We start from the raw sequence: 72,089 nt of genomic DNA, 5'->3' as shown, positions 1-72,089 counted from the left end.
ATTCAACTATTGTCTTATCTTATATTGAGTCATCTAGTTAGAAATATGTTAGATGAATGGTTTGTATCTTAAAGAAACTAAAGACTTTCCTTCAAGAAAGAAAAGGAGTTTGTTAATAATGCAGAATCCTTGAGCAAGAAAATGAGTGAATTCAACTTGAAGGACACCTCCACATAAGATACAACAAACATTCACATGCAAACAAGAGAGAGGATCTTCTTCAGCAAAAGTTCACACGTAAGAAATCTAGTAGATATTTGCTGAAGAATGCAGAATGAATTGGTAATTCTAGATACTTCTCTCATAAATTAATTGAGCAAAGTCAATAACTTAAATCCTATTATGGCATGATTAAGGTCTTTAATTATTAATTTTTGATATCATGTCTCTATATATATTGATTGACTTATACTCTTAGAAATTGTTTCATGGTTTGCCCAAACTAAAATATATCTTTGCCTATGTCATAACCATGAAATACACAAGTTTATGCTTGAACTTTTGATTTAAAATAACTTGTGAGGAATGATGAATCCTTGAGCACAATGAAAATATTGTTTGCATGATATACATCTATATGATACATAAGAAAAGATAATGGATATTATTCAAGAGAAGTAAAATCTGAGTAAAGGCAAATACTTATCTTAAGGAAAAGCAAAACAAGCATAATATATTTGGCACTTTTGTGAGACTTGTGAAAGGGATAAAATTTGTAATGAATTACACTTAAATAGAGGGAGAGTTTAAAGTAAACATTTTAACCTTTCTATAGTGCTCATCATAGGGATGGTGCCAATGGAGAGGCTAGTGGTAGTACCCGGCACTATTTGACCCAACTATTCGGTGTAGGGCATATTAGGGACGGCACAAGAGGGAGGCTAGTGGTAGTACCTCGTGCCCCTTCCCAACTCTACCGGATAGGGAGCAAATAGAGTATAGAGCATAAGAAAGTAAAAATGAAAGACAAAGTTAATGAAATTATATAAGAAGAATCAAGTCAAATTTATTAATCACTTGAAAACACACTTTAAGGATGAAATCATTGCAAAATTATATTTAAATAGGGGGAGTTTATTTGAAAAGAATTGATTTTGATCCTTAACATTCTTACTCTTAATATTCTAATGCATGACTTAACACATAATATATTTTGCATATGGCATGATGCTTTAAATTATGGATTCTCAATATTTTGTAATGCTTCATGCTTGAACAATTTGATTGATTGTTTGAAATACTACATAAAATTTTGTTTGGTAAGAAAATTCAGATTTGTCATTCACAATCATCGTTAAAATGTGAAAGTTGAAATGAGAAGAGAAAGATATCTCTATTTAGGCAAAATGAATTGATCTTGATCTATCTTTCTACTTGCCTAACTTTGATACATAATATCCTAATACTTGTTAAAATATCCTCCATTTTGTATCGAAACTCAATACTAAATACAAAGATTCTGAAAGTGCTCTAATGTTATTGAAATATGTGTTTTCAATCTTAGTAATTTAAGATGAGCTACAAAGTAGAAGATACATATCTCAAATTTTGAGAGCCTTCTTGGAAATTCTTATGAAAATTCAGAATCTGATTTTGTATAAAAGCTTAAACTCCATATGATTTCTAAATAACATCTTAATGTAAGAAAAACAGAATTAATTTTGATGCCTTTGGTTGATTGCTCCGATACGCATCCGAAACATATCATTTCTTATCTTTAAAGTGTACTAATATTGGTCCAAATGATGTGTCTTTCGATGATCTTGACCGTAAACAAAAATTTCTAAATATATGATCTTATTTTGATTTTAAAAAGATTTAGTGTGTTTTGGTGAAAAACTATGATTAAGAAATTGAGTTCTATAAATATACCTCAATGATCATCTATATGTTTTTCTCTCCTACATTCTTAAAGACTTCCATCAGAATATATATAGAGTGAATAATCTTAAAGCTAGAAATATTTCAGCTCACTCAAATGATTCTAAAAGAAAGAAAATGTAAATGCTTTTGAAAGAAACTGAACTTCAAATGAATCATTTTCTGATTAATATTCTCTAAGATTAGGAGAAAGCATAACTTGTTCTTAAAGGATTAGAAAGAGTGATTACTATAAATTTTGAATAATTCTAGATCACTCTACATTCTCGATATCATAAGAAAGAATGATTAAAGAGGAATGCATCGTTTGAGGAGGAGCTTTAGATATTCAGTATATTATCCTAAAATTACTTTAATTTGATGCATACCTTGATTGATTTTGATGAACCTCCTTATATTGCAAGACTTGCTTTAATTATATAATAAGTTTATACCTTGAGATGAGTTCTATAAAGGTTGTCTTATCTCAAACCTTGAGTCTTATGAAAATAAGCTGAAACTTATAGAAAATATATTTTTGAGATTGACAATTTTATTGAACATTATCTTCAAATTCTAAACTCTTAAATGGAATGATCAATTGAGGGGGAGAAAGAAAATTTCAGAAGGAGAGATCATATGGAGCTAAATCGCATAAATCCATAACTAAAGGAGAGAGAAAGAATACTAAATGAAAAGTGATCCTAATGCTCTCCAATATTTATCATCTGAAATTTAAATCTGAAAATTTTTACGATACACCTTGAGGCTTGTTATTTGGTTAGTATATCTTATGCATCAATCATGAACCAAATTGCAATTCAAATAGTTGATCTTAAGAGCCTCTAATTTAATGAAAAAGGGGGAGAATAATGTGTTGAATTTTCTTGAGTATCTCATAGAAAATCTATTTTGGAATTCACTAATGAGTCCTAATTGGCTTGCTCTTTAGAACTTCAATTTTGTGCCAATTCATATCTATATATATATATCAAATTGTGCTTATTTTCTAAAAGAATAAAAGAAAGTTTGTAAAAGAGCTCTAAGATGTATCAAAAACTGCATATTTTGGTACTTGTGCCCCAATGCTCTTATTATCATAAAAGAACTTTGAAGTCATTAAAAATTAATGATCCAACATGATGATATGTCTCTCAAGTATATAAGTTTTGATCTTTTACTCTGAAAATTAATTAAATTGCTCTCATGTTGATAAAATACTTAATAGATTGGACAAAAGATCTTAAATGAACAAGCTTTCATACTTATTATTGAAGAGAGGTTAGATTTCCATTCGTGTTTTCCTTGAATATCATTTGTGGTACTTCTTGAATTAACTTAAGAAAGATTCCACCTACACTTAATTAGAAAACTATCTGTGGTATCAAATTAGAAAACTTCTTGAAATCACATTCGATGTGTTTTGCTCTGAAATTATCTTAATTGGCTCTGATCTATACTCATTAATCTGATTCTAATATTATTGCCTTGAGTTATATGATTCATATATGATTCATATATGATTAATCTTATTTGAGTATTCTGATCTTTGTGCTTAATGTTTCACTATCTTTTTGATGTTGTCAAAAAGGGGGAGAAATATCTAAGTATATGCTCATAATGCTTTGTGTTTTGCATTGAACACCAACTCAGCTTAAATTGAAATATGTTGATTGTGTTAAGCTGATTAAATCTAAAGCATTATCATGAAGTATGTTTTTAAATATATATGTTTTCTACTTCATGCAACTTAGCTATGTATTACTTTTAGAACACAATATATTTTATATTGCATATACTCCAAGTTTTGTCATCATCAAAAAGGGGGAGACTGATGACCCAAAGATTGATTTAAAGATTGATTTTGATGATCACAAAACCTTGAAGTATAAATACTAATGTTTGTGTTGCAAGGAGAAAGATATTTATTTTGCAAGGAACATAGCAAGTTGGAAGAACACAAGAAGGCCTCCAAAGCTCTCAAGAAAAGTTGGAAGAAAGTTACAAATTATTGGCCCAAGTTTCAAGTTCAAAGGATTCAATTTGGAGGAGCAAATTCAAAGGAAAATTCAAAAGAATAGTCTTCGAGTCGACTCCTGAGGAATTCGAGTCGACTCCGATGCTTGTCGAGTCAACTCCAGAGTAGAACGAGTCGACTCCAGGGTGAAACAGGTAGAAAAGTCAGAGAGCGATTTTTGACTCTGAGATTCGAGTCGACTCCTGTGGAACACGAGTCGACTCCAATGGTTGGCGGGTCGACTCCAAAAAAAGCGAGAGTCGACTCTCAGTGGAACACAAAGAAAAAGTCAGAGGGCAGTTTTCGGACTCTGAGATTCGAGTCGACTCCCAGACAGCTCGAGTCGACTCCAAGGCAGCGCTACACCAAGATGGCAGAAGGCTGTGTTTCGAAAACTGAGAGCCGAGTCGACTCCGGAACAATTTGAGTCGACTCCAAGACCAGACAAGCCAAAAATACAGAGGATCAGTTTTCGGGCTCTGAGAGCCGAGTCGACTCCAAGAGAATCCGAGTCGACTCGAGGAAGAAAATCAGAAAGAATGTCCTCTGAATTCATGGGATGAGCCGACTCCGAAAATGCCAAGTCAGCTCCAGATGTTGGCGAGTCGACTCCGGGTTAAGTCGAGTCGACTCCCAGTCGAGGATGCACAATAATTCAAATTTGGAACAGTGGCCGAGTCGTCTCCAGTAAAGCACGAGTCGACTCCTGCAACAGACGAGTCGACTCCTGATCGCGCGAGTCGACTCCGATCCCAACGGTAATATTGTCAGGAAGTGCAGACTGTGTCCAACGGCTCTATTTTTGTCTCTAACGGCTAGATTCTTGTTTCCACGCCATCTAAAGCTATAAAAATAAGAGGAGAGCTAGGGGAGAAGGCATGGAAGTGGGAGAGAACATTTAGGAAAGAGATTTCAAAGAGATTACAAGGGAAATCTCCCATAAGCACAAAAGGGCCATTCAAAGTAAAATAGAGAGAAGAAGAGCATCCAAGCGAATCCCAAAGCTTCCTCTTCATCCGTGTGCTGCCTCAGTGATCCTCTACTTCGTGCCAAATCAGAAGAGGGTCAAGTAAAGAAGAAGTCGAGCTCCTTCATCTTCAAAACTCGTTTGAGGGCTTCTCTTTACTCTATTTGTTTATATTGTTATATTTGCTTGTTTAAGAAGCTTTGATTTGTTTTAAACCTTTGTTTTTAATATCTTGTAACTTGATTCAATCAAGGGATTGAATCAAGGGGCTAAGGTTTGTTGGTGAGCCAAAGGGAAAACCAACGGTGAGAGGTTTGTTGGTGAGCCTAGGTTAAAACCAACGTGTAAGGGTTCGATTGTGATCCCGGGAAAACAATCGGGGTGGTTCTAGTCGGTGAGCCTGGAAAAACCGACCGAGTTCGTTGTGCGCTCGTAAAACAACAAGTTGGGTTGTGAGCTTGTAAAACAACCGGCTGTAATCTGTAGGATTATAGTGAAATTTCCAAGAGATCTTGGGGAGTGGATGTAGGTGCTGGGGTGCACCGAACCACTATATGTTTGTTGTGTTTGTAATGCCTCTTGTCATTGTCTAACTAACACACTTACTTACTTAGATAAATTGCTTGCTTAACTCTTATCCGCACATCCTTTAGTTGCAAGCATATTCAATCAAGTCACATTCTATACATCAAACTGTTGTTAAGTTTAACTTTCACTGTGCATCTATACAACTTAGCATAATTAATCAAAAACTTTAAGAAGTAGGTTAAAAGATTTAAAAGACCCAATTCACCCCCCCCTCTTGGGTTGTATCTACTGGGCAACAAAGCCAAATCGAATTCGATCAGACTTGCAGATCCAACGAAAAACAAAATAAAAAGGTAAACTTTGCTGAACAAAATTGTAAAAATAAAAATCAGAAGTGGCTAAGAGGAGGAAGAACTTTTCTCCAAAATTTTTTCAGTATTTTTTTTTAATTTTTTTTAATGCCGAAAGAAGAAAAAATAAAAGATATTTATAGGGTTTTGGATATGAGGTTCATTGCAATTTGTACGGACACGGTTGCCGGCATCCGCGGACGCTGGCAACCGGGTCCGCATTAATTTTTCCCACATTGCCACGGCAAGTTCAATCTCTTGGACCATTTAAGGCTCGTGCCAAGGCTAGCGTAATCTCTTGAAATAAATCACCAAGCGTACAAGGCTATATAACAGAACACCAAACCCATATAACACAACATCAAGGTCATCCTCTACTCTCGCCAAATCTCCCACAAACCACGAAGATGGAATCCGTAGCAAGACCTTTCCTCTTCCTTTGTTTCGCCCTCTTCCTCCTCCCCCCATGCCGCTCCGACCCCGATCCCCTCCAGGACTTCTGCGTTGCCAACCTTCAAACCAGCGACGTAACGGTCGATGGATTCCCATGCAAACAAATCTCCAGCGTCGTCTCCGACGACTTCTTCTCCACAGCGCTTTCGAAAGGACGCAGCACAGACAACATTCTCAGCTTCAACGTGACCTCTGCAAATGTCCTCAGCTTCCCAGGCCTCAACACACTTGGGCTCTCTATGAACCGAGTCGACTTCGCCCCGGGAGGTCTCAACCCCCCTCACTCCCACCCCCGTGCCACCGAGCTTGGGCTCGTTGTTCAGGGTCAGCTGCTGGTGGGATTCATCAGCACGAGCAACGTATTCTACTCTAAAATTGTGAATGAAGGTGAGAATTTCGTGATTCCCAGGGGACTCGTTCACTTCCAGTACAACGTGGGGAAGGAGAAGGCGCTGGCGATCACGACATTCAATAGCCAGCTGCCTGGGGTTGTGGTTGCTTCGCTCACTCTCTTTGGATCGAAGCCTGCAATACCGAGCGAGGTGCTGGCCAAGGCTTTCCAGGTTGATCAGCAGGTTGTTAATCAGATAACGTCCAAATTTGGAAACTAGGCTGCTTCCTCGGTTCCCCTCCAATAAATTATATTTAGTACTGCTTAACGTAATCTTCTGATTGTGTCTTATGTTATTCCTTTCGTTGTTGTTTATTGCTGCTTGCTCTTCTTCGTTGAAGATAAAGTACTCATCGATTGCTTTGTTGCCTCATGGCATTCCACCAATTCTCCTATTTGTTACCAAATATTGTTAATTTAAATATATGGATTTGTTATCTTCAGATGGAAATTTTCCCCTCTTCAAGATGTTTAGGGGAGTTTGTATCACATACTATATGGTTACAAAATAATTAGGATGCTGAGTTACGCCCCGTTCGATGCGACGTTCACAGCGAAATTCATACGGGACGTCGTTCATCGTATGAACACGCCTCGGATCGTAGAATTCAAAAATTTTTCTAGATCCAAATCCAGAAGATCTTTGAACTCAATAGGAAGGGAAGATTAGGATATGAGGAGGGTTGATTAAGATTCATAAAACTGAAACAAAAATCAGAAGTTATTTATTTGAAGATCTCATCTTCAAAAATTCTGCAGGTATAGAACACCGCAGCCTGATGATCTTTATAGGTTCCTAGTTAAGCCGCACATCTGTCCGGCCTCTATAGGTATCCACACGAGGATCTAATCATCTGAGATAGGGTCTTACCCGAGTGCTAGCTTCTTGCAAAGACTTCTCATGACTATCAAATAGATTAGAAGAAATCTGCAACTACCTCCTTGAAGAAGAACCCTTTCTTCTTTGATCTTACTCGCAACGGAGGAAGAGGAAGGAGGAACCTTTGCGGGAGAATCATCCTTGCCTTGATGCCGTGGAAGAAGAGGATGCAGAGGACCCCCTTGCTGCTGTGGAGAAGGAGGAAAAATGGGCTTGGGCGTGGAGGAAAGAACTTCTTTCCTTGGGCGAATTGATCTCTTCCTAGGTTATTCTTCTTTCTTTTTTCCAACACTTGGAAGAAGATGAACTTGATCTCCCTTGCTGCCGTGGGAAGAAGAGGGGAAGCCTCTTGCTGCTGTGGGAAGGGAGAAGAAAAGAGAAACGAAGGCATGGAGCGGAAAAGGAGAGAATTAATTCATAATGTCTCCCTTACTACCCTTTTATAGATTGGGTTTCGGGCTTCTCCTAATCTTATTAGGAGTATGGGACTATAACCCATCCTTGGATTAATGCCAAGTGTCCAATCCTTGTACTCATAGATGCATGACATGTGTCAACTTAATCAATTGATTAATTTTCTAATCACGTTAGGATTCCTAATCTCATTAGGAGAATTAATTGATTTGGAAGCATGCATCCTACGACGTCATGTGGACTTTAAAGTCCGCATAGTGTGAACATGACTTAAGTCATATTCATCCTACGACGACATGTGGTCTTTAAAATCTGCACAAACCTTGGTTTAATCAAATTGACCCAATCATGAACCCAAATCAATTTGGGTCGAACCCAATTTGATTTGGCTCATTAAATCAGCCCAATTGCAATCCAATTGCAATCAATTACACTTAATTCTTCTTCTATTAACTTACTAACACTTAGTGGGTTAATTCAATCACCAATCATATTGATGATTGATTTCTATTGTGATTCCAAATCATAATTATGATAGTCTGACTAATTAAATCTTCTATGTGTGTGACCCCGTAGGTTTTATTCTAATTGGTAATGAGACATATTGAGATCTCCATCTCAATATCATTGAAACTTTTTTCAGTGGACTGAAACGATTTCAGTTCTACTCTAAGGGTTCACTGATCACCAAGTGAATGCTTTCGAGTCTCACAATCCACTAGTGACACCTAGCTGTATGTGGTGACAACCTAGCAGAATGAAATGTCCGAACCTTTAGGTGCAGTTAACGTATAATACAGTTCCTCTATCATGAATCCCGACGTGACGGAGGTTATGGATATCTCGTCGAATCCCATCATCCGTCATATGTCAAATTTATACTACTTCCAGTTCGAGATATAGAAAACTCTTTTTCCAAAATACCTAGCCAGAAGTTTATCGAACTCAGTCTCATAAATCACATAGGATCACTCCTAATCTATCAAGGTCGATAGATCCCATCTAAATGCAAACCTATTCCAAAATGAACCTACTATAGCCAATCCGCACTACAAGGATCCGAATGGCTAGGGCCCAAGTTCACATGCTTGTCAAACTACAGCAACCTCACAGTGAATAGCTGAGGCATCACAGGTCAAAGGACCAGTCATACAACTGCAGCATAAGCAGTCACTGACGAGCGGATAGACATCCATATAACTACTATCTTTGGTCACGCTCAGTACCTTGTTCTCTAACAAACACTCGCATAAGCACTCCAGTGTCTCTACACCGTGGACTCGAGACTCGTCCATCTAACTAAGTGATATGTGCACTAATCTCAGCGGATCGATCACCATCCCTCGTGATGGATCCATCGATCAGGAACATTTAGAAATTAATCCCTAATGACACATGCCTCAAATTCTCAACTCCTTGAGAATATGTATCATCATCTATTAATTTCTTGGACGATTCATGGACACATACAAACATGAATGAAAAATAAATTGCCCGACCTTATTTATTAATAAGTGTCAAATTACAAATTTGTGCCCCATATTACAAATATGCGTCAGCCACGTTGGCTTCTAGGGCATACTTCTAACATAGGACTGTGACTATCACCAAATATGCTGCTGCCTATTTCTTTTATGCCTTGTGGCTCTGTACGTACCAATTCCATCAAGGTATCATCACCAAATGTGATGTGGACACTTGAATTTATTATCCTTTGATGAGCTATGGTGAATGAACATTGCTCTCATATGTAAAGAAAACTTCCCATCTTACTAGATCTCAAAAACTACCTTGATCTCATGACCAAATAGAGATTGTTTTACTCACTACCTTGCTATGGCAAGGAGAGCAGAGAATTGAGGAAAAAATATTGCCTTTAGATCTCGAAAACGTACCTCAACAAGACAACCACTGCTTGTGAGTCTGAATAAAAATGGTTGTTCTAATGAACTACCAATATAGTAACCTAAGCAAATAGTTTGAGCATGCATCTCTATGAAAGTTCGTGTCACGCCTCAAGTCTAGAGTATGACATAGCCATGCTACCGAAAGTACAGCCCACGATAATACAAAGCTAACATTACATTTAGCTTTCAAATCCATCTCAAATATAATAGAATAAATAGAAATTCAATTACGTTATCCATTAAATACAGTCAATACTAGTTTAAAGCATCTAAATTCAAACATAAATACCAAACACATAATCCACAATATTCAAAAAATATTGACTGCAAATTCATAATTAATTTATATTGCAAATCATAAAGCAAATCATACATGTAAACATACTTCCAAGTTTATATTGTAAATAAATTCGTAAATCATTCTTCACATCATTTAATCCTATTATGGATCAAAATATTGCTTATAGATATTCGTCCCATGGTCACTATAACCCATGACAAAGCCATCTTCATAATCGACAAGATATCATAGTTAATATTCATTACTAACTTTAATCCATTGGTAGAGAGTCGTTTTCGTTGGATGCCAACTCTAAGGTGTCGATTGACTTCCATTTCTAGGAGCAGTTATAGCAATCTAAGAGCCTTTAGAAAACCTATATCTTTTTCTTAAAATAGACATTTAAATAGATAAAAAATACTAAATGACATGATCATATTCATATTTTATAACAAAACTATATTCATCAAAATATTCATGAAACTATTTTTCATAATAAAGCATGATTTTTAAAATATATATGTTGATCGATAATTTTAAAAAAAATGTGATATTTCCACAAGTATATTTTATACACAAAAAATATGATAATTTAAAAATAATAAGGAGTGTAAGATCTACTTATCTCTATCGTCTTAGACCGTCAAACTCCACTAGGCAATTCAATTAACCCTATAAAAAATATTGAAAAAAATAATTTATGTTTAATAATTTTAATCGGAATAAAAAATAAGAAATAGGAACGATTAGCCGGACAATAGAGTTCGACGATTCTAGGTGGGTCAGGCTTGAGCGATTCGACCAGTAAATCATAGGGCATGGACTCAACAGGGGTAAGGTTGTTTAACATAGTTTATCATCAATGAATTCCTTGGAAACTTGACAAGGTTGGATAATCGGTCTGGTATGTGACCCAAGCACCAGAGCAGTTTAGGGCCTCTTTTTAGGGATCAACTCAGGTTCGTAGATCAGATTTACATGACCCGATTCTAGATTCTTTGGATCTTTTAGAGAGAAAGTAGTGAGAGGAGAGAGGAGAGAGAAAGAAGAGAGAGAAGACTCTCTTCTTCCTTCTCAAAATAGAGGAGAGCTCGTCTCTCTCCTTTTCTTCTCGGATCAAGGGGGTGGCAGCCACCAGGTGGCCACAACAGCCGGCTCCTGTGGCGGCGGCCTAGGGCAGTCTCTCCACCAAGGCATCACCGATGACGGCGGTTAGAGTTGGGCATCGGGCCGTGCCGGGCCGGCCCAGGCCCACCGGGCCCAAGGTCTAAACGGGCCGTGCCGGCACGGCCCGTCTCGGGCGCAAAAGGAAGCCCGGCCCGGCCCAGGCCCGTCTATTGGCGGGCCGGGCCGGGCACGGCACGCCACGGGCCGTGCCAGGCACGGCCCGTAACGGGCGCAAATGGGCCGTGCCTGGCACGGCCCGTCTGGAGAGGGGGGGAGGAAAATAGCCGTTTCGAACGGCTATTTTGGGAAAATGACATTTTTACCCCTCCCAACAGTCCAATAACGGCTGAATTGAGGGGTATTTTGGGAAAAAAATTTTGGGCTTCTATAAATAGCCCTTTCCTCCCTCATTCTCACCACACCAAACCAACTATTCTCTCCTTCTCTACTACTATTATTTCTCTCTTCTAAAGTGCTCTTCTAGCAATTTAATTTTTAGTTTGCATTTAGCAAGTGTTCAAGTACTACACAAGAGGAGGTTCCTGTTGAGAAGAGAAGGTCACTCCTGTTGAGAGCACAAGAGGAAGCTCAGAATCTCGGCTCTGCGGCTCTGCCTCTGCCCTCCGACCCTCTACTCAATTCCTCCAATCCTCCTTGTGGTTAGTTTTTATTTTTTGAATTCATCAATTTAGATATGTCATCTTTTGAGGAAAGTCAGTTTGGCATTCCTCCTGTTTCTGAGGGAGAAGAAACTAATCCCCAACCCCATGTTCCTAGTTCCTCTAGAACTAGTGAACCGAGTGAAGATCAAACCTCTTCTCGTAAGAGGACTAGTGCTGTATGGAATGAATTTGATAGAGTTATCGTTGATGGAGTCTGGAAAGCTAAATGTAAAAAATGTGCCAAACTTTATAGTTGTAGTAGTAGTGGGGGAACAGGGCATTTAAAAAGACATCAAGAGAGTCATAGGATGCATGATTCTCATGCTCAAACTCAAAGTACCCTTAATATACAAGGGGGATTACTTGTAGGTAATTTTGCATATAATCATGAAAATCAAAAAAAAGCACTTGTAAAATGGATAATTAAGGATGAATTACCTTTTAGTTTATGTGAATCTTTTAATTTTGAAGAATATGTTCAATTAAACCTACAACCTGCTTACAAAAGAACTAGTAGGCGTACATTTAGAAGAGTAGCTATGACTAACTTTTTAGCAATAAAACAAAGTTTAATTGAAACACTTTCTATTTTAAATGTAAAAATTTCATTAACTTCTGATATTTGGTCAGCATCTGTAGGTAGTAATTGTTTTATTGCCATTACTGCTCATTATATTGATAATGATTGGCAATTAAATAAACGTATTCTTGCTTTTCGTGCTTTTGATTTTCCACATTCTGGGCAACAAATTTCAAATATCATTTATCAAACTGCATGTTCATATAATATTAATGATAAAATTATGTCTATTATTTTTGATAATGCATCTAATAATAATTCTACTGTTGCATTATTAAAAGACTCATTGCATCCCATATTAGATGGAAATTTATTGCATATTAGATGTGCATGTCATATCTTAAATCTTTCTGTTCAAGCTGGCATGGGTATGATTCAAGATGTGATTGGTAAAATTAGAAATGTAGTTTCTTTTATTCATGCTTCAAGATCAAGACTTCAAGAATTTAAGGAACTATGTATAAATCATGGTAAACGTTTTAAAAAATTTAAACTTGATGTAATTACTCGTTGGAACTCAACATATAGCATGATACATGATGCATACCCATATAAAAACTTATTAAGTGCATATATTAATGATCGTGGATTAGGCTTTACATTGACTGAAACTGATTGGAATAAAGAAAAAATTTTGGAAGATTTTTTGCTTAGTTTTTATAATGCTACCAATGTTCTTTCTGGTATTTATTATCCAACTTCATGTTCATTTTTACAACAAGCATATATAATTAGTCAAAAATTTTCAGAACATAGATATGATGATATTTTAATGCCTATTATTGACCTAATGGAATCTAAATGAAATGAGTATTGGGACAAGATATGTCCTATGCATAACTTAGCTGCTGTATTTGATCCTAGAGTTAAATTAAATGGCGTGCTAATTTTACTTGATGCATACTGTGAAAATATGATTAAAGATCCTGAACCTGCTAAAAATGAGGTAAAACAACTTCTTTATGATATTTATGCTATATATGATGAAAAAATTCGTGGATCTAGAACACAAATACAAACCTCTATTTCTTCTTCTAGTAGTTCTCGTTCGTCATCTATTTTTTCATTCATTGCACAGAAAAGACACACACATGCTTCAAGTTTATCTTCATCTTCTTCATCTTTAAATAGTGAACTAGAATTTTATTTACGAAATAATCTTCAGTCTGCATATGATGAAAATCAAATAGAGAATCTAGATGTATTATCTTGGTGGAAGAGTGTTAGAAATCAATATCCTATTATGTCTGCAATTGCACGCGATATTTTAGCTGTGCCGATGTCCACGGTAGCATCGGAATCCGCTTTTAGTGCAGGTCGGCGTGTTCTTGACGAAAAGAGAAGTAGGATGACGGGCGAAACGGTGGAGATGCTTCTCTGCTTCAAAGATTGGTTGGATGCTCAGGCAAGACTTCAAGATAAAGGTGGACATAATACAACATCCTCTGATGATGATGATACAAACACTACTGAAGACTGAAGAGTGAATACCAATTCACTGAATCACTGATGATTAGTAAGATTTCTTAATTTTTTATAATTGTACAATTTTATTGTATTCTGGAGGTCAGACCAAGGTCCAAACCTCGGCCCTTTCTTATTGTATTCTGGAGGTCAGACCAAGGTCCAAACCTCCCTTCATGTACCATTTTGATTTAAATTAATAAACTGGTAGGGGTCTATGCCAAACCCCCCACCATTCCGATGGCTTTATATTCATAAATCCTTAGTTTTCAATATTTATTAATTTATTAAAAAAATTTATGAAGCATTAATTTTTATCAGGCCGGGCCGGGCCCAGGCCCGGACCGTGCCTGGCCCGCGGGCCGTGCCGGGCTTGGCCCGCGGGCCTAGAGCGGGCCGTGCCGGCCCAGGCCCGAAGCGGGCCGTGCCGGGCTCGGCCCGCGGGCCAGTAACCTGTGACCCAACACGGCCCCCTTAAATGGGCCGTGCCAGGCACGGCCCGGCACTGTAGCTATCGGGCCGTGCCGGGCTCGGCCCGCGGGCCAGTAACCTGTGACCCAGCACGGCCCCCTTAAATGGGCCGTGCCAGGCACGGCCCGGCACTGTAGCTATCGGGCCGTGCCAGGCACGGCCCGCTTCGTGCCGGGCCGTGCCAGGCACGGCCCGCTTCGTGCCGGGCCGTGCCGGGCCGTGGGCGGCCCGGTGGACTCAACAGGGGTAAGGTTGTTTAACATAGTTTATCATCAATGAATTCCTTGGAAACTTGACAAGGTTGGATAATCGGTCTGGTATGTGACCCAAGCACCAGAGCAGTTTAGGGCCTCTTTTTAGGGATCAACTCAGGTTCGTAGATCAGATTTACATGACCCGATTCTAGATTCTTTGGATCTTTTAGAGAGAAAGTAGAGAGAGGAGAGAGGAGAGAGAAAGAAGAGAGAGAAGACTCTCTTCTTCCTTCTCAAAATAGAGGAGAGCTCGTCTCTCTCCTTTTCTTCTCGAATCAAGGGGGTGGCAGCCACCAGGTGGCCACAACAGCCGGCTCCTGTGGCGGCGGCCTAGGGCAGTCTCTCCACCAAGGCATCACCGAGGACGGCGGTCGACCGACGCAAGAAGAAAAAAAGGAAGAGGATCATCAAAGAACTGATTGACTTGGCCTGATCATAGCTATTTCTCTAACCCACCACCACATGATCTCAGGGGTCCCCAAGGGCAGCAAGGCTCGGCCTTTTTCTGACGGCTTGTGGCGGCGACCATGAAAGGAGGAAACGCCAAAACAGAGCACCTCTATTTTAAATTAAATTCCGACGATTAGCCGGTTCAAAACCAAGGGCGACTATAAGCCTAGGCAAAGATGAAGGTAGGCGACACTCACCTCGGTCCAACGAGGTTCCGGAGAACCCTTTCCGGCGATGAATCGAAGAGGAGATTCGGAGAAGAATCGTCGAGGTCGACGACAATTCTTAGAGAAACAAATGATGGCTTTCAATGGAGGAGTTAAATAGGCAAAATTATAGAGTTCTACTCAAACTCGGATTGCCTAGATATCTTCAATTTCTGCTGGAATCGAGGAGGAAGATGACTCCTATCAAAGTCTTCTTCTCTGCTGCATCATGCCACAAGGCATGGTGGCCTTGGGCCTGGCCTCTTTGGGCCAGCCCACAAGCCCAAGAAAGCCCAACGAAAACTAAGCTATTATATTCTCGGTACCCTTAACATAATTTTGTTCTCAGGATTTACTTACTTGAAGCTTCAAACTTTAAAAGTAGGCAACTATCATATCATCTTCAAGCTTCTAACAATCTCTCTCTTAGAGTGCCTCCTCATAAGATTTTGACATAAAGAATCATGACATACGAAGTCATGGCTTCTCAAAACTTGATCCTTTCTATCTACAATACATAACAAGTTCTTTTGATCTCCTGCAAAAGAACGCCAACCTCTTAACCTTGGATTTAAATGCCATAATTCTTTGCCTAAGAAATTAATTACACTTGATTAATTCCACACAAAGATCATAATCGGTTTAACAAAAATAAGAGAAAGCTTTAGCATCAAATGCTCTTCATAATCTATAATCCTCTTTCTTCTCTTAACTTCGTCCATGATTTAATAATTAGACTTTTATTCTAAGAAATTCTCAAACTCCTTAATAATGTCAGAGCTAGGAGTAGGAGATATATGTTGAAATATTTTATGTCCAAGCCTAACCATAGAACAGCAATCCATTAACGCTAAAATTGAAATAACCAAAAATAGAAGAATCCACGAGTAAAAATTGCATAGCTACCTTCAGTAGACAAATAATCACAGTATTCTTCTTTCCTAACTCAAACCTTCTATCATAACACCTTCTGGATCAAAGTATTATTGTTCTTAACCAGTTTCAAAATAACTTCAATGACCATACTTCCGTTGTGCACTCTGATCTAACCCAGCAAATATCTACGGCCCCTAAATGATTTCCAACCAAAATATTACTTTGTATTAGGACTAAGAAAATCCAAATTTTAAATTTTCAAGTAGAACTAGAGCAACATCTCTAGATCTCCTTGCCCTCAATTATGTAAAGTGCACTTACGATACATAACGCACAAGCCATTAGTCAAGTTTAAGGTTATTGCATGATTTCTACAATCTTTTTAGAACCCAAAATATCTAGGCTTAATTTTAAGTGGGTTAAACTTGGATTCTCTTAGCAATTTGATTAGACAATCTAAATCGATCTTTCTTTCAAAAGGATTTACTCCAATATCACTATGAGTAAAATTAACTCTATTAACCTCTAAATCTTTCTTGACCAAGATTCTTAATATATGTCAGCAATGCCATATGTGATAACTCATATAAGCATCTCTACTCAATATAACATTTTACTATAGCATCATCAAATCATAAATCTAAACTTGAGTTAATTTAAAAATACCCAGTAGTCTCCAACTATTATGAGAAAAATCTAGTAGCTTGATCAAAACATAAAAAATTCAAATTACTATAATTTTTCACCAATATGCGTCCTCGTCCTCATAGCCTTAAAAATAAATTAAACCCCACCAATAGAAATAGACCTATTTCCAATATCCAAACATGCCAATTTCAAATATAATCCATATACATATTTAACCTCGAAGAACATTCCTTTCTAGGATTATGAAAAATCTTTCTTAGGTCACTCCAATACTATGATAGATCCACACACAAATTCGACTCTAATAATTAGTAGCAAAACTAAAAGTGCTATCACATCTACACCAATATCAAGATTGAACTTCTAAGTTATTTAAATAACATATGAACCAATCAACATCGTACGATATAACCAACTAATATAGTATGCCATGGTTAACCTTCCTGCACTTACCTTAGGTTAAACCTCCTGTATCATGATCAGAGACAAATCATCCACTCCTTTTATACTCATTGTATTGTTGGAATTTGTATCCTAAATATCAATCGTCAGTATATTGATGATTGAATTTTGTAAATAAATTGACAAATTAATAAAGTGTTATTTGGCATTATTCATCATTTCATCTTCAAATGAACTCTTATATGATGAAGTCCTTAGGACTTATGTTTTGATAAAGGAGGATTTATCTTTGAGTCCTTAAACTTGTTCGCGACCAAATGATATGTTGTTACTAGGACGACAGCATTATCGAGACTAGGTCGTTGTGTGACATATACGTTGGTTATCCTCTTAACCAAGGAGTGTGGAGACACTGGTATGCCACACAAGTAAAGTGTAGGAGTACATTTCACTGAATGTGATCAATTCCGGAATGCTCTACTGTCGAGAGATGTTCTGAGTGGATATGGGTATAAGTTTAGCCTTCTGACCTGAGACCGCAACCTATGACTAGCAAGCAACTCACTGTACTTTGGTACCGGACTACCTGAATTTCTAATCCAGTGACGGAAGGTCACTAGGTGCAGTCAAGTACTTGCATAGTCAGTTGTGAGTCAAGATGGAATTGACCCCTCCTAAAAACAGAAAATAATGTCTTGTGATTAATTTAGCAAAACCTTGACCAGGGTAATCCTAGTGAGGAGTCATGGGATATCTAAAGTTAATCACATAATGGATGTACTAATTATAGGGTTGACAGTGAGCTCTAAGTCATCCTGGCATCAGGAGTCAAAGGGATTGAATTATAAAATAACCATAGTCCAGGATTCCAAAATATTTGCTTCGCATATATTCGGCCTATCCGGACATCAGGTACCATTGCTAGATGGTTACATCGATTAGTGTAGGAAGTCGTTCCTATACTACCGGCCTAGGTTCGAACCTATGAGGTCACACGCATAGAAGATTCCTGATTGATCAAGAAGGCTGATGAATGATTAAGAATCATTCGGGGTAATTTGGACAATTTGATTGGCAAATTATCTTATAAAATAATTAAAGTAATTATTGGAGGATTAATTAGGAATTAAATTACTAATAAACTCAATTTGATTGAGTAATTGTGCTAAGGATGAGCCAAATTGAATTGGATTCAACTTTGGGCTTAAACCTGATTGGATTAGGTCGGAACCAAAAAGGACTTAAGCTGATCAAATTAATTTTAAATTAATTTGTGCTTAATTGGGGATTGACCTAATTGGATTAGGTCCAACACAAAGTAATTAATTCAAGTTGATTGAGTTTGGATGAGCCAAAAATTGAATTGGATTCAATTTGAGCTCAATCAGGGTCTGACCTGATTAGATTGGGTTCAACCAAATTGCTTTGTTTTAATCCGGGTTTGACCAAATTTGATTAGGTGCAACCCAAGAGGATTAGGCTCAGATGATGTGGCAATTAGTGGTGACATGGAATTGAATTTCATGAATTTTAAATAAACCAAAATTATTGCATGGCGCATGGACCAATTGCTTGACACATGGCGACATTGTTTGTTGTTTGAATTTGAATTCAAACATTAAGCAAAATATTAAATGATTTCATACATCAAATAACTTTCCTAGCTGGCGTGTGAACCTCTGAATCATTTAAATTCGAATTTCAAATGAAATATATGCGACAAGAGGAAGGAAAATTCTGCTGCATGGATTTCAAATTCCTCCCCTCTTGCACATGTGTTTAAAATTTGAATTTAAATCAGATTTGGTTAAGATCTGATTTGGGGTGTTCCTATTCTTTTGCATGCACCAACTAAAGAAGATTTTCTAAAGATAAATTTTTAATTTTGAATGAAAATTCGGAGGCCATTAAAAGGGGTCAAACATGGGCACCGAAAACACATCCATTGCAGCCTTCTTCCTTACACGCCTCCTCCTCCTCTTCTTCTCCATTTTAGATAGGGTTTTCAGGATGAATATCTGGAAGATTCAAGATCAGATCTGAGTCCTCTACTTTTCTTACAAACCTCATCTCCATCTGCTTCAAGACGATTGATCAAGAGTTGATTGAATCCCGGCGAGCAGATTTCAGCTTTCAAGTGTTCTGCAGCTGCTAACACTGTTGCGGAAGAAGATCCTTCAGGGCTTTGCGTGTACTTCTCGTAGAGGCCATTCGTGTACGTGGCTGTGAAGTCAAGGATCAGATCCATAACTTTCATCCATCATGAAAGGTATTAATCTAGCATTAATCATTTATTATGGTATTAAGGTCTATGTCCGATTCCTCGAGGTTTTACCCTCTTTTGGGGCTCCCCACGGAGATATCTCCAGAATCCATTCGATGGATATTCAGAGATTAATTGGAATAGAGTTCTTAAGTTTCAGATCTGATAGTTAATCATGCATAAAAGTTTTAGCATAATTGTTTAAATGATTCCGGCATAATGCTATGTGTTCTTAATGTGCTGATTTCTAGATTTGATCTTGTAAGCTTGCATGAATTAAATTATTTGATTTATTTTTCTGCTGCATTTTTGAAACTTAAAAAGAACTACGTGTGGCTTGAACCCCCTTGTGAAGGGATACGTAGGCAACCCGATCAGGTTCAGCTATGGTTTTAAAAAAGAATTAAATTCATGTATGTCAAACCCGATACATACATTTTATCATAATGCCTAGTGATCTTTCACCTAAGCACTGAATTTAATTATGCTTCTTTTGTCATGTCCCAAATGATCATAACCTCAAGATCTAATATATTTCTATCACAATCTCTGGTGATCTTTAAACCTAAGCTCTGATACCATAATAATATCACACTCCAGATTCGGAGCATGACATAGCCATGCTATCAAAGGGTACAATCCATGATATCATAAATCCAACATTATATTTAGCCTTCAAATCCATCTCAAATATAATAGAATAAATAGGAATCCAATTTCATTATCCATTAAATATAACCAATACTAGTTTAGTGCGTCTAAATTCAAATATTAATGCCAAACCCATAATTCTTAATATTCAAAAAATCATTGGCTACAAAGTCATAGTCAATTTAAAATACTAAAATTTTTTTACAAAATTGTCAAGCTTGCTAGCACGATCTTTAAGCCTAGACCAACCTTCGTTCCTATTGACCTTATTCGTCTAGAGAGAAAAATAAATTTAGAGGTATATGAGCGATACAGCTCGGTAAGTAAATTTTACACTACTTTACTAGATCAAGCATAATTTTTTTTATGTCAATGCATCATTTAAGAAATATAATAGGTATTCCAAAATAAGTACTTTATAGTACAATATATTAAAATAAGTCATAAAGCAAATTAGGCATGAACAAATCATCTATCTTTCATAAACATAGTTCCAAATTTATTTTGCAAATAAATTCATAAATCATTCTTCATGTTATTTAATCCTATTATAGATGAAAATATTGCTCACACATATCCATGCTATGGTCACTATAATCCATGATAGGATCATCTTCGTAATCGACAAGATATTATAGTTCGTATTCATTACCAACTTTAACCTATTGGCAGAGAGCCATTTTTGTTGGATGCTAGCTCTAGGGTGTTGATTGGCCTTCATTTTTAGGTACAGATATAGCAATCTGAGAGTCTTTAGAAAAATTATATTTTTTCTTAAAATATACATATAAATTTATAAAAAATACTAAATGACGTGATCAGATTCATATTTCATAATAAAGCTATATTCATTAAAATATTTATGAATCTATTTTTCATAATAAAGCATGATTTTTATAACACATATGCTGACCCATAATTTTAAGAAAAGCATAATATTTCCGCGTGTAAATTTTATGCACAAAAAATATGATCAATTGAAAAATAACAAGGAGTGTAAGATCTACTTACCTCTTTCGTCTTGGACCGTCAAACTTTACTAGGCAATTCAGTTAACCCTATTAAAAATATTAAAAGCAAAATTAATTTCTATTTGACAATTTTAATTAAAATAAAATAATAAGAAATAGGGCCGAGTAGCCAGGTGATAACATTCGACGATTCTGGGTGGGTCAGGCCTAAGCGATTCAATCAGAAAAAATAGGGCATGGACTCGATCAGGGCCAAGGATGTTTAACATAGTTTATCATGAGTAGGCTCCATGGACACTTGACATGGCCGGGTGATCGGTTAGTAGGTGACCCGCACACTAGGGCAGTTTAGGGCCTTTTTTCAAGAATCAACTCAGGTTTGTAAATCAGGTCGACTTGCCCCGATTTTAGGTTTTTTAGGTATTCTAGAGAGAGAAAGTAGAGAGAGAAGACTCTCTTCTTTCTTCTCAAAATAGGGTGGGGCCTGTCTCTCCCCTTTCCTTCTCAGATCAAGGAGGTGGCGTCCACCAGGTGGCCAAGCTAACCGACTCTGTGGCGGTGGCCCAAGGCATCCTCTACACAAAAGCATCACCTAAGGAAAAAGGAAGATAATCATCAAAGTATAGATCAACTCCACCTAATCATTGTTATTTCCCTAACCTACCACCACATAATCTTAGGGGTCCCCACGAGCGGCAAGGCTCGACATTTTTTCGGCAGCTGGTGGCAACAAGCATGGAAGGAAGAAACGCCGAAACAGGGCACCCCCTGCTTCGTATTAAATCTCGGCGATTAGCCAGTTCAAAATGCAAGCAAGGAAGGCTATAAGCCTAGGAAAAGAAGGAGATTAAGGCAGACGATACTCACCTCAATCTGATAAGGTTCCAACAGCCCCTTTCCAACGATAAATCCAAGAGAAGATTCGGAGAAGAATCGTCGAGATCAACAGCGATTCTTGGAGAAACCAATAATGGCTTTCAACGAAGGAGGTGGAGGAGTTAAATAGGCAAAATCCTAGAGTTCTACTCGAACTCAGATTGCCTGGATACCTTCGATTTTTGCCGAAATTGGAAGAGAAGAGAAGATTCCTATTGTAGTCTTCTTCTCCATTGCATCATGCCATAGGGCATGGCGGCCTTGGGCTTGGCCTCTTCGGGCCGGCCCACAAGCCTAAGAAAGCCCAAGAAAAACTAGGCTATTACATTTTTCACGTAAATTTCCTCTAAACCAATCAAAATGTGCCCCTAAGCCTCGCTGGATTACTTGGGCGATGAAAGTTTTTTTGCTCCCAGGGGCTGATAATGATCCTCTAAAACCTTGATCCTCAGGGATCTCGTCCGTTAACCACGTATTGGTATCGAGGTTCCATGTCATCCACCACTTAGGTGTTGAATGTCTTTTTGTCAAAAAAAGTGAGATCGTATCATTAATCAGAATGAGTGAAAGTAGGTTGATCAGCAGTTTGTTGATCTAATAAAGTTCAAATTTGGAAACTAGGCTGCTTCCTCGGCTCCTCTGACTGCCAAAGTGGTTGCTCCTTTGCTGCTGCTGCTGCTGCTGCATGCCCATCTTTATTGAAAGATCAAATATTTACTGATTGCTTTGTGGCATCGTAGCCTTATAAGAATTCCTTCTATTGGTTACTTAACAATTATTCGGAAATATGAATTTATTATCTTCCGATGGAATATGGTGACTGAGTATTTCTTGTATGTTATGAATTTTTCATCCCTTCTTCTGGATGTTGAAAGCCTCTTTTTCACAAGAATACAATGGAGTTTGCTTAAAAAAAAGAAGACTTAATAGAGTTTGGATCATATACCATCCTATGACAGCAAGGGGCAGACGAGCGAAGAAACGAGGCCTTTGGCAAACCAACCATTATTACTTGTGCCCATCAAATAAAAAAAATGTTATTACTTGTGATGTGAAAGGATATAAAGATTATATATGGGTCACTGCAACCATTTCAAATCTCTAGCTATGTAGGCTTATTTGGTACTGTTTTTTTATTTAAAAAAATAAAAATATGGAATCCAACGGAGAAAATATATTTGTTAATCTTGTTTTCTTTCCATCTTTCTAAATAATTTTTATTATTTCCGAAAAAATAAAAGTGAAAAAATTCATCTCCAATTTTTTTAAAAATGGATTTTCACCGTTTACCTCCCAACCTCTTTTCTTCTGCCAAATCTCGTCTTCAGACCTGTCTCCCCCGCTTAACTATACCGGCTCTTTGAGACTCACCGGTCATCTCTCCACCTCATGCTGAGTTATTTCTTATCTTTAGTCACGTCGCTGTTCCATCCCCTCTTTTAATATTCTTCTAAGGCTCCCTTGACCATCTCTTCGCTCAACATCGAGCTTTCTCTTATCTTCGCCTGCCTCTTCCCCCCACCCTCCTCATCGCTAACCCTCCTTATAAAAAAGAAAAAGGCAAGCTAAACAAACTTTCTGTTGTCAAAAATTTTTAGAAATAGAATTTTTATTTCCAAACTTTTAGAAAAAGAATGACAATGATGCCAAACGCTGATCTAATGTAGAGAAGCCAGAAACTTCCCTGCTCTATCAAATCAAGAAAGAACGTACAGAGTATCACACAACAGAAAGCCAAAGGGATGTTACTACTGGGGACAAGCCACAATTTCAAATTTAAGCATGCAACTATCCAAATTATTTAGCAAATCTTCTCACAACCATTTGAAATTTGCCACATATGGGGTCGCACCAGCCAGGGATATGCCCCTAATTATTCCGTTACGTGTTGGATGTGGCTTCATCGCAGGGATCTTGTTGGAAACTGTGCGATCATATCATTATTAAAAATTGACGATAAAGTTTATTAACTCATGTGAGATCATATTACGTTTGACTCTCTACAATACATCTAATCATGGACTCATGTCCCAATATTTGGCTCCAGTTAGCAAATGCTCATCTTTAATGAGGCTGACCTACGTAAACGATCTGACGGACATTTCTCCAGGATCCTTCACTGTCCTCAACCACTCTTGTTTACTTTTTATTAGTTTCTATGTCGATATCTTGACTCAAGATATCATGATTTAGACATTAGCCTGAGCTTTCATTTTTCTTCCTACATTAACGATCTTACAAACATTTCTCCAGGATGCTTAATTTTCCTCAACCACTATTGTTTACTTTTTATCAGTCGTTGTATCTATCCCAGGGCAAAAGTATACTTTCTATGTCGATATCTAGACTTAAGATCTCATGATTTAGATACAACCCTGAGCTTTTTTTTTTCTTTTTTTGTGAAGAAGAAGGCATTACACTAAGTTGTTTGATCAGCGATGATGATCGTAGCGAAACATGATCTAGTTTACACGTAACAATCCATACACAATCAAACTTACAAGCATCAAATAATGTCATTCATGTCATAGAAGTGGCTAGAGAGGAACCATTATTTCCTTCTATTGCACGTCTGCTAAGGCAGAAAAACAAGAAGTTCAAGCTCAATACATTATCTTGCTTAAAATTTTAATATATACCTTTTTTGGTAGACAACATTTTGAAATGCATTAAGACAAATGACACAAGGAACCTAGTTTGAGATTCTCCTAAAAAAGAAGAAAAGAAGCCTAGCTAGTTGGTTTTCTCGTAGCTTAAGTCTTTCATGCATTAAGTGCATACTTATAACTAAAAATAGGATAGGCATTTCTGTATTGAGATTTACAGTCGGTTGCATTGTATGATACGTCAAAATAACACAAAATTTATAGATTATGGGTTATTAAGCAAAAACTAGTTGGTTCCTTAGAAAATAATACAGAGTGAGGTCATTATATACTTCATGTCTTTCGGTTCATTGCAAATACATAGGGTACGTTCTTAGCACGCAGCATGATCTAAGTTAAGATGAGTCAACCTATCAGAAAAGAGAGAAGCTGGAGCAAAATTTGCAAGCTTTTTCAAGACCCTTCCCTGTTAGCAATATATCACCTAAATAAGCAAATAAATCTAATAATTACAATTAATAGAAAATTTTAAAAGGAATAATATATATATGTATATTATTCGGCATCAAAATAAATCTATTATAGTACAAAAGAAATCTATTCTAGCACAAAATAAATCTATTCATTTAATAAATTTAAATCATAAAATTGCAAATCCTACAGATCTACTAATATTAAATTTAAAATAAAAGTGAGAGGAAATAGCCTTATTGAAGGTAGGTCGAAGCGCGTAGAAGCTGTTCCAAAGAAGTATTTGCCCCCATATATGGGTCTTCCAGCAATCTGCCTCAGAGATACGACGATCCTAAACTTCTTCTTCGGTACGTCTCGGAAGAAGCCAAATCGAACTCGATCGAACTTGCAGATCCAGTGAAGAACGAAATAAAAAGATAAACTTTGCTAAATAAAATTGTAAAAATAAAAATCATAAGTGGCTAAGAGGAGGAAGAACTTTTCTCTATAATTTTTTCAGTATTTTTCTCAATTTTTTCGTGTGCCAAAAGAAGGAAAAACAAAGAGTATTTATAGGGTGTGGGGCAGAGGCTTTATAGTAATTTTTGCGGACGCGTTCGCAATCTTCTCAAGGCCAGCGGACATGGTTGTCAGCGCCCGCAGACACTGGCAACAGCATGCGCCAGCCCGCTGGCGCGCAAACGCACACGCAGCTCGAGGCACCGAGGCAAATGCCCACGCGGCCCGAGGCACCGCGTGCGCATTAATTTTTTCCACAATCCTCCACAAAAATTAATTTTTAAATAATTTTAAAATCAAAATAAAATACTGGATATCTATATTATGTAATAGGTGTAGGTACCTTTCTGTTTGAACCTTTACTTAGTGACAATTGATTACATCTGTGGAGCCAAGGCGGTCTTAATTTTGAACCTCGGTCCATTGCTTAGATTAAATCAACAACACCTATAATATAGTCTGATCTGGGTTCTAAGCGGATTGCGCTAATATGGCCATGCGTAGATATCTTTCATGTGCTTTTTAGGGAATCGCCCATTTTTCATAATCGCGGTCTTACGACTGCACATATAGGTGAGTCCTAAAAGGAAAGCTAGCAAGGAAGCTCATGCCTCCTGAGTCTCGGACTCATTAAGAGTTATACAAACAAACTCATTCTACCGCTTGCTTTTATGAGCACTAGCACCATAGAGAATGAGGAAAATATAAAACAGTGCTCCTCTTAGTCACACTCTGATTTGTTTCTACCCATTGAACCTTTTAAGGTTAGGTTTCCACCGTAGTGATCTATTTTTATGGGCTAAGCCCCATCCCCCTCAACGTCTTTAGAACTACTGTTCTAAACAAACTTTTTGTAAACTGATCAGCCAAATTATTTTCTGATTTTATAAAATTCAAAGCTATAATATTATTTTTTAATTTATATCTTAATAATTTATGATGCATTTTTAAGTGCCTATTCATTTTTACATTGGCATTTTCTTGGTTGCACTTATCTATTGCAGATTTACAATCACAATGTAAGGAGACAGGTGGTAAAAGTGACCCATCTACAGGAAGGTCTATAAGTAGATCTTTAGGCTACTCAGCCTCAATGCTAATGGTGTCTAAAAAAATTAGTTCAGACTCTATGGTACTCCTAGATATCAAGGTTTGTTTGGTGGATTTCCAAGACACTACAGCACCTCCTAGGAGAAAGACATATCCTGTGGTGGATTTAACATCTAAGGTATTATTGATCTAGTTGGCATCATTATAGCCTTCTAGAACAGCAAGAAACCCACTAAAGTGCAAACTATAAGACTTGGTACCCTTAAGATACCCAAGGATCTTCTCTAATGCTGTCCAGTGATCTCTATTTGGATTAGTTGTATATCTACTAAATCTATTTATAGTATATGCTATGTTTGGCCTGGTGTAGTTTGCTAGGAATTCTAGTGATCCTATAATTTGAACATATAGGCTTTGAAGAATAAGAATTCTTAAGTTCTTCTTAAGGTGTGTAGAGGAATCAAAGGGAGTAGAGACATATTGACACTCGATATAATTAAATTTATTGAGAATCTTGTCAACATAATTACTTTGGGATAACTTAATACTATTTGCACTTCTAATTATTTTGGTATTTAAAATTAAGTCTGCTTGTACTAAGTCTTTCATATCAAACTTATGACTTAAGAATTGCTTTACTTCATCAACTATTGAAGATCTGTCCCAAAGATCAATATATCATTTACATAGACGCACAAGATCACAAATTTATTTTCAACTCTCTTATGGTATACACATTCATCTGTACTATTGATTTCAAATCCAAATGTTAGTATGGTTTCATCAAATTTCAAGTATCATTGCTTGAGTACTTGTTTAAGACCATAGAGAGATTTGACTAGTCTTCAAACTTTATTTTCTTGACCTAGGATTATAAATCCCTTTGGTTGGTCCATATAAATTTCTTCATTTAAGTCTCCATTTAGAAAAACTATTTTGACATCCATCTGATGAATTACTAATCTATGGATGGAGACTAATACTATAAGGACCCTAATAGTCGTAATCCTAGGTATAGGTGCGTAAACATCAAAAAAATATATTTCAGGTCTCTGAGTAAAACCCTTGGCAACCAATCTAACCTTAAATTTATCTACAGATCTATCAGGCCTAAGTTTCTTCTTAAAGATTTATTTGTACCCTATAGTTTTACAGCTAGAAGAAAGATCAGTCAGCTTCCAAGTATGATTTTGGATAATTGACTGCATCTCATTGTCCACAGCTTCTCTCCAAAAGGGTGAATCCAAGGATTTTATTGCATCCTCAAAAGTAGTTGGAGAGTCCTCTATAAGAAAGGTATAAAAGTCATCTCCAAATATTTTCTCTATCCTGGATCTCTTACTCTTCCTGAGTTTTGCTTCTACTTCTATTTCTCTTGTCCTTATTCTACTAGAGCTACTAGCTATACCACTATCTACTCTCGTCCTAAGTGGAAAGGTGTCTTCAAAATATATTGCATCTCTGGCTTCTATGATAGTGTTGTTACTAATATTATTTTCTTCTGAATTAATCACCAGAAATCTATTGGCTGTATACCCTATGAATATGGCATCCACTATTTTAGGCCCTATTTTTCTCTCTTAAAATCAGGTATTTTCACTTTTGCCAAGCACCTCCACACTTTCACATAGCTAAGATTAGGTTTTCTATATTTCCAAACTTCATATGGGGTTAGATTCTTATTTTTGGAGGAAATCCTATTGAGGATATAACAGGCTGAAACTAGAGCTTCCCCCCCACAAATTCTCTAGTACTCTTGAGCTTATAAGCATGGAGTTATTCATATCCATTAAAGTCCAATTCTTCCTTTCTGCTACTCCATTTGATTGGGAAGAAAAGGGAGCAGTCACTTTATGAATGATTCCATGATCTTCACAAAATTGAGTTATATCTTAAATGTATATTCATCTTCCCGATCTGATCTAAGGATTTTAATTTTCTTTTTCCATTGGTTTTCAGCTTCGATCTTAAAAATCTTAAATTTGCTGAGCACCTCATCCTTAGTTTTAATTAGGTAGATGTAATAAAACTTGGATAAATCATCTATGAAGGTCATAAAATATCTGTTACCTCCCCTAGAAGTTTTACCAGAGTCACAAACATCATTATGGATCAATTCTAATAGATCTGAATCTCTATTAACAAATTTAAAAAGCTTCCTAGGGAGTTTGGCTTCTACACAAATTTTACACTTCTCATGGTTCTTAAGATCACTTTTTGGTATTAAATTTAGGTTCATAAGTTGCTTAATTGTATTATAGTTTACATGACCTAATCTACCATGCCAAATAAAGGAGGTTCTATATTTATGATCAAAAGATTTTCATTTATTGAAGGAACTATTACATTCAACTTAAACAATCCTTCACTTAAGAATTTTTTTCCAATAAATATTACACCATAAGAAATTACAACTTTATTAGACTCAAAAACAAGACGATAGCCTTGTTGGACAAGCAAGGAACCACTAATAAGGTTTCTCTGAACAACTGGAACATGTTGGACGTCGTGCAGGGACAGGACTTTCCTAGAGGTAAGCTTTAAGTCCACACGTCCCACTCCTAGCACACGCGCCTTCGAGCTGTTTGTCATGATCACAGCTCCTCCACTTAAGACCTGGTAAAAAGAAAATCAGGAGCGATCCGAACAAATATGAATACCAGCTCCGGTATCAATCCACCAATCAAGTACTTATAAAGTCATGTTAACTTCAGAAGTGAAGGAAACAGATCTGAAAGCAGTCTCAGAGAAGCCAAAACCGGAAGTCACCATGTTGACTTGAGTACTGGTTGTGTGTGGACCCTTCTTCTTGGATTGAAGAGGTGCAGTCTTCTTATAGAAGTACTGGGGAGACAAATGGTTGGTTCGACCACACACATAACAGAAACAAACACCACCTTCCTCTTTCTTCTTCTTCTGCTCCTGGGATTGGATAGATTTCCTATTGTGGTGGTTAGGGTTTATAGGGTTGTAGGGTTTCTTTTTGTAATGCTTATTTTTGAAGGGTTAGTTTTGATTTTTCCTAGGTGGGGCCTCTACATTATAAGCATTATTTTTGTGTCCAGTAGAGGTTTTACTCTTGAGCCTATGCTGCTCTTCAATTTTAATGGAGTTCAAAACTTGGGTTAGGGTGAGACCTTCTTAGGTATAGCTCAGAGTTTTAGCAAAATCAGACCAAAAATTAGGTAGTTTATCTATCAGACAGGCTACTTGTAATGATTCATCCAAATTGGTTTCATTAGCCCTAAGCTGGTGGATCAGGATTTCAAAATCATAGATTTGGTCATTCATAAGCTTTGAGTCCACCATCCTAAAGTTATTGAAGTCGGAGGTCTTGAACCTCTTTACTCCAGCATCATCAAGACCATATTTGCTATCTAAGGTGCTCAAAGTTCTTTAGCACTCTTGGCTGGGTAATAAATGTCATACAGCCTTTCAAAAAGGGCACCTAGGATTCTATGGATGCAATGATAGTCTATCTCATCAGGCGTCCTAGAGTGTGTGCTGATGGAGGCAGAAAGTTCAGTTTGGGAGGAGGATGAACTTCGATTTGGATTTGGGTTTTGGCGAGTAGCAGGTCATGAAGTAGTTAGGTTGGACCTGTTATCAACTTCAGTAGTGCTCTCACCTATGACTGAGATCAATCCTAATGTGGTGAGCCAAAACTGCATTTGGTTTTGCCATCTCCTAAAGTTATGGCCATCAAATTTTTCAGATTTGGTATTAAGGTTGTCACTAGTGTTAGAGGCCATAGGTTCAACGTTATAGAAAAAAGACAGAAACCTGATTGGAGACAAAAAATTTATGTCAAAAGATTGCACTAATATTTATATTGAACTTTGGATGTCTAGTTGATATATCCAAAAACTAATAGTCAGATCAGCTCCAGATCGGTGGTGGAGTACTAGGTTCACTTAATTACCAGCCTTTTTTAGGCACGTATGCCTTTTTAATAAGCTTTTCTTTGACACTATTAATTAGTGGATATAATTACTAGATATCACACAAATTTAATTTTTAGAAAAATCTAAGTGTAAACTTAAATTTGTTATTATGGATTAACCAATTTTCGAATTTTCTGTTTGAATTTTTTGAATTAGTAATATTTGATTACTAATTTAGTGCTAGCAAAACAATTATGGTAATTGAGATCTAATATGTCAATTCAATGAATTATATATTAGAATGCTTTATTACCTTATTAGAATAATTGATTACTAATTTTGTGCTAGCAAAACAATTATTGTAATTGAGATCTAATATATCAATTCAATGAATTATATATTTTAGAATTGATTTATTGCCTTATTAGAATAATTGATTACTAATTTTGTATTAGCAAATCAATTATTGTAATTGGGATCTAATTTGTTAATTCAATGAATTAGTTATTGTGGATCAAGCAATTTCCAAATTTTTCGTTTGAATGGAATTTGAAAATTACTCCTTGAGGAGTCCAAATGGAGGTATGATAAACTTCTTGGAGGTTAAACAAATTATTACCTTTTTAGAATAAGTGATTATTAATTTTGTGCTAGCAAAATAATTATTATAATTAAAATCTAATTTGTCACAATTGCAATAAAGGATTTAATGAATTATTAATTACTAACAAAAAAATAAAGAAAAACTTCTTTCGATTGTTAGCAATATATCACCTAAATAAGCAAATAAATCTAATAATTGCAATTAATAGAAAATCTTAAAAGGAATAATATATATATATATATGTATATTATTCAGCATTAAAATAAATCTATTATAATACAAAAGAAATCTATTTTAGCACAAAATAATTCTATTCATTTAATAAATTTAAATCACAAAATTGCAAATCCTACCGATCTACTAATATTAAATTTAAAATACAAGTAAGAGAAAATAGCCTGATTGAAGGTAGGTCGAAGCGCGTAGACGCTGTCCCAAAGAAGTATTTGTTTCCATATACGGACCTCGCAGCAATACTCCTCAAAGATAGGACGACCCTAAACTTCTTTTTCGGTACGTCTCAGAAGAAGTCAAATCGAATCCGATCGGATATGCAGATCCGGCGAAGAACGAAATAAAAAGATAAACTTTGCTGAACAAAATTGCAAAAATAAAAATCAGAAGTGGCTAAAAGAAGAAAAAACTTTTCTTCAGAATTTTTTTAGTATTTTTTTAAATTTTTTTGTATACCGAGAGAAGAAAAAAAAAAGAATATTTATAGAATTTGAAGCTGGAGCTTTATTGTGATTTTTGCCGATGTCGGTTGCCACCGTGCGCTGGCTCGTATTAATTTTTCGCACGTTGCCACGGCAAGTGCAGTCTCTTGGACCATTTCAAGGCTCGTGCCAAGACTAGCGTAATCGTCTACTTTCTGTCATTATCTTATTCTTGGTGCGGAATCCTTGAAATAAATCACCAAGCGTTCAAGGCTATATAACAGAACACCAAGCCCATATAACACAACATCAAGGTCATCCTCTACTCTCGCCAAATCTCCTAGAAACAACGAAGATGGAATCCGTAGCAAGACCTTTCCTCTTCCTTTGTTTCGCCCTCTTCCTCCTCTCCTCCCCATGCCGCTCCGACCCCGATCCCCTCCAGGACTTCTGCGTTGGCAACCCTCAAACCAGCGACGTAACTGTCAATGGATTCCCATGCAAACCAACCTCCAGCGTCGTCTCCGACGACTTCTTCTCCACAGCGCTTTCGAAAGCAGGCAACACAGACAACATTTTCAGCTCCAACGTGACCGCTGCAGACGTCCTCAGCTTCCCAGGCCTCAACACACTTGGGCTCTCCATGAACCGAGTCGACATCGCCCCGGGAGGTGTCAACCCCCCTCACACCCACCCCCGTGCCACCCAGCTTGGGCTCGTTCTTCACGGTCAGGTGCTGGTGGGAATCATCAGCACAAGCAACGTATTCTACTCTAAAATTTTGAATGCAGGTGAGAGTTTCGTGATTCCCAGGGGGCTCGTTCACTTCGAGTACAACATGGGGAAGGAGGCGGCGCTGGAGATCACAGCATTCAATAGCCAGCTGCCCGGGGTTCTGATTGCTCCGCGCACTCTCTTCGGATCGATGCCTGGAATACCGAGCGAGGTGCTGGCCAAGACTTTCCAGGTTGATCAGCAGGTCGTTAATCTGATAAAGTCCAAATTTGGAAACTAGGATGCTTCCTCGGTTCCCCTCCAATAAGTTATATCTAGTGCTGCTTTTTAAGGTTTCATAAACTTCCGATAGTTCCTTACGTTATGGCTTTCGTTGTTGTTAAATAATTGGGACTATGAATGTCGCCAACTGTTACCATGCAATAATCTTCTGCTGATTTCTATATATATATTCTGCCTTGTGGCTCTGGACCAATTCCATCTGTGTCTCCGAACGTTACATGGACGTATGAACTTATTATCCTTCGATGAGCTATGGTGAATGAGCATTGCTCATATGTAAAGAAAACTTCCCGTCTTCCAGATGTCGAAAACTTCCTTGATCTCATGACTCAGTGGAGACTGTTTTGCACACTACCTTAATATGGCAAGGAGAGCAGAGAATTGAAGAAAAAATATCGCCAATAGTAGATCTCGAGAACGTACCTCAACGAGACAACCACTGCCAGCGAGTTGTGAATAAAAATGGCGATTCAAAGGGTTGTTTTTATGTCCGGTTAGAAAATACCCATCATTGCATGTTGCGAAACGCTAATTGTCAAGATAAACATCCTTGTTAATGATTGTACAGAGATTTCCCCTGCAATCCTCAAATTTCCTTGGCCCTCACCCTTTTTATTTCAGTTTTTTATCACAAGTCAAAAGTACTCACTATTTCAATGTCTATACGTCGCATCTTCTGATCTGGACGTCACACCAAGGGGTTCGATAACGGATATGATGGCTGTAATGCTATATATATGTAATTTAGCTGAACACGATCCCCTATATCTTATATTAAATAATCCATACACCACAAAAGTCAAAGGCTGTCAAGTTGATCTTATCTGCTCATTTTATCAAAATTTTTGACCATCTTGAAATCGTGCAGTATAGCTGGCAAGAGAAAAAAGAAGCCACCAATTAGAATTGGGACTATTAAGAGGTCATCCAACCATGTGTTGGCACGGTTATTGCGGTTCTTTTTTTTTTTTTACTACTTAGAGACGAACTCTTTATACAGTGCATGTACGAATACACCAAATAAAATTAAAATACACTAACTCGCGGAGTGCCAGTGGCAGCTCTCCCTCCCCTACCCTGAGTGGTGGGCCGTGTAGGCAGCCCACCTAGTCGGCCGCTCTATTAGCTTCTCTGAATACATGCTTAGTTTAAAAGGCCAACCCATCCCTCATCATCATCCATATGTCCCGAATCAGGAGGTGGTCCGTGCTCTCACCCCTCGACTCCCTCCGAATCCATCTGATAATCATAACCGAGTCATCCTTCAAAATGATCAAACTGGCCTGCAGCACCACCCGCGTATGTCGAAGACTAGCTCAGGCAGCTCGTAATTCTGCCTCCAGAACTGATGTGTCAAACAACCAGCTGCCACCATCCTGGAGTGCGGGCTCCGTATATCAAAGCATGCACCCTGGAAAAATTATTCATGATTTCTGGTCAGAGTAGCTTAGAATGGTCTCACATAAACCTTTCAAATGGTGAGGTCTGATCTGAAAAGACATAATGATGCATACATACATCATTTGACCATAAAAGATATCTACCTATACAGCATCTCACTTTCTGAACAAATCATAATTTTGCATACAATTCCATCAGCCTTTTTCCTCTCTTTTTTTGAGGAGTTCCTGCTAGCATTTTCCAACATGTAGGATCCTTAGTCATGTCAAATATCCGAACGAATCAAAGCAACAGAAGTTACTTGAGCTTCTCTAAACTGGCTACGAACAGTAAGTCACCTTCCTATAATCAGTTCAATATTCCTCCCTGGGGTATGATGAACATTGCATGGTGAATCATATTCCAGCCAAAAAAGTAATACCACTTCTTGCAGCACCTTCCACAAACTTCTCGGATCACAAGAAGCTCTGTTTTCGAACATCTTAAATGCAGCACCAACTTGAGATCATCCATATTGATTTTGTATGTATTAGTCTCCTTTCACCTCTTTTGTCCAACAGAAACCAGCACCCTCTTTGCTCGCGCTTTTGCACCATCTATACTGACTTTGTATCAGACTGAATTTAACAGCATATTCGCACTGTTGTATCCTCATTGTATGTCTCAAAAATAATAATAATAATAAAATAAAGGATCATTCTTGCTTTCTAACTCCAACTTAATATATCAAGATTGGCTTCCATAATTATCTGAAAATGATCCTCCAGATCTGCCTTTATAACTTGGTCCATGCTATCTTATTAATTTCTTGTGATAATCTCCTAAGCATCCCAATCCTGTCTTTCTCCTAACTTGGTCTATCTGTTTGTGCAGCTAACACCATAAGTAACTGTAGGTAATATACCAAAAAAATTAGATACCAAAGAGTGGTAGACCCATTACCTCGCCGGCATTCCTCAATAGTGCATCTAAAACTAATCCCCTCTCAAGACCAATCCCCAACCTGCTTTATTCCCAAGGAAATTATAAGCTGACTTGGTAGTCACTACTAAGGCAACTAATCCAAACCAGTCTATTCTCAAATTGAAATCTTAACCAATGAAAATATTTAGAATTTTCTTCTGAAGTTGTGGATGGTAAAGCCAGAGTCGACATGTTTAAATTCCACCATTCTACTTCAGCAATCGAAGTCATTTTAACTTTCAGCTAATTGCATCAGGTCACATAAGCCCCACTTCCAAAGTTGCACCATAGTAACTAAATGCAAGATTAACAATGAATAGCAGCAACATCACAAGTAGCCTATCACCAGAATATACTTTGATCTTTCATCATTTGATATTAAAATACTATAGGAGGCACAAGAAACACAAACGAGTATCGATATTATAAATAATTACAACAGACATGCTAACAGAAGGTAGTCTCCCAATCACATCAGATAAATTAAAAAGAGGATACAAAATCAAACTGATTCTCAGCTGAAAAAACGATGCTTAAAAGCATCAATTCTCTCTATTTCCATAGGTCCAGAAATTAAGCAGTGAAAGTATTGCACATGCTGTAAGGGAAAACAGAAAAGGCAGATGAAAGGGCTGAAGCATTCAGTCACATCCTGTCCATGGCTGCAGGGCTGATCGGAATGACACCAGATGCGGAGACAAGAGCATCAACAAGTACATCATGGTGGGTGACAGGAATTACATCATCATCCATAATTTGCACGGAGTATGCAAGTGCAACTGCCAGTCAAAAAAAAAAAGAGCCAGTCCATCAGATAAAAAATGGGCACCTGAAACTTCCAGTCAACAGAACAAACACACAATGGGTATACATCTTATAGCTTAGGAGCCTACTTGTCTTGAGTCACATATTCATTCAACAGAATTCGCACATCCATCTAACAATATACTCAAGGCTGGGTCCAGATAAAGCCAGCAGACCAGTTAAAAGAGCCTTTGAATAGCTATAGCTCAGAACTAACAACAATAGATCCTACTAATTGGACAATAGTCCAATAAATCATACTATGTCAGTCATACATATTTTGGGATATACCTATGCGAAACGATGCACGACGATGAAATTAACCAAACATGTAGCATAGAAATATCTGATATCAATTTGATATATAGGCAAGAAATATGAAAATGTAAAATTGGATGTACCTAGAAGAGGCTGTTTCCACCTTCGCTCCATTGCTAGCTCCTGATATTTCGTCAGGAATACATCATAGTAGCTGTTGAGCAGCATCACACAAATAGAAGCATGGAAAAATTAGAAAACGCACAAGGCATCATAAAAAATATATTGAGAAGATTTGAAGTAAACCTACATGACATAGATACTGATTGAAAGTTAATGGTAGTTAGTATTACGGTAAATCTTCGTAAGTAGGCTATATTAGATAGTCGAAAAATATCCTACTTTGAGATGCTCGGATGGTATCAGCCACTTGGCAGTCTGAGCTTCGTCTGAGCTTTTTGTCATTCTAAATGCCTCTAACAGTTGGGATGCAAGTGAAGAATTTAAAGGTCTTTAAAGGTTTGACAGAATATCAAAGTTGTAAGTAGAAAAGGCCACAAACGAAGGCCGAAATTACATTCCAGTTGATGCATAATGTATTTGAAATGCATGGATTTCATCCCATAAATTGATCATACTATATTATTTCTGGCATGGTCTTAAAAATATAAAACAGAATAAAATCTGTTTTAAAAAGATTAACAAGTCATCAATGGTTATTGTTAGGGGAAAAACTAAGTTATCCCAGAACGACCGGAAGGCGCCCAACCTGCGGGCGCCCGACCTGAAGGCGCCCGACCTGCGGACGCCCGACCTGAAGGCGACCAGCTCAGCTCGGCGCCCTACCAGATGCTGGACTCCGAGACGCCCCGTCAGAGCATTCGACCTCAATCTAATCTCCTTCGGGAGCCTGACTTCTAAAGCCCAATCTCACCATTCACCTACTACTGTCACACCCTTTCGTAGCTCAACCATAGACCATACCCTGCTTCGCCGCCAACAATTAATATACATGGCCTGTGCTGATCTCCGGCTTACTCAACCATTATTGCGCATGGTCTCCGCTAATCTCCGGTTCACTCAACAATCAATGCGCGTGTTATCTACGGATCTCAGGCCCTCCACGGCAGGCAGTTGAACTACTCCGCCACGTCCGATCAGCCACGACGGCTCACTGACTCCGGTCTGACCTCCCACGACACCATATTAATGCACATGACCGTGTTCAAGCAAGACAAAAAAACCATTGGCCCTGTCACTTCACAGGTAATACAATACCCCTCTATAAAAGGGGAACCCCTCCATCTTAGAGGGGGTTGGACTCAAAAACCTAGAAAATCATATCTCCTCTCTCCCCTTATACATTAGCCCCCTCTGACTTAAGCGTCGGAGGGCCGGCGCCAGAAACCCCAGCCACCGGCTTCTTGCAGGTCTCCCGGAGGACGCCGCCCGCTGACGGACCACCTTCACCTGCCGTTCCAGCTCCAGAGCTCCTCCTTCTTAGCCGACGGTCACCCCCGGGTCCAATTTCCAGCAACAGTTGGCGCTAGAGGAAGGGCCCGAGTCGTGGCCATGAAGTTGAGAAGTAAAGGAGCCTCCAATGCTTCCCGGCGTCTTCCACCAAGTCCTGGACACTCCGTCCAGAACTCGCCGCCTCCGGTCGACCCGGTTCCTCAAGTCCAGCCGGAACAGTTCAACATCCTGGTGCATCAGGTCCAGGCTTTAGCCGCCGCCGTCCAAGGCCTGCGGCGTCAGGAAGCCTCACCTATGCTACCCCCACAGGCCCTGGTCCAGCCAGTGTCTCCCCCAAATGGACCGATCCTCCAGGGCCAAAATCTTCATGGCTCCTCTAGGGCTAACAATGAAGAACAAGCGTCTCTCCGGAGAGAACTGCCGGGGAGGAGCCTAGACAGGAGGCCGCAGCTCTTGGAAGCTGAGTCAGCCCCGGACCGTCACGAGCCGGAGCAGACTACTGTGGCAATCCCCCAAGCTGGGGAGCTCGACAGGAAGGTCGAGAATCTTGAGCGCCAGATTAAGGCGCTCCATAGCAAGAGGGCAAGGCGTGAGGGTGACTTCGAATTTACCACCAAGTCCCCCTTCTCCCGCCAGATTGAGGACGAGCCGGTCCCACCGAGGTTTAAAATGCCCCATGTGGAGCCCTACAACGGGATGACCGACCCCCTCGACCATCTGGAGAGTTACCGAGCCCTTATGGCATTGCAGGGGCCCTCGGAGACTGTGCTCTGCAAAGCCTTCCCAGCGACCCTCCGAGGAACGGCTCAGCTTTGGTTTTCTGGGCTAAAGCCGAGCACGGTCTCCTCTTTTGAGCAGCTCGGCAGGCCGTTCGCCACCAACTTTGCGGTCAGCCGGCGCCAGCAGCGAACATCGAACTTCCTCCTGGACGTCAAGCAGCGGGAGGGGGAATCTCTCAGGGAGAATCTCGACCGCTTCACCGCTGCAACCTGGGAGGTCCGCGAGCTCGACCAGTCAATAGCCATGCCAGCACTGAAGACTGGGGCTCGCTCCTACAGATTCCTCTTCTCCATCGAGAAGAGCTTCCCCGCCGACTTCACCGAGATGCTGGTCCGAGCTCGAAAGTATGCGAAGGCCGAGGAGGCCGTCGCCTCCAGGCGGGGTGCGACCGAGCAGGCTTCGAAGAAGCAGAAGAAACGCCGCGAGGAGCGCGGCCGCCAGAGAAGCCCGTCTCCCCGCCGAAACTAAAATCTTTCGCGGCTAAGGAGTCCACCTCGGCAACAGGGACAGCGCAGACCAAGGTCTCCGCCCCGACCAAAATCTCCAGTACGGCCACGGGTACCCTTGGGGAGGTATGAGAATTACACTCCCATCAACGCTCCTCGGACAGAGATCCTAATGGAGATCGAGGGCCGAGATTATTTCCGGCCTCCACCCCCGATACGGGATCCCGGAGCTTACCGCAATCCTAGGAAGTACTGCCGCTTCCACCGAGACCACGGCCATAATACGAAGGATTGCTTCCAGCTCCGGGACGAGATCGAGGCGCTCATCCGTCGCGGAGTACTAAACCGGTTCGTACGAAACCAGCGCGAGGAAAGGAGGCCAGCAGAAAACACCGAGCAGCCCGAAGATCCAAATGCCAACAGACCCATCGTTGGCACTATCAACACCATTGGAGGAACCTCGGTCGGAGGGCCCGCCGAGGAAGGGGTTCCCCAAAACGCCTACACACTTCTGAAGCCATCTCGTTCTCGGACGAGGACTTGAAAGGAGTTGAAACTCCTCATAATGACGCTGTGGTCATCTCTATGATTGTAAATAAGTTTGATGTAAAACGCGTCTTAGTAGATAATGGAAGCTCGACAAACGTTTTGTACTATGATGCCTATCAAAAAATGGGAATGACAGAGAACCAGCTTCGGAGAATGAATGCCTCGTTGGTCGGATTTACCGGGGATTCGATCCCAGTGGAGGGCGAGGTTGGCCTCCTGGTCACGGTCGGGCTCGCCCCCCGAGAAAGTACTGTGAGGACAGACTTCCTTGTGGTCCGTGTGCCCTCGGCTTACAACGCCATTCTCGGACGACCAGGGCTAAACGCCCTCCGAGCTGTGGTCTCGACTTACCATTTGCTCGTGCGATTCCCCACCGACCAAGGAGTAGGCGAAGTTCGTGGGGACCAGCTGATAGCTAAGTGGTGCTATATGGCAACCCATAAAGCAAAACAACCGGCTAAAGCACCAAGCCATGGCAAGCAAACTGCCGAGGCGCCAACCCAAACATCAAACCAGGCGTTGCCCATTGAAACCTTGGAGGTGCGGGACAACCCTTGGAAGAAACGGGTGAAACCTGGTGAGCTTCTCACTCAGATTCCTTTACAAGAAAATTGCCCAGAGCTAACCGTGCAGGTCAGCTCCGGCCTGAGTTCCCTCGAAAGGGATCGCCTGATCGAGTTCCTTCGGACCAACATGGACATCTTCGCCTGGTCGCCCGCCGACATGCCAGGAATCGACCCTGAGGTCATGGTCCACCGGCTCCAAGTGAAGACCCGTGCGACAGAAGAAACGGGGCTCCGCCCCGGAACGACGAGCAGCGGCAGAGGAGGTACACAAACTCCTCGAGGCCGGCTTCATCCGGAAGGTTTTCTACCCGGACTGGCTCGCCAATGTGATCCTCGTGAAGAAAGCCAATGGAAAATGGCGTATGTGCGTGGACTACACCGACCTGAACAAGGCCTGCCCGAAGGATAGTTTCTCCCTCCCCAGCATCGACCAGCTCATCGACTCCACTTCGGGACATCAGCTGCTGACCTTCATGGACGCCTTCTCGGGATACAATCAAATCCGAATGGCGCTAGAAGATGAAGAGAAGACGGCTTTCATCACCGACAAGAGCACTTATTGTTACAAAGTGATGCCGTTCGGATTGAAGAATGCAGGAGCCACATACCAAAGACTGGTCAGCCAAATCTTCAAAGACCAGAGGTCTATGTGGATGACATGCTGGTGAAAAGTCGAACAGCAGAGCACCATGTGGCTGACCTCAATAAAACATTCTCCAAGCTCAGAAAATACCAAATGAAGCTCAATCCGGCAAAGTGTGCGTTCGGAGTCACCTCGGGCAAATTTCTGGGTTTCATAGTAACCCAGCGTGGAGTCGAAGCTAACCCCGAGAAGATCCAGGCACTGCAGGAGATGGTGCCGCCAAAGACAGTCAAGGAGGTACAGCGGCTCACCGGGCAGATCGCGGCTCTGGGGAGATTCGTCTCCAGGTCGGCCGAGCGGTGCCTCCCATTCTTCAAAATCCTCAAGCGACCGAATGACTTCTTGTGGTCGGAGGAATGCCAGCAAGCTTTTGAAAAGCTTAGGCACCTTCTCGCCTCTCCGCCGCTGCTCACCAAACCCCAGCAGGGCGAGCTCCTCTATTTGTACCTAGCCGTCTCCTCGGTTGCGGTGAGTTCAGTCCTGATACAAGAAGAAAATAAGCTCCAAAGACCAGTGTACTACACCAGCCGGGTCCTGAGGGATGCTGAGACAAGATACTCCAAATTGGAGAAAACAACTTTTGCCCTGGTCATCTCAGCTCGGAGGCTCCGACCCTATTTCCAAGCCCACATTGTGACCATACTGACCGACCAACCAATGAAGCAGATTCTGCAGCGGTCGGATCGTGCCGGGAGAATTGCCAAGTGGGCAGTCGAGCTCGGGGAGTTCGACCTCGAATACCGTCCAAGGCCGGCAATCAAAGCCCAGGCGCTCGCCGATTTCATCGTGGAGTGCACTTTGCCGGACGACCCCGAGCACCCACTCATGCCAACAAAAGAAACCCCGGGGCAGCCATGGGTCCTATATGTGGATGGCTCCTCGACCTCGGGGGGTAGCGGAGCAGGTCTCATCCTCACCAGCCCGGACGGGGTAGTGGCTGAGCAGGCCCTACGCCTCGAGTTCCCAGCCTCGAACAATGAAGTAGAATACGAGGCGCTTATTGCCGGGTCAAGTTGGCAAAGGAGCTGAAGGCGGAAGACCTGAAGGTCTTCAGTGACTCACAACTGGTTGTGAGCCAGGTTCTGGGAGATTTTGAAGCAAAGGAGCCGTCAATGCAGAAATATCTCCAAAAGGTGCGAAACCTCACCTCTACTATGAGCTCCTTCAACATTCACCATATCCCCAGAACGGAGAACCTCAGGGCCGATCAACTGTCGAAGTTGGCGACCTCCCGCATGAGCGAGCTCCCCAAAGCGACGGTACTCGAATATCTCCAAATACCCAGCACAGAAGAACCTGAGCCGACCCTCGGCATTGAAATTGAACCGAGCTGGATGGACGAGCTCGTCAACTATCTACAAAGTGAAGTCCTCCCCAATGATGAGCTCGAGGCTCGCCGAATTAGGCGCCTAGCCTCCCGATTCATATTATATGAAGGCAAGCTCTACCGGAAATTCTTCACCTCTCCTCTCCTCAGATGCCTCCGCCCGTCAGAGGCGGATTATGCTATGCGAGAGGTTCATGAAGAAATATGCGGGAACCATCTGGAAGGCCGAGCACTGGCTCATAAAATCTTGCGCCAAGGATACTTTTGGCCCACACTTCAAAAGGACGCAACGGACTTCGTCCGAAGGTGCGACCGATGCCAGCGGAATGCCAACATTCAGCGCCGACCCTCGACCCCACTGACCTCAATCAGTGCCCCTTGGCCATTCGCCCAATGGGGGATCGACATCCTGGGGCCATTCCCCCTAGCTACCGGGCAGAGGAAATTTCTGGTCGTCTCCATCAACTATTTCACCAAATGGGTCGAAGCCAAACCGGTGGCCCGGATCTCCGAGCAGAAGATGTAGGACTTTGTTTGAAAGTCAATAATCTACAGATTCGGACTCCCCCGCATCCTTATATCTGATAACGGTCGTCAGTTTGACAATATCCGTTTCAGAGAATTCTGCTCCGAGCTCGGCATCGATCACCGCTTCACCTCGGTCGCCCATCCACAGACAAATGGAGAAACCGAGGTGGCGAACCGCACCATCCTTCAAGGGCTCAAAGCCAGGCTTGACCAATCCAAGGGGCAATGGGTTGAAGACCTCTGCAATGTCCTCTGGGCCTACAGAACAACATTTCGGCTCCCCACCGGCGAAACCCCCTTCAACCTGGCATACGGAACGGAAGCTGTTATTCCTCTGGAAGTGGGGCTTCCTTCACCAAGAGTGGAACACTACAACGCAGCCTCCAACTCCTCCCAACTCAGGGGCAACCGGGACCTCGTCGAGGAAACCAGGGAGGCGGCCCGAGTTCGTATGGCAAGGTATCAACGGAAAACGGCACAGTACTACAACTCCAGAGTAAAAGCCAAGCTCTTCAAAGTAGGAGATCTCGTCCTCAGAAGGGCTGAGACTTCTCAGCCCACCGAGCAGGGAAAACTAGCCCCAGACTGGGAAGGACCTTACCAAGTCGCGCGAGTCCAGCGGCTCGGAGCGTACAAATTGGAGTCTCTTGAGGAAACTTTAATCCCTCGAAGCTGGAACTCCGAGAACCTTCGAATGTACTACCAATAAACCCTTCGGAGGTCATCGACAAATGGGAATACAACTCTCACTCCACTTATGATGATTTGCTTACAGTTCTCCATTAATTATTTCATACTCCTGATATTGGGACACTCATGAATCCCAGGAAACCCTGACCAAGCTCGGATGCCCGACCAAGCTCAGATGCTCCAGTTAAGCCTGAAGCACCTCGCTGCGCTGATATCGAGCTCGGTCTCGATCTCCCTCAAACACCTCGACTAAGGTCGGAATGCCCCGGGTGTCGATAGTGCGTTCTCAAACCCCTCGACCTCGGAAAGCGTCGCAGGTCGATAATGCGTTCCCGGACCCCTCGACCTTGCGCACCACCTCGACTAAGGTCGGGATGCCCCGGGTGTCGATAGTGCGTTCCCAAACCCCTCGACCTCGGAAAGCATCGCAGGTCGATAGTGCATTCCCAGACCCCTCGACCTTGCGCACGATCCCTCGACTAAGGTCGGGATGCCCCGTGAGTCGACAGTAGAGTCCCAAACTCCCTCAACCTCGGGAAGCGTCATCAGGTCGATAGTGCGTTCCCAGACCCCTCGACCTTGCGCATGATCCCTCGACTAAGGTCGAGATGCCCCGTGAGTCGACAGTAGAGTTCCAAACTCCCTCAACCTCGGAAAGCGTCACCAGGTCGACAGCGAGCCCGAGCTCCCTCGACTAAGGTCGGAGTGCCCCGTGAGTCGACAGTAGAGTCTCAAACTCCCTCGACCTCGGGAAGCGTCGCCAGGTCGACAGCGTTCCCAGCTCCCTCGACCTCGTGCTCGATCCCTCGACTAAGGTCGGAATGCCCCGTGAGTCGACAGTAGAGTCCCAAACTCCCTCGACCTCGGGAAGCGTCGCCAGGTCGACAGCGTTCCCAGCTCCCTTGACCTCGTGCTCGATCCCTCGACTAAGGTCGGGATGCCCCGTGAGTCAACAGTAGAGTCTCAAACTCCCTCGACCTCGAAAAGCGTCACCAGGTCGACAGCGAGCCCGAGCTCCCTCGACCTCATGCTCGATCCCTCGACTAAGGTCGGGATACCCCGTGAGTCGACAGTAGAGTCCCAAACTCCCTTAACCTCGGAAAGCGTCACCAGGTCGGCAGCGAGCCCAAGCTCCCTCGACCTCGTGCTCGATCCCTCGACTAAGGTCGGGATGCCCCGTGAGTCGACAGTAGAGTCTCAAACTCCCTCGACCTCGGGAAGCGTCACCAAGTCGGCAGCGAGCCCGAGCTCCCTCGACCTCGTGCTCGATCCCTCGACTAAGGTCGGAATGCCCCGTGAGTCGACAGTAGAGTCTCAAACTCCCTCGACCTCGGAAAGCGTCACCAGGTCGGCAGCGAGCCCGAGCTCCATCAACCTCGTGCTCGATCCCTCGACTAGGGTCGGGATGCCCTATGAGTCGACAATAGAGTCCCAAACTTCCTCGACCTCGGGAAGCGTCGCCAGGTCGACAATGAGACCAAGCTCCCTCAACCTCGGGAAGACAACAATGGAGTGGGACCTCCGCGGACCCTCCAATGCGCGGGCGCGCCTAAAACAAAATGAGCGCGGTGTTCTTCCCTGATCGGCGGGAGCGGGCTACGCTGTTGCGCGAGGCCCTGACCAAAGCGCCGTTTCATTCTGCAACGGGCGATATTATCCGCAGAAGCGGGCTCCAGGCCAAAGAATGCCTCTAAGAGCCGATCGCAGAGCGGAATCGGCTACCTCCACTTGAAGTGCACAGCTCCAACGGTGCGAAAGGTACCTTTCACCTGGCACCTATATTATTGCATCCACTTGTTTATATACCATAACGATCGACAAAATCCCGACTGAGCTCGAGATCTCCCCCGATCGAGGTCGAGATGCCTTTCCGAGCCAAACATAAGCCGAAATCTCCTCAACCCCAGGAGTGCCCGCACCTCCGACCTGGCCAAGGCATGTGCGCCCTTCTCCTCAAGCTCCGCGGTTAGACCTCAAAGCTCGCCTTCGCCGGCCTCTACTCTTGCGAGCAGCTCCCTTCGCAGAAGCTCGGACTCGCCGAGCTTCATCTCGGCCTGGCAGAGCTTCCTCTCAGCCTCCTCCTGACCCCTCAGACACCTTCGGGCCCGCTCCCGGTAGTCTATCGCTATTTGCATTAGGGTCTCGACCTCATGAAGATGCTGTGAACAGCGAATGGACGAATGAGTTGAGGCTAAAAATTGAAAGCTGAAAACGAGGATTAAAAAGATAAACTTACCCGGACCGCGGAGTAATAGGTTCCGTCCAAGAAGCTGTTGTAGCTTGTGGACCGGATCTTGGCCTGGTCGGCCGGGAGCAGCGCAGCTCGAAAAACCTGCCGAGCTACAGCAGGATTGTCGAGGGCCGAGTCACCCTCAAAAACCTCCCACGAGGGGAGGTACGGCCTCCTCTCTGGTCGGGAATCGACTTCCGAGGGACCAGGGAGACTAGGCCTTGCTGGGCTAGGCGGGGGCGGGGGCGACATCGGAGCCCCCTGGCTACTCCCCGGCTCGAGATCCGAGCACCGCTACTCGGGAACCGAGCGCCGCTGCTCGACAGGACGTCGACCAGGGCGCTGAGAGATGGGAGCCGGGCAAGCCAACATCGCCGAAGCTCCCGCAGAACTCGAGCCCCTGTGGTCGGTGCTCGGAACCTCCCAAGCAGGCCTGGAAGGCCCGCTCTGGGCTATGCTCGCCTCGGCGCCAGCACCAGATGAAAGCCTGGCCTTCTTCCTCGACTCGGGCGAGGCCCCACCAATCTCGGCCGCCCTCTTCCGGAAGCGAGCATAGAGGGCTGCGTTCTTGGTCACCATCTTCAGAACGTCTGTAGAGGCAAGAAAGGGAAAAGTCAGAATGTCAGAGAAGAGACGAGCAAAGCGAATTATAAAAAAAAAAAAGAGAGAAGAAAAAGAAGAAAGAACGACCACCACCACCCTTACCCTGAGGGCGCGCCGAGCTCAAGCCTACGTTGACCAAAGCGTCCTCGCTTATGAGGTCGTTCAGAAGAATGTTTTCCTCGAGGCCGTAAAGAGCGTCGAGGATCTTCTGCTCAGTCTCGGACAACTTTGGGAGTTTGTTGGCAGTCTTGAGTCGAGCCTACCCCCACCTGGGGTCGAACCCCCATGACCGCTCGGAGGACAAAAAGAAAAATTTCTCCTTCCACCCGTGAATGGAGGTCGGAGCACCTCGAAAGAATGACCGACCACCCCGAAGGGCAAGATACAACCATTCTCCGTCTCCCGGGTTGGACTTCAGTAAGAAACACCACCGGAAGACGTTGACTGAGGTCGGTATCCCGTGCGCAAGGCACAGGGATAGAAAACCGACGATCGTCCTCCACACGTTTGGAGCGAGCTGCGCTGGGACGAGCTGATAAGTTACCAGGAGCTCATTCACAAACCCATGGAAGGGGAACCGCAGGCCGGCCCAGAGTGTTTCCAGATACACCCCGATCCGACCAAGGGGAGGCCTCGTTATCCGATCCTCCGACCCCGCAGGCTCCAGACGGAACCCTCGCTAAGGAAACAACCACTCCTCAGCCATCTCCACTTCCTCGCCACTCATGGTGGACCTGAACTCGTCCGGACCACGATCCATCCCAGAAAAATAATCAAAAGAGGGAGAAGGAATCAAAAAACAAAAACCCTCCGAGCAGACAAAGGGGGGGGGAGAAAGCACCTACTGAAACCTCGCCGGAGATGACGAGTAGTAGGGAAAGCCGGAGTAACCGCTTCGGGAGGCCGCCGGAAGAAACAAGGGGATACTGGAAACACCAAGCTATGGCAACCAAATAGAAACCCTGAAACCGAGTCAAGGGTTTATATAAACCTCTCCAATGGCCCGGATCGGCGAGACAGAATCCCGCCTCCCCTCCAGATTTTGCCACGCGTCGGCCCCAGGAGGCCAAAGCGGCATATCCGATTCAGATCGACGCTTTGAATATCGAATCAAGGCGGCGTCCCATCGAATCGTGGAGCCCCATCATGAGCCCACGACACGAGGCCGTTTCAGACGGTGAAAAGGCGTCGCCCCGCCTTCTCCTATTAATGACACCTTGAAGCGTGCGGAGTGCCGTAAAAATTCAAAATTTCCCGGCCCCCACCGATGCGGCATTAAATAGTGTGGAGCACCATTAGACAGCTACTTCCCACGTCCGAGCTCTCAAGCGGCTCGAACTAGAAAGTCGGAGGGTTGTGTTAGAGGAAAAACTAAGTTATCCCAGAACGACCGGAAGGCGCCCGACCTGAAGGCGCCCGACCTGCGGACGCCCGACCTGAAGGCGTCCGACCTACGGACGCCCGACCTGAAGGCGACCAGCTCAGCTCGGCGCCCTACCAGACGCTGGACTCCGAGACGCCCCGTCAGAGCATTCGACCTCAATCTAATCTCCTTCGGGAGCCTGACTTCTAAAGCCCAATCTCACCATTCACCTACTATCGTCACACCCTTCCGTAGCTCAACCAGAGACCATACCCTGCTTCACCGCAAACAATTAATGCGCATGGCCTGTGCTGATCTCCGGCTTACTCAACCATTATTGCGTATGGTCTCCGCTGATCTCTGGTTCACTCAACAATCAATGCGCGTGTTATCTACGGATCTCAGGCCCTCCACAGCAGGCAGTTGAACTACTCCGCCACGTCCGATCAGCCACGACGGCTCACTGACTCCGGTCTGACCTCCCACGACACCATATTAATGCACATGACCGTGTTCAATCAAGACAAAAAACCATTGGCCCCATCACTTCACAGGTAATACAATACCCCTTTATAAAAGGGAAACCCCTCCATCTTAGAGGGGGTTAGACTCAAAAACCCAGAAAAGCATATCTCCTCTCTCCCCTTACACATTAGCTCCCTCTGACTTAAGCATCGGAGGGCCGGCGCCGGAAACCCCGGCCACCGGCTTCTTGCAGGTCTCCCGGAGGATGCTGCCCGCCGACGGACCACCTTTACCTGCCGTTCCAGCTCCGGAGCTCCTCCTTCTTAGCCGATGGTCGCCCCCGGATCCAATTTCTAGCAACAGTTATCATCACAATGATTTAACAGCTGTCATTTAATTAAACAACTAGTGAATCTATAATTACACAGAAGATGATATAATGCTATTAATTTCAATAAAGTTTTACCACAAGGCCATTAAACAGCATCTTAGAAAACTTGGTATCAGTTTACTGGGTGCCTAGATGCAACATTACGCTACAAAAGAATTGCATGCTTTGAGCATTTGACAATACTTTGTAGAAGTGGCAGCATGATCTTCTAGGCAGAATGGGATCCCCCAGCATCATTCATATAATTAGGGACTGTCATCAATCTAAAAGCTAACTTAAGGATCCTGATTCTTTTTTAAGATTATAGGATCTCTCTATCTCTCTAATTCCCTCCATCCTTCATCTCTCCTATTACTGACAGTCTATGCTAGCATCTATTTTCCACTCCACAAGCTACCCTTTTTTGTGCTAGATGGACATCTGGAAACAAAACAGTATTCCACTGTAATGCAAATGATGACACCTTAGGGCTCGTTTGGTTCGCGGGAAAAGAAGGGGGGAAAGTGTGGTCAACGGGAAAGTAATGAGATGCCTCTTGTTTGGTTGGAGTTTTCAAAGGAGAGAGAAGGGAAAGTTATATTCCCATGGGAATGTGATTCCTACATTTCATGGGAAAGTCTTTCCCATGAGAAACATGGGAAAGTTACTTTCCCATGAGGCGGGAATCACTCCATTTTTACTTTTTCCCAAAAAGTCCCTTCAGCATTAAAGAAGCATTAAAGAGGCATTAAAAATCTAATTTTTATTAAGGGCATAATAGGAATTATATATAACTTTCCTAGGAAAGTGGATGACCAACCAAACATAAGCACCTTGAAAATTTGTCACTTTCCCATGGTCAACCAAACATGCCAAAAATACTTTCCTAGGCATCCTCTTCCTAGGAATTTGTTTCCCAGGAATCATATTCCTAGGAAGGAAAATGCTTCCCGCGAACCAAACGAGCCCTTAAAGTATTCATCTATTTCAGGCAGTAGCCATTACCATCCCCAAATGTCCTAACTCTTGAGAATCATACTGGTGTCATATACTTTCCATTCTTTTTTTGTTTCTAATGTAAATGACATGAATGGAGGTTTGTCAGCAAAAAGCATCATTCACTGGCCTAATTGGTCCAGTAGTAAATGTATTTCAAATATTGGAATGCGGCATTTGTTTCATTTTTATGTATATGGATTGTGTGGTAATATCTCCGTATCAGTCCTTTCAGAGCTTAATATCAGATACTTTGGAGATCTAAACACTTGGCACCATTGCCAAATGTCCTGGTAATGCTGCTTGTGATACACAATGGTGTCCCCTTGAACGAAAAAATAATGATTATTGTATTGGGCCCAGCAAATTCAATAAATCCTATACTCAAACAATTCTGCCCAAGGTAATGAGTTGGCTAGATCAAAATGAAAGAGTACTTCAATCAGAAAGTTATGAAACAATTCCTACCCTCCACCACGGCCTAGTCGTCGTCCATGTCTATCGAATGCAACTCCTGCAAATATATAACGAAATGGATAAGAAATCAATGTTCCACAATAGGTTAAGAATAGACATAGACGAAGAAGAATTAAACTTACCAGGTACCAAGAAAACGTCAACAGGGTGACTTGCCAGCATAACTGCAAAATTGAAATTCTTCAGATTAGAACATCAATATACCTACCTTTTCAACTGCAGTTCATAGATGTTAAACACATATAATACTTAACAATAAAAACAGTAACATATTCGCCATTTACAATAAAATGTTCGTTCTCACATATGAAGATGTATGGTTTTCCAATTTAAGATCACATGTTAGATATATTTCATCCACTAATCACAGAGATCAGATAAGTGGCTCATATAATGATCTGGAGGATCAGAGAGGAGCAGCAAAAGAAGTTCCGGGAAAGCCTAATACAAAAAATCTAGCACATGTATATACACCAACAAGATCAATCATGTCACTACCACACATCATGAACACACCAGATACATGTTTGTATCCTATATGCTTAAGCTAATGTGTTTCCAGTTTCGAACTTGGAAGGTTTGCGTAGCTTTAGATCATAAGTTGGCTAAGAATGGTTAGTAGTGAACTAAGGTTCTGAGATTCCTGAGTAAGCCCCCAGGCCCAATCCAGAAATCAAATCTAACTTTATTCATGTGTTTCATCAAGGTCAAACATATAAACCATACAAAACAACTTTATTGGTCAAGAACGGGATCTGAATGCTAGTCTCACGACAAGTTTTATGCATACTCTATTGCAACTTCCATTTTCATCATTACAGAATAACTATATATTGTTTTGGTACAACTTAATATGTAATTAGCTTCTTTAGAAATTAAAAATTCACCTCCAAAAAATTTCATAAATAGAAAGAAAACAATAGAATAAGAGGAATGATAAACAAAGTGTGTGCATGTGTGTTTAAGTGTTTGCTAGCTATTTGTTGAAGTAGAAAATTTACCATCTTCACGTTGACTTCCATCAGCATCTATTGGCGATGGCTCCAAAATATTCATTGAATTTGCTATCAAATCTTTGATACTTGAGATTTTGAGCATCCGCATATGACTATTCTTATCCTCCACACGTGGAACATAAAGCCTTTTCTTTTCTTCACCTGCGCATGACATTCTTGACTTGAAAATGAACAGTAAGGATATAATATCAATTTTATATGTAGAAACCAATGGACACTAACTAGTTTTTCAATCAAGAGCTACCTCTCATAGCAGTAGAATAGCTGAAATGAAAATTGATACGAGATCCAATGAAGCATCAAAATATGGCATGACTTGATTATATTTGCACTTGTATCATGTGATCCACTAAAAACATTTTTCTCAATAAGCAATTTATGCCACAATTTACAGTGCAGACAAGTTTTGAAATCTATTATTACGTCATCACCGACATCCACGTAGTATTCATGCTAAACATAAGATACCAGTGTACAGCGTGGCTTAGTCAATCCATGTATACGCTACCAACCAGAGGTAGCCATCATGGGAAATGGCAAGTAAAAGGCAACTTAACAAAAAGCAAACATTTTGCGATCATTGTCGATTTTAAATAAAAAAATATTCTCCAAAAATAGAATACTTTAGCACATGCCTACGATTCTAATGGTCCTACAACTATATGGCAATTGGTATGCCCCCACCATGAGGCATTTTAGTCATTAAGCTAACACTTGACTTAGAGAGTTGGTTTTTATACATCTTTTAAACATTATGGCAAGTTGCATATCTGCCTGACGATGTGTTTGTATATTCTGTTTGAGAGATAGTTAAAAAAGGTACATGCATAATGCAGGAATGCACAATGAGATAGATGAATTGATGTGTCACAAACTCTTGAAATTATAAGCAACTCAAATTGGCAACCTATGAGTGTGTAAACCATATGTCATTAAATCCTCTCCTTATAAAAAAGAAACACCTAAATTGATGTATGTATATGCACTCTTTCCGTAGGCTTTGTTCTTACTCAATTAGTCACACATGATGTCACTCAATTAGGGCACAAATGACAGGTGGATGGATCCCCAATCTCTCTCTGTACATTCGCTTTCTCAGTCAGTTAGGGCACAGATGATGTATGTTTATACATACGTATGTAGGGACACACATGCATACATAAGTATGTGCATATACACTATTTCTGTAGGCTCTCTTCTTATTCACTCTTTCGGTAGGCTCTCTTTCTCACTCATGGCACACATGATGGATGGATGGATAGGAAATACATAACAAGACTTAGTTTCATTTGAGATATCTCAGTATCTGGAACAAAGTAGACTTGTGCAGAAATAACCTAGGTAAGCATTCATGCTTCATTGGTGGAAGTTTGTCATTTGATCCATGCCAAAGATTATAAAATTTCCATTCAGAAAATCATGATTAGCAAGAAAGGAATTTAAACAGCGACGGTCAAAGCAATTGATAACTGAACATAGAAACTAAAGGTTATGCACAAAGCTTACCATCATTCATATCGCTTAAAACTTCTGCCAGAATTCTTGATGTATCAACTTCATGTAGGGACTCGCAACTTATATAAGCACATAATCCCCTAGTAGACTTGAACCAAGAGGAATCCAAAATGATATTCTGAATTGCTGTATCTGAAAATCAAGCCCAAATTTTAACATTATGGCAAAGTTATGCAAGTTAAATGTAATCAATACCTTCATAATAATGCAACCCAAATTGTTTCTTTATCTTATTACAGTACAAGGAAAAGACCAACATTTTCCGAAAAAAGATTGTGATAAGCCATCAGGTTTTGAAAAGTCGAAGATTTCCGGATGAACTTAGTTTAGAAATTACAAGCTATCTAAGATAACACTCTAAGATGCCTGTATTAGCTTTATGTCAAGAACTAAATATTCCATACCAGTATATTATGATGCAAACTGTCTAGAACCTCACCTATGTTCTTGATTACTTCAAAAAATGTTGATCGCGAAATAGGGAACCATATAAGTTGTATTTTAAGGTTCTTAAAAAGAAAAACCAATTTGTTTGCACGACAAAAGAGTTAAGCATTTTTTAGAATTACTTGTTAAAACTTGTTTATTTCAGGTTTACATTACATTATTATTTATTTTCATCAGTGGTCAATTTGAATAATTCTTATTTTGTGGAAATATGATGCTTTAATTATTTTGCTACTTTCATGTTTAAACAACTCAGCACCTCATTTAAATTTTTTAACAGTTAGAGAATCCACCAGCAATCGCTTAGCATACATCAGTTGAGTTTTTCATATGCTTAACCATAGAGTGCCATTGTGTAGAAGCATCATCTTGTATGTGTGGCTAGAGCTTACATGCTATTTTACTCAAGTAGTCCTCTTAAATATGGATCAGGTAATTCCTTCCGCAGATAGATTTATAAGTCAGTGACATATCCCTACCATATAAAGAGGAAAACTTTCAGTGGCTAGCACTGGATCCAGAACACTTTTAAATGTCTTATTTGATGTAAATTAATAATAAGGATTGATAAAAGAAATTTAGGATTTGTGGGATTCATTCTGTTTCTGTCTAACTTTTACTTAAACTTTATGGAGAGAAGTAGCTAAAGAATTTGGAGCCAATAAAAAAAGAAGTACAAATACCAGTAACAAGAAGGAAGTTTATATAATCTTAATTAAGTACCATGTCTGGACAATTATGTTAGCTGAGAGGTTTGCATCAGTCCCCAAGTTCCTATACATTCTGTTTATGAATGCATCCTTCATAGTTCTCTCACTTGACATAATGTTTTAGAGAGACGAAAGACAAGATCACAAGCATTATTGATTTGGAATTAATTATGTACAAACCTCATGCTAAAAATAAAGCCTGATCGAATTATGGGATTAGATCCATCTATGAAAGTTCTGCTCTTCTTGAGCTAGAAGCATGCATCACAGGTGCTGAATTCTTCTGATTCTTGACAAGAAATCACCATATTGGGAGCTAGACAAAAAAGCTTTCAGCTTTCTCATCTTCAAGCATTTGATTTTCTATAATACATTCACATTGATAAATCCCTAGATTATGAATAAAATGCAAAGTTGAACTTTTCATTTTTCTCCATTATAATGGCAACAGTGAAGATCAGTTGCCTTGGCATTACTCAATGCTAACTCCACAGTGCTTGGAATCTGTCATTTGCAGAGGGCTGTCCTTATAATGCACTTTCATTTGGTGTTTGTCCTCGATAAAAGTTCAATCGTGCCACACAATAAACAAGTGCTCATATGAATAAAATCAATAAAAAACCGACTCTCCTTTCTATGACAAATGTACAAACACATGAAGGCCAAGTCACCACCTACGTCTATACTACAAATTGGGAATAACAGCAAACATATAAACAAAGAATAACAACAACACAAAAGCACCTGAGGATCTTAAGCACCGAACAAACGCATTAACCATCACAATGCCAACATGAAACAGAAACGTTATGTCAAGAGCTCGGTTTTGATGGAGAGAGAAACAGAGAGAGAAGAAAAAGAAAACTGCAGTAGGATGGAATTTACTTCGCAGAAAAAGAAATATAAAACAAATAAAGAATCGCACTTCGCTATCGGCATCAACAAGCAACTGCACTCTGGATAGAACCAGTAGCCCGCTGATCAAAATCCGAGCCCGCTTTCTTTCGAACATATCCGGTTCAAGACTCGACCTTTAAGAAATCAAACAAGCGCGATGAGAGAGGGAGCGAGAGAAGACCTTCTTGGGCTCGCTGGCCGGGGGGTAAAGCCTTCGATGCTTTCCGGATGTCGGATCGAAGGGCGCGCTTCTGCTGGGCGACGGAGCCAGGGACGATAACGCTAGACCCAGACATGGTGGCGGCGGCGGCGGCGGCGGCGGTGCGGGGGAGAGGGAGGGCGGAGGAGTGGGGGAGAGAAGGAGAGAGGAGAACGGGGCAGTTCATGACCATCACCGACCTCCCCTTTTGTAGTAGTCGGCCGAGGCCTCCTCTCATTCCAAGAAGCCGCCTTCCAAATAGTTTTATTATTATTTTATACCATGCCAACATTTTCTTCTACTGTTTTTTGTTTTTAATTTGCCGAGGAAGATTACCTTTTTTTTTTTTCTCCTGTAATCATATATAAAAAAGAAAAAGCCTGATTAGGGCCCGATCCACTTGACTGATTTGACCCAAACATGGCCCAACCCAAGCTCCCATGAAAAAAATAAAAAAGAAGGAAGAAGAAGCCTCCCGATATGACTCTCCACCACCGAGCAACGGGCCTTGTTCTCTCTCTTTCTCTCTTCGAAATCGTGGTGATCCATCACTGTGCCCGCTGGAAATCAGAGCCGAGGAGCCCATCGGAACCGAGGTAGGGCTTCGGTCTTCCTCTTCTCTTGTTTCATCCCTCTCTTTCCCTCTTTTATTTCTCTCTCCTCTTCTAAAAAGATCTATAAATCTCAGTTGTCTCTTTTTCCTATCGACCCATGTTGACCTTGCAAAGAGGTCTTGAACCACTCTGGTGCTAGCCATCCTGCCGGATCAATCACTCCGGTCTTATAGTGTCCCTAAAATCCATTAATGAGGAATTCTTTTAAACAACCTTGGCCCTAACTGAGTCCATGCCCTATGATTTATTGATCGAGTCGCTTAAGCCTAACCCACCTAAAGTCGTTGAATGCTATCATCCGGCCAATTGTCTCTTGTCTCTTATTATTTTAATGCTATTAAAGTCGTAGAATGGAAATTTATTTTACTTCTAATTTTTCAATAGGTTTAGTAGATTCGCCTAGAAAAGTTTGACGATCTTAACATAGAAAAAATAAGTAATCCTGGCACTTCTTATTGGTTTTCAAATTTCCATATATTTTCTATGCTTGTGATTTATATAAAAATATAAAAATAATATTAAATGTAGATGATATCATATTTTTAAAAAAATTAAGGATCGAGCATATAACATTATGGAAATTATGATTTGTTATGAAAGTTTGGTTTCATAAATATTTTAATACTAACGACTTCTTTATGAATCTTGGACTCTAAATTATGAAACTTTATATTTTTATTATGAAATGAATAATTTTATGCCCTGCGAATAAAGGTTTAATTATGAAATATGAACTCTTTATAGCTTTTTAGCAATTTATTCATATATAATTTAAAAAATATGATTTAGAAAAATATGACTTAAGAAAAATTATTTTAAAAAATATGGTAAAAAGCTATCAGATAGCTATATATGGCTTCTAAAAGTGGGGTAGATCGACATCCGGAGATAGTTCTATAGGACCCTGCTAGCAAATAATAGTAGTTGGCATATGACTCTGCCAACGGGTAATAGTAATGGACATATGACCCTGCAAATAGATAATAGTAGCTGGATCTTGTCAATTATGTCCATATCAAGGGTATAATAGTGACTATAATATTTAGCCTAAGAGAATTTTTAAGAAGTATGATGTGGCAAAACAAGATATGATTTATGACTTTATAAAGTTAGTGTGGTTTATGATTTTATTTATGCACTAGGAACTATATCTATATAATTTGCATGATTTATGTATATGCAAGAGCACGATTGATTTATAATTATATTGTTATTGTGAAATGTTCTATCTTCTAAAGATAGTTATCTTCTCTAAATAATTTATCGATGTATGTAAAACTTATGCTTGATTCGATAAGGAAGAGAAAGGATTACTTACTGAGCTGTGTAGCTTATATCTCTTTTTATTTTCTTTTTAAAAAAAATATGGTCATTGAGAACAAAGGATGATCCAGACTTAGATTTTGCACTAGGAAGCTTGGTGATTTTATAGAAAAATTTTAATATTTTAATTGACTATAAATTTGTAGTTAATGACTTTTTGAATTTTAAGGATTATAGGTTTTGATTTTTTTTTATTTAGATTTAAATGCTCTGAATCAATGTTTGCTTTATTATTTAATGGATGATAAAATTGGATCCTTTTATTATATTTTGTTTGTGATGGATTTGAAAACTAAAATGTAATAGTTGGCTTTATGTTATCATGGGCCGACCCCTCAATAGTATGGCCATATTATGTCTCGCATTTGGAGATGACATTTTATGGAAACAAAGCAATAGGTTTGATCACGGGTGAAACTTAAAAGTCTAGTAATAGGTAGAGCTTAAGCTTAAGTTTATGGTTCGTAAAGTTTGGCACAAGGCGAGTATAAAAAAGTTGGTTTAGATCAAAGTTGCATAGCGGAAGTATGCTGGAATAGTAGAAAAAGACTCGATATCTTTGCTTGTCAAAGAACGAAAGTACAGTAAGTTTCGAGGATGAAACTCTTTTAAGGTGGGGAGAATGTAATGGCCCGATTACGGCATGGTCCATTCGACCGGCCGAACCTAGACATCGCCCAGCCCAAGCTCCTAGGAAGGGAAAAAAAGGAAGAAAATGGGAATAATGTTCTTCGTCCGACTCCCGGCAGGAGTTGAACTTTCAAGGTGTCGGAGGCTTGCTTCCATCTATAAAAAGAAAGCCCCTCCCCTTCTATGACCTTCACCCACCGAGCAGCAACCCTTATTCTTACTCATTCTCCCTTCGAAATCGTGGTAATCTGTCATTGTGCCTGCTGGAAATCGAGGCGAGAGAGCCCGCCGGAACCAAGGCCAAGGTAAGGGCGTAAAGCATCGGTCTTCCTCCCTTTTGTCCTCTCTTCTTTCCCGGGGTCCCAAACCACCGTCGCCAGCCCAAAAAATAGACTAAAAATTAACCCAAAAATTCCTTCCTCTTTTTGCCTCTGATATCCTCTTTACTCCCTTTTTTTCAGCCATGTCTACCGTCAGCACTCATGGCCGAAGCTCTCGACCTCTCCCTCATGTTGGCCCCTAGTCGGAGCCAAAGCCCTAGCTGCCAGCGAGCGGATTGAGACCCGAGAACGACCAAGCCAAGAACCCCCTACTCGGCCCTATTTTGGGTTGATTTCAACTGGCCGGCCACCACCGTTGCACCTTGACGGACAACCATCACCCCCTTCCTTTCTCCTCTTTCTCTTCTTCTTCTTCTTCTCACCGATTTTGCACATAAAGAAGAAGAAAAAAAAGAAAGAAAGAAGAAAGAGAAGATTCGTCCCTCTCTTTCGCTTTCTTATTTCTCTCTCATCTTTCTCTCTCTTCTCTATCTTTCTCTCTCTAAAAAGATCTATGGATCTTAGTTCGGAGTTATGTCTTTCTTTCTTTTTTTTTTTTTCTTTTTTTTTTTCCCTTCTCTATAGCTCAAGTTGACCCTGCAAAGAGGCCTTGAATCGCTATAGTGCCTGGGCAGCCCGCCTATTGATCACTCCAACCTTATAGAGTGTCCCAAAAATTTATTAATGATGAATCCTTTCAAATGACCTTAGCTCCAACCAAGTCTGTGCCTTATAAGTCATTGATCGAGTTGTTCAGGCGTGACCCACCTAGGGACATTGAATGTTATCATCCAACCAACCTTCCCCTATCTCTTATTATTTTAATACTATAAAAGTCATAAAATAAAAATTAATTTTATTTTTAATATTTTAAATAGGTTTAGCTGATTCACCTAGTGAAGTGTGACGGTTTAAGGTAGAAGAGGTAAGTAATCCTAACACTCATTATTGGTTTTCAATTTTTCACATATTTTACTTGCTTGTGATTTATATAAAAATATGAAAATAACATTTAAATGTTGATGATATCATATTTTTTTAAAATTAAAGATCGAGCATACAACCTTATGAAAATCATGATTTGTTATGATTTTGTTCCATAAATATTTGAATGCTAACTGTTACGGGGGAACTTAGCCACCATGCCCCACGTGACCGGCACGCGCGCCCAGGAAGACTACGGCAGCCCCTTGATCCAGCAATCCGACCCCGAGTCGGACATCTTCGGCTCCGCAGCCCGACCCCGAGTCGGCAGCCCCTTGATCCAGCAATCCGACCCCGAGTCGGACATCTTCGTCTCCGCAGCCCGACCCCGAGTCGGCAGCCCCTTGATCCAGCAATCCGACCCCGAGTCGGACATCTTCGGCTCCGCAGCCCGACCCCGAGTCGGCTGCCCCTTGATCCAGCAATCCGACCCCGAGTCGGACATCTTCGTCTCCGCAGCCCGACCCCGAGTCGGACATCTCTCGATAACGACAGGCTATTTCCCAGAGGCACGCCGCAGCCTCCTGCTCCACTACTTCCTGCAACGGTTGTATCTGGCGCTGCTCCACGATCCCCTGTAACAGCCGTACAAGGCGGAGCTCCACTACGCCCTGTCATGGCCGTACCCAGCGCTGCCCCACGACGCCCTGTAACGGCCGTGTCAGTGGCAGCTCCATCGTGCCCCACGATGACGAACCCCCCTGAAAGACCCCCCAGCCTGGTATATATGCGGCTGGGGGGAGGAGGGGGGTGGGGGGTAAGCAAGAACTTCCAGAGCATTCTCTTACTTGCTACTATTATCTCTCCTTATCCTCCAATCTCCTCTGACTTAGATCGTCGGAGGGCCCCCGCTACCCCAGTGGTGGTGCGAGGCTTGCTTGCAGGTTTCCCGGTGGAAGGTGGAGCGCAATCAACACCAACCAAGGCAACTCAAACGGAACCCCGTTCACACCGCTGTGCCAATCGTTCTCGGTTTGGACCACCAGCAACAGTTGGCGCTAGAAGGAGGGCCGAATCTCAGAGCGATCGTAATGACACGGCGAGGTGGTCGTGGAGCTTCCAATGCCTTCGGCCGCGGGGCCTCTCGCGCCTCTGGCCGGGAGGCCGCTGCGTCTCCAACACATTCTCAGCAACACTCCACCGCTCCACCTCCCATTCAGATGGTCGAAGCCGCTCAGTTCGACCAGTTAGCCCAGCAGGTTCGCACCCTTGCGGAGGCAGTGCAGAACCTGCAGGGTGTGATGTCTCGGGCGCCGCAGCGGGCCCAGGAGTCGCTGCTCCCTGAGCGCTCACCTGTCCTCCTCAACCCGCGCTCCTTCCTCTCCCATGGGGAGGAGCGCCGGCGCGAGGAAGATTCTCGAGCACGGTCCATTCTGCCGGGACCTTCCCATCGGAGCTGCGCGGAGTACGAGAGGCGGGCCCGGGCGCGTTCCCAGACCCCCCAGTCCTCAAGGAACCCGCGCTCCAGTCGGTCCCCCTCTCGGTGCTCCTTGTCTCCCACCCATCGGTCGCGCTCCCTGGACCGGCGGGTGGACGATCTCCACCGACAACTCCAGGTCCTGAAGGGCCACTCCAAATATCCCTTCGCCGACTTGGAGATCTCCTCCCAGCCGGCGCTTGCCTCGAGGATCATGCGGACCCCGAATCCGCCGGGGTTTAAAATGCCGGCGATCGAGCCCTATGACGGGGCGGCGGACCCGCGGGATCACGTCGAGAGTTTCAGGACCCTTATGCTCCTCCACGGAGCATCAGATCCTCTCCTCTGCAAGGCCTTCCCGGCGACCCTCCGTGGTCCGGCAAGGACGTGGTTCGCCGGCTTGGAGGCTAACTCAATCCAGTCCTTCGACCAGTTTACTCGCCTCTTCATCACCCATTTCGCCGTCAGTAGCCGGCGGCGATTGGTCTCCGACTTCCTCTTTGATGTCCGGCAAAACGAGGGAGAAAGCTTGCGGGATTATCTTATCCGCTTCAACAAGGCTACGCTGGAAGTCCGGAACCTGAGCCAGGAGGTGGCTCTTTCAGCCCTGAAGCGTGGCTTCCGAAAGGGCAGACTCACCTTCTCCCTGGACAAACGCCTGCCGCGGAGCTTCCCGGAGCTGTTGTCCCGGGCGAACCAGCATGCGGACGCCGAGGAGGCGGCCGCCCACCGGAGCAAGGAGGCCGCCGAGATCCCTCCAAAGCTCGGGAAGAAAAGGCGAAAAGAGGCACACCAGAGAAGGAGCCCGACGCCTCAACGTCGGCGTAGAAGCCTGTCGCCGGCGAGGAACCACGGCGCCCTACGCCCTCGTTCTCCGCCCCGACGTTTCAACCGGTACACTCCTCTCCTGACTCCCCGGGCCCAGATCCTCATGGAAATCAAGGGGCGGGAGGACCTTCCGGTCCCGAGACAGATGAAGAAGATTCCTGGGAGGAGGCCCTCTCGGGCGTACTGTGAGTACCACCGGGACCACGGCCACGACACCGAAGACTGCTTCCAGCTTCGGGACGAGATCGAGGCTCTCATCCGCCGAGGGCGTCTCGGTCGATATGTGAACGACCGACGTCCCCCCGCAGACCCGCGTCCGGCCGACCCGGCCCCTCAGGAGCCTCGGGAGCAGAATCGACCCGTCGCGGGCGTGATCCACACTATCACTGGGGGCTGCCCCCGGCCCGAGAGGAACGCAGGGGGCTCGACTGAAGCGTCAGGGGCAGCCGTCGCAAAGAGGCAAAGGGTCGGTAATGTAATCACTTTTTGTGATGAAGATGTAAAGGGGGTTCAGACCCCCCACGATGACGCCATGGTGATCTCCCTCACTATGGCAAACTATGATGTAAGGCGTGTTCTTGTGGATAGTGGAAGCTCAGCTGATATTTTGTTTTACGAGGCCTTCCAAAAGATGAGCTTGTCCAGACAATTGTTGCACAAAACATCCACCCCCCTCATAGGATTCACTGGTGACGCTATCTCGGCCGAAGGTGTCGTTGAGCTGCCTGTGACTGCGGGCGTTGCACCCGCAGAAGCCACGGTGCGGCTCGGGTTCTTGATCGTCCGTGTTCCCTCGGCCTACAACGCTATCCTCGGACGACCCGGACTGAACGCCCTTCGCGCGGTGGTCTCTACGTACCACTTGCTCATGCGGTTCCCCACGGCGGCCGGGATTAGAGAGGTCCGAGGTGACCAACCGACCGCAAGGCAATGTTTCCTAGCAACTCTCAAAGGGAAGAAGCCCGTAGAAGCCTTAAGCGTCGAGTCCCTCGACGCCAGAGACGAGGTGGCCTTGCGGCACGGGGAGCCGGCCGAGGGTGTGATCGAAGTTCCCCTCGAGGAAGGTCGCCCGGACAGGACGATCCGGGTCGGCGCCAATCTCGACCCGGGAGCTCGGGCCCGGTTGGTGGAATTCCTCCGAGCCAATGTCGATGTGTTTGCCTGGTCGGCGGCCGATGTACCTGGGATCGACCCGGAGGTCATTTCTCACGCCCTCAACGTCGACCCGACCCACCGACCGGTAAAACAGAAGAAGAGACACTGTGCCCCGGATCGGATCCGAGTGGTCGACCAGGAGGTAGACAAGCTCTTGGAGGCAGGATTCATAAGGGAGGTCAGCTACCCCGAATGGCTGGCAAATGTCGTACTTGTCCGAAAGGCGAGCGGAAAGTGGAGGATGTGCGTCGACTACACCGACCTGAACAAGGCATGCCCCAAGGATAGCTTTCCGCTCCCGCGGATAGACCAACTGGTCGACGCGACTTCCGGATATCAGCTGCTGTCTTTCATGGACGCCTTCTCCGGCTACAACCAGATAATGATGGCTCCACAGGACGAGGAGAAAACTGTCTTTATAACAGACCGGGGGCTGTACTGTTACAAGGTAATGCCCTTCGGTCTGAAGAATGCTGGCGCCACTTACCAGCGCCTCGTCAACAAAATCTTCAAAGAGCAAATCGGCCGGAACATGGAGGTGTACGTGGACGATATGCTGGTGAAGAGCCGCCATGCAGACCAGCACATCGCGGATCTGGAGGAGACTTTCGCCACCTTGCGGAAGTTTCGCATGAAGCTGAACCCAGCGAAGTGCGCCTTTGGCGCTTCGGCCGGGAGGTTCCTCGGTTTCATTGTCAACCAGCGGGGGATCGAAGCCAACCCGGACAAAATCAAGGCCATCCAAGATATGTCCCCTCCGACCAAAGTGAAGGAGGTTCAGGAGCTCGCTGGGAGGGTCGCCGCGCTCGGACGATTTGTGGCAAAATCGGCCGAACGCTGCCAACCTTTCTTCAAGGTGTTGAAACGCCCGAAAGACTTCCTCTGGACGGCCGAATGTCAAGCAGCATTCGACCAGCTCAAGGAATACTTGGCGTCTCCTCCACTGCTGTCCAAGCCGCAAGAAGGGGAGATGCTCTACCTCTATCTGGCGGTCTCCCCAACCGCAGTCAGTGCGGTACTGGTTCGGGAAGAGGCAAAGCTCCAGAAGCCTGTGTACTACATCAGCCAGGTCCTACGGGATGCCGAGACGCGGTATACGAAGGCTGAAAAGATCGCCTTCGCGCTGCTGACCGCGACCAGGAGGCTTCGCCCCTATTTCCAGGCCCATTCTGTCACCCTCTTGACCGATCAACCGCTGCGGCAGATCCTCAGCAATCCTGAGAATGCGGGACGGCTGGTGAAGTGGGCAGTAGAACTTGGTGAGTTCGACATCCGCTACCAGCCCCGACCCGCCATCAAGGCCCAGGCGCTCGCGGATTTCCTCGCTGAGTGCACGGTGCAGGAGGCGGAACCTAGGTCGCCGGAAACACCCAGCCTCGACCTCCCGATTTGGACGCTTCACATCGATGGGTCGTCGAACCCCGAGGGTGGAGGGGCCGGGCTGGTCCTTACCAGTCCTGATGGAGTGATAGCCGAGTATGCCTTGAGGTTCGGATTTCCAGTGACCAACAACGAGGCGGAGTACGAGGCCCTAGTCGCGGGACTCAAACTCACCAAGGAGCTCGGCATCCGGCGCCTGAAGGTCTTCACCGACTCCCAGCTGGTGGTCGGGCAGGTCCGTGGGGAGTTCGAGGCCCGGAACCTGACCATGCAGAATTACGTCCGGAAAGTGCAAGCACTCATTCCCGACCTCGGCAGTGTCGACATCCAGCAGGTCCCAAGAAGTGAAAATGCCAGGGCCGACAGGTTGTCCCGCTTAGTGGGCGCAGACGCGCACAACTTGTCGAGGGCGATCTACCTGGAGACCCTGGATGCCCCGAGCATCGGCGAGGCTGGAGCGGTGATGGCGATTGATCCGGAGCCGTCTTGGATGGACCCGCTTGTCGCCTACCTCGCCGAAGGGATCCTCCCTGAAGACGAAGATCAAGCTCGGCGACTTGTTATGAAGTCCGCCCACTACGTACTCTATGAAGGGAGGCTGTATCGGACCTCGTTCACCGCCTCCCTCTTAAAGTGCCTCTGCCCCTCGGAAGCGGCCCACGATCCATGGCAACCTGAACAGCTCCGGCTTGGCAGGCTCCATCGCACCTGCACCTATGTTTATAGCCAAACTGCGGCCCCCCGGTCGTTCCGATGCGGGTGGCTCCAATAAATGCGGGCGCATTGAATCCGGAGCCGATCCGGCTCTCGAGGCGTATCTTCCTGCGATTTCCTAAGCGTTATTCTCCTTAATCGCATTCTTTGTGCAGGACACTCCGGGTGGCCTGTACCCCTAGGTCCACATATCTCCGCTCGCGCCCAGGCCGCATCCGCCTCGAAGAACGCGCGTATCGCGGCCGCTTAACTGACACTCCTCGCAAGCAGCAACTGGCGATCCGATTTCCCAGGTAACCCCTCAATTAGCATTTAATGCCCATCTGGTGTTCCCCAGGCGACGCTTGGAGAGGAGGAGAAACACGATCGCAGCTGGCCACGGAGAAATCCCGTCGGGCGGCAAGCGACAGGCGCATGACCAGCGAGCGGAATTTTCCGAGCCTTGGCCGACCAACGAGCGGAATTTCCTGAGGCCTGACAACCCTCAGATGCCAGGCTAACCCGATGATCATCCCGGGAGCAGACTAGCCTGAAGCCCCGACCGGTCGCCTCGGCTTGCGCCAGCCTTGGCCGACCAACGAGCGGAATTTCCCGAGGCTCGGCCCTCGGATGCCAGGCTAACCCGATGGTCATCCCGGGAGCAGACTAGCCTGAAGCCCCGACCGGTCGCCTCGGCTTGCGCCAGCCTTGGCCGACCAACGAGCGGAATCTCCCGAGGCTCGGCCCTCGGATGCCAGGCTAACCCGATGATCATCCCGGGAGCAGACTAGCCTGAAGCCCCGACCGGTCGCCTCGGCTTGCGCCAGCCTTGGCCGACCAACGAGCGGAATCTCCCGAGGCTTGGCCCTCGGATGCCAGGCTAACCCGATGATCATCCCGGGAGCAAACTAGCCTGAAGCCCCGACCGGTCGCCTCGGCTTGCGCCAGCCTTGGCCGACCAACGAGCGGAATCTCCCGAGGCTTGGCCCTCGGATGCCAGGCTAACCCGATGATCATCCCGGGAGCAAACTAGCCTGAAGCCCCGACCGGTCGCCTCGGCTTGCGCCAGCCTTGGCCGACCAACGAGCGGAATTTCCTGAGTCCTAACCCTCGGATGCCTGGCTTAGCGCCGGAAGAAGTTCCTGAGGCCTAACCCTCGGATGCCTGGCTTAGCGCCGGAAGAATTCCCTGAGGCCTAACCCTCGGATGCCTGGCCTAGCGCCAGAAGAATTTCCTGAGGCCTAACCCTCGGATGCCTGGCTTAGCGCCGGAAGAAGTTCCTGAGGCCTAACCCTCGGATGCCTTGGCCGACCAACGAGCGGAATCTCCCGAGGCTTGGCCCTCGGATGCCAGGCTAACCCGATGATCATCCCGGGAGCAAACTAGCCTGAAGCCCCGACCGGTCGCCTCGGCTTGCGCCAGCCTTGGCCGACCAACGAGCGGAATTTCCTGAGTCCTAACCCTCGGATGCCTGGCTTAGCGCCGGAAGAAGTTCCTGAGGCCTAACCCTCGGATGCCTGGCTTAGCGCCGGAAGAAGTTCCTGAGGCCTAACCCTCGGATGCCTGGCTTAGCGCCGGAAGAATTCCCTGAGGCCTAACCCTCGGATGCCTGGCCTAGCGCCAGAAGAATTTCCTGAGGCCTAACCCTCGGATGCCTGGCTTAGCGCCGGAAGAAGTTCCTGAGGCCTAACCCTCAGATACCTGGCCTAGCGCCAGAAGAATTTCAAGAGTCGGGAGTCAGCGAGACGCTACCAAGAGTTAAAAAGAAGAAGGACGAAAGTGAAATGAAGAAACTCTATTTGCATTAACTTTCATTGTTTCAGGGCCGAGACCCATACAACTTGGCAAAACGCCAACACACAAAGAAAAGAACAAAAATACAGAAGGTCAGCTTGGAGGAACCCCCGGGTCGGGAACGCCGGGCACGTCCGCAGGGGGTAGGGAGGCGGTTGGAGAATCAGCAGGCAATGGCGCCGGAGAGGAGTCTAGAAGAGAGATCCCACTCAGGTCAATTTCGGGGTACTTAGCCGACACCCTTGTCAGGCCTTCCTCGAAGCCTAAGATAAAGGAGTCGGACCCCGCGTCCGGCATGTCACGGACGAACTCGTCAGACTGACGATAGGCCTGTACCGCCTCCGACATATCACGGGTGAACTCGGCGGACTGACGATAAGCCTGTACCGCCTGACGCCCGATTTCCGCACTCTTCTCGGCCAGCGCCGCCTCTGCCTGCTCCATAATCTGAGCTTTCGCCTCCAAGACCTTCGCCACAATCCGGTCGTCCGCCTCGGAGGAGACCCTCAGCAGATCAGCCTGAGCCTCCTTGTGCTTCGCCTCGGCAGCAATGCGAGCAGCCTCAGCCTCCTCCAGGCGCGAATGAAGCTCCTGGTCGCTCGCGCCCCAAAGGCGAATCGACGCCATTAAGGAAGGATGTCCGCCGAAATCCTCAGACTGCCAGGTCAGCAACAACCGCCATACGCCATAAAGAAGGCGGGGAGCTCGAAGCGCGCGCGCCTCTCCGAGGGATGGCGGCAATCTCGAAGCATCACTCCCTTCACCCGTTCCCCTTCTGGTTCCGGGCTCGGAAGTGGGGGGCTACTGTTACGGGGGAACTTAACCACCATGCCCCACGTGACCGGCACGCGCGCCCAGGAAGACTACGGCAGCCCCTTGATCCAGCAATCCGACCCCGAGTCGGACATCTTCGGCTCCGCAGCCCGACCCCGAGTCGGCAGCCCCTTGATCCAGCAATCCGTCCCCGAGTCGGACATCTTCGTCTCCGCAGCCCGACCCCGAGTCGGCAGCCCCTTGATCCAGCAATCCGACCCCGAGTCGGACATCTTCGGCTCCGCAGCCCGACCCCGAGTCGGACATCTCTCGATAACGACAGGCTATTCCCCAGAGGCACGCCGCAGCCTCCTGCTCCACTACTCCCTGCAACGGTTGTATCTGGCGCTGCTCCACGATCCCCTATAACAGCCGTACAAGGCGGAGCTCCACTACGCCCTGTCATGGCCGTACCCAGCGCTGCCCCACGACGCCCTGTAACGGCCGTGTCAGTGGCAGCTCCATCGTGCCCCACGATGACGAACCCCCCTAAAAGACCCCCCAGCCTGGTATATATGCGGCTGGGGGGAGGAGGGAGGGTGGGGGGTAAGCAAGAACTTCCAGAGCATTCTCTTACTTGCTACTATTATCTCTCCTTATCCTCCAATCTCCTCTGACATGATCGTCGGAGGGCCCCCGCTACCCCAGTGGTGGTGCGAGGCTTGCTTGCAGGTTTCCCAGTGGAAGGTGGAGCGCAATCAACACCAACCAAGGCAACTCAAACGGAACCCCGTTCACACCGCTGTGCCAATCGTTCTCGGTTTGGACCACCAGCAACACTAACGATTTCCTTATAAATTATGGACTCTAAATTACAAAAAAATGTATTTTTATTATGAAAATAATAATTCATGATTGTTCTACTATTAAAAGTTTAATTATGGACTACGAACTCTTGATAACTTTTTAACGATTTATTTACGTATGATTTTACAAAATATAACTTAAGAAAAATTGTTTAATGAAAAATATGACAAAAAGCTCTTAGATAGCTATATATGGCCTCTGAAAACGGGGTACATCGATATCTAGAGCTAGTTCCATATGACCCTACTAGCGAGTTATTGTAGTTGGCATACGTCCCTACCAGCAGATAATAATAGTTAGCATACGATTTTGCCAGCAGATAATAGTGGTTGGCATACGATCCTGCAAATGAATAATAATAATTGGTATTTTATCAATTATAGCCCTATCATGGGTATAACAATGACCTTAGCATTTGGTCTAAGAGAATTATTAAGAAGTATGATGTGGCAAAATAAGAAATGATTTATGACTTTATAAAGTTAGCATGGTTTATGATTTTATTTATGCACTGAAAACTATATCTATGTAATTTGCATGATTTACGCATATGCGAGAGCATGATTGATTTATAATTATACTATTATTGTGAAATGTTCTATTTTCTAAAGATAGTTATCTTCTTTAAATAATTTATCGATGCATATAAAAGCTTATGCTTGATTCGGTAAGGTAAAAAAAAGGTTTACTTACTGAGTTGTATATCTTATATCTCTTTTTATTTTCTTTTTTCGGAAACATAGAGTCGCTAGAATAAAAGATGCTCCACGCTTGGATTTCAAGCTAACAAGCTTGGCAAATTTGTAGATGAATTTTAGTATTTTAACTGACTATGAATTTGTAGCTAATGATTTTCTGAATTTTAAGGATTATATTTTATTTGTGATGGATCTGAAAGGTAAGATATAATGGTTGGCTTCGTGCTATCGTGGGCTATACGCCTTGACAGCATGGCCATATTATGTCCTAGATTTGGGGCGTCACTGCTAGCCTTAATAGTTATTCTTTTTATTTTAATTTGGTTACCTGTATCTCAACAGGGCAGGAATTTTCTGGGCTGAAGTTTGGATTACGTTTTTGGGCAATTTAACATACACCTGATACAGATGAGAGAATAATCAGACGGCTGTCGTTTCATTTGATCGATCTTGGTTTTATTTATTCGATTTGTAAGTATTTTTGTTTTATTTTTGTTGAACTTTTTCACCATGTATTAGGATGAGTCCACCAAGATACCAGGAATATTAAAATTACTAGTAAAATCACCTGTCACTTATGTCAGGGCTAAAAATCATGTTCTAGCTCCGGTGCTGCAAGGAGGATTATAGTATTTGAAGGAGAACTGCCCTCACTTCAACTATTATAGCTCATTGACATGAAATATGAATTCGGAATCTCTTTCCATGTGAAGGAGATACACAATCACAGTACTATAATTCAATTCATAGTGCCCTTAACTTGTTAAGATAAAGAAAGACAAGCATAAAAAATAATTGATGTGGATGGATCACGAGAGAATACAAAAATATTTGTTTACAGCTAATTGGAGTTTGGTTTCTAGCAGCATGGTGCCAATAAGTACGTATCCACGATTTAAAAGCAAGTACCACTAGAAACGTGATGATAGCAATATAGATTCTTTTGAATGGGAAAGTTTTAACACTTTTTCTTTTGATTGTTACTTCTCGCAAGGCATTTAAGGAGCTGTCTCACACAACAGGATCGGCCCCTCTGGGGTTTAAAACATTTTACAATGTTTTGTAGAGTGATTTAAGCAAGCAAGATTTGCAATTAGATGTTTCTGGTGAGGCACAGAGTTTGTGGATTGGATTCCAATGATGGTTTTTTTTGCCCGTCTTTTTATTTATTTCTAGCATTATTAGGAAGGATTTTTTAGATTTGGCATCTTTTTTGGGTTTCTTTCATGTAAAACCCAAGATCTTTGTAAAAATATTCAAAATATCAAAAATCAATAACGAGCCACTTACTTTGGATTTTTATGCTATTGCTCTTGTTTTTCACTATTGAATAATACAATAATTTTTTTTCTGATAGACAAGGAAAATAATCTATTTCTTTTTACAAAACAGATATCCTTGTTAACTATGGTCATATGAAAAATGTTTCTAGAAGGTGGACAATTAATACATAATATAATATTTTGCTATGATCTAAGTATATTTTAATATGCTTTAATCATAATTGACAATATATATTTTTTAAGATGCCACCTAACCTTATAGGTAGTTTCTCTTGATGATTTTGATAACCTACCTGCAATATAGGGTATTGTATTAGTCTGGATTTGAACTAAACCTGAAATAGGGACCTTGCTTTTATAGACCATTGTACCAAGAAAAATGGTAGACTAGACAAAGTCAAGTCCAATTTGACTGGATCCAAACTTTTATAATCCATCCGAGGATTTAGGCCTTTTAAACGGTGTAATATCTAATCCGTGAGTTAGGATTTCAAGAAGGAAAATATTTTGGGGCAGGCGTTATATGCACACGAAAAGTCATCATGCAACTACTGATTTGGCAACTCAAACTTAACCAATATCGCATGTTTGATAATAAATCTTGCATGCTGTACGAATTTTCTTCCCTACAAAATGGCAAGAAAATTGTTGGTGTGCATGTAACAACAAACCCGTGGCATTACTTTTTTAAGAACGAGTTGGGTCCAAAATTACACAGATGTAATCTCGATACACTAGTCGAAGCGCAAGTATACCCAATGAAGAAGACGTGAACATGTCGGTAATTTAGCCTTGCCGACCACATTAGGAATCAAAGAATGGAGACAAATTACTTTCCAATCTTCTTCTCCATCCTTTTCTCTCTCATCCACACCCAAGTATCTTATTTGACTGGTGCAAAATTTCCTTGCGCTCACGCTACAACCACACTACGTTTTGACTTGGTGCGCAGCAGCTGCCTTCGAGAAGCAGTTTGATTGTCGCGTCCAATGGTAAAGGTTGCAAAAAATAATGGTGCACCCAAAACCATACTAGAAGGTTGAGGTCGTGCTTGAAATTCTGGTCCGATGTCAGGTTCGTCCTGAAACATTAAAGATGAAGAAATATTTTTGTCAGAGAGTATCCGACGGAGACTCTCCGATGCCTAAGTCAAAAACGATATTCAAAAACAATAAAAGTTTAGAAATCGACAACACAATGATTTGTCAGAGCTCCAGAGCACTTACTTAGAAAGTTCCTTTGGGATTGAATTGTATAAGCGAAGACCGACGCCAATCACTGCAGAATTCAGGCACGTGGGTCCGTCGTTTTTGGCAGGCCACAGCACCATCTAAGGATCACACGAAATCGTTTCACATGCACATCACAACTCGCATAATTCGCAAGTAGGGTTTAGAAAACCATCCGCGATCGTAGCCAAGGTGGTGCAAGTTGCAGGAGATTTTGAAATTCAAAGGGCTGCCCACGCATTTCTTAGCCTTGTCACATAGGGGACCTTGATTGGCAGATTGGAAGCTTCATGGAGGGTTCTGATCAGCCAGTCCTCCACATCAATTATGGTCGGTTTTGAGACGTATCACTTGCCCCTCACTTTTCAAGGCGAGCTAGACTTGTTAGCTCGGATGGTGGAAGTAGTTTCGTTGATGAGACCGATCAGCCAACGTAGTCCGCGAAGTCGAGCCAAGCGATATTGTTGTGCCTTTGTGGCTGTTCCTTCGGTTCTGATGCAGAAATTTTTCAGATCAGACTATCTTGGAGGACTGGCCAACCGGGAGCAGAACTGAAGAATGCTCACCGTTCACTTAACCACTGAATGGACAAAGGACATGAGCCCAACCTCTCAATCCATGGATTGACTAATCCAGGGGGCGGCCTTCGATTTTTCCTGGCCGGAAGGCAATGTTGACCCAGCTTGACCGAGAGGAATTTACTTCCAAGTCCCTTCTAAATTTTTGCACAAACATATTCAGCAATTTCTAAATTATAGGACCACTTGAATTAGATATTTGATCTTGGTCCTTTTTTTAATTAATGGGAAATACTATGACGGCAACTTGGTGAAACAAGCGCAAAAATGCCTTTTTTGTACATCACATGTAATGAGCTAATTTCTGGTGCGTGGCATGTTGGATAGAAGTCTGCCCCTTCGTCAAAATCATAATGTTATCATTTTGATGGCCATTTTGTATATAAACACGTAAACGACAAGGCGACCAGGCACAAAATTCATGCACACACAAAAACAAGACAAACATGCAAGGGACGGATGATTAAATGATAAATGAACAGGGACTAATCTTAAAGTGGCAATCAAACCTTTGGCCGGAAATCACCATGACCTCTCTCTTTCTAATTGGAGGAGATTATTCTAGCCTTGTTTTTTAAGAAGTTTATTATCATGATCTCATTTTTATTATGCCACTCCGTCTTTTGTTTTTTAAACTATAAATAGATGGAATTCAAGATGAAGCCGAAGGGCCAAAGTGTAAAGTGGCATATAGCACAGGCATGGTTATTAGGTCATAGTTCTCAACCAGCTATCTAGATGAATGCGACAGATTGTTATCTTTGTTGAACTAGTCTGCAGAAGCATTAGATTAGCTTTGAAGAACTCACATTATTTGTTTTTTTTATTTTTATCGATGTATTTATGTATTTATTCTCGAATAGTTTAATTTATCCCGTTTTTTCAAAAAAAAAACTTGGAGCTATAGCCTCTCTCTCTCTCTCTCTCTGAGCCGTTCCTATCTAGGATTTGTCTTTTTGGTTAGTCCATGTTGGAATTTGTTCAATGTGAAACCAGGACTGACTCAAGAATTCCAAGCTAAAGCAACATCCATGACCATTCAGGGCTAGA

General features: G+C 43.0%; 3 protein-coding genes and 1 long non-coding RNA gene across 4 annotated transcripts; 3 read left to right on the top strand and 1 right to left on the bottom strand.

The window, feature by feature from the left end:
* The first annotated feature begins 6,027 nt into the window (after window positions 1–6,027).
* LOC103697162 (germin-like protein subfamily T member 1) lies at window positions 6,028–7,000 on the top strand. The gene has a single exon (XM_008778968.6). It carries the CDS (start codon window positions 6,130–6,132, stop codon window positions 6,784–6,786), a length of 657 nt encoding a protein of 218 aa, XP_008777190.3. The 5' UTR covers window positions 6,028–6,129; the 3' UTR covers window positions 6,787–7,000.
* Window positions 7,001–32,047: 25,047 nt separating this feature from the next.
* On the top strand, window positions 32,048–32,962 carry LOC120109180 (germin-like protein 3-8). The gene has a single exon (XM_039122929.3). The coding sequence runs from the start codon at window positions 32,116–32,118 to the stop codon at window positions 32,773–32,775; it is 660 nt and encodes a 219-aa protein (XP_038978857.2). The 5' UTR covers window positions 32,048–32,115; the 3' UTR covers window positions 32,776–32,962.
* Window positions 32,963–35,483: 2,521 nt separating this feature from the next.
* Window positions 35,484–54,775, bottom strand: 5-FCL (5-formyltetrahydrofolate cycloligase). The gene is made up of 7 exons (XM_039116238.3): window positions 54,476–54,775; window positions 52,232–52,372; window positions 50,711–50,866; window positions 49,832–49,873; window positions 49,701–49,746; window positions 36,347–36,417; window positions 35,484–35,920 (listed from the first exon to the last, which is right to left on the bottom strand). Exons 1-7 carry the CDS (start codon window positions 54,729–54,731, stop codon window positions 35,787–35,789), a joined length of 846 nt encoding a protein of 281 aa, XP_038972166.2. The 5' UTR covers window positions 54,732–54,775; the 3' UTR covers window positions 35,484–35,786.
* Window positions 54,776–56,988: 2,213 nt separating this feature from the next.
* Window positions 56,989–70,048, top strand: LOC149768496 (uncharacterized). The gene is made up of 3 exons (XR_016403637.1): window positions 56,989–57,365; window positions 58,259–58,305; window positions 68,292–70,048. It is a non-coding gene; the product is annotated as an uncharacterized LOC149768496 (long non-coding RNA).
* The last annotated feature ends 2,041 nt before the right edge of the window (window positions 70,049–72,089 follow it).

The sequence above is a fragment of the Phoenix dactylifera genome, chromosome 1 (genome assembly GCF_051530095.1).
Source record: "Phoenix dactylifera cultivar Ajwa chromosome 1, Ajwa_hap1_PhDact_Kaust_v1.1, whole genome shotgun sequence".
NCBI lineage: Eukaryota > Viridiplantae > Streptophyta > Magnoliopsida > Arecales > Arecaceae > Phoenix > Phoenix dactylifera.
Note: the sequence above shows the minus strand (reverse complement) of the source record. Positions and strands in the feature narration are given on the sequence as shown.

Coding starts and splice junctions, on each gene's coding strand:
- LOC103697162 (XM_008778968.6), top strand. CDS start 6,130: ATGGAATCCGTAGCAAGACCTTTCCTCTTCCTTTGTTTCGCCCTCTTC.
- LOC120109180 (XM_039122929.3), top strand. CDS start 32,116: ATGGAATCCGTAGCAAGACCTTTCCTCTTCCTTTGTTTCGCCCTCTTC.
- 5-FCL (XM_039116238.3), bottom strand. CDS start 54,731: ATGAGAGGAGGCCTCGGCCGACTACTACAAAAGGGGAGGTCGGTGATG. Junction 52,373..54,475: donor CGGCCAGCGAGCCCAAGAAG/GTCTTCTCTCGC, acceptor CTTGATTTTCAG/ATACAGCAATTCAGAATATC. Junction 50,867..52,231: donor TTTAAGCGATATGAATGATG/GTAAGCTTTGTG, acceptor TGTCATGCGCAG/GTGAAGAAAAGAAAAGGCTT.